Source organism: Solea senegalensis, linkage group LG7, assembly GCF_019176455.1.
Source record: "Solea senegalensis isolate Sse05_10M linkage group LG7, IFAPA_SoseM_1, whole genome shotgun sequence".
NCBI classification, from domain to species: domain Eukaryota; kingdom Metazoa; phylum Chordata; class Actinopteri; order Pleuronectiformes; family Soleidae; genus Solea; species Solea senegalensis.
Window position 1 is genome coordinate 20,134,482 of NC_058027.1, and position 60,948 is coordinate 20,195,429.

A 60,948-nucleotide genomic window follows, 5' to 3' on the forward strand; every position below is an offset into this window, starting at 1 on the left:
GCTCTGTTTCCTGCCTTGAGGAATGTCACATAGTGACAGGAAATGTTGACCAATCACAGAGCAGTTCAGAGAGAGAAAGAGGGCGTTCCTTTGTTAATATAAAAATGAAAAAAGTTTAAGCAATAAAATATCAGTTATTGTGGGTGGAGCCTGTCTCGGCTGCATCTGTCCACATTCAATGGGAGGAGCTAACGAAACAGCGTCCATTCCATAACGTAAGAATTTAGTCAACAATCAGGTGTTTATTTTTCTTACGAAATGAAAAGCTTTTCTCTAAAACCACACACATTTCACACTTATGACAAAGCTCTGGCTCAGCCTCCAGCAGTGTGTCTCTCTCTTTCAGGTCTGATCACGCTCCGGTGACTCTGTGTGCAGGAGGCCATTATTTCAATTAAACCGCTGATTAAGCAAATTGGGCGCTGATTAGTGATCGGGCGGGCGTTCTTCGGGAGAGCTGCTAATTAGCGGCGCAATTACCGTCTGAGGAGCAGTGAATGAAGCGTCAGAGCTTGTTAAGAGCCACTCTGACAGATGATCACTGCGTCAGGCTGTGAACGCACCACCTGATCACAGAGCTGCAGCCACATAGGCTGTCATAAAACATCCTGAAATCAGCCCGGATAAACACCTGAAACCAGAGAAAGAACTCCACCAAGGCCAGTTTCCTGTGTTTCCCGACCTTTCAGGTTGATATCAGACTGTTTTATAGGTTGATGTCAGATTCATTATGTCGTGGTTTTGACTGCATTTCTCTGTTAGAAACTTTAAATCACGATTATGTTGCAGGAGGGGGGAGTGAAAGAAAGTTCAGTTCACGTCGTCATAGAAACAGGTCAGATTAGGCTGCTGCTAGAGAGTTCAGCATCAACACAAGAAAATGATGCAGAGGTCAGGGGAGTGGATATATACACACAGAGGAACTAATGCGTTGCAGGTGAGGAGAAGGGGGTGTGGAACAACAGGTGAGGGGAATGAGCAGATTGCATGGAGGGCGGGATCTGAAATGACAGGAGAGTTAGTGATAGGTTAGTGGATTCTGTTACTGCAAGCTTTTTTGCAAGCTGTTGATGTTGGCTGATACTGTTGTTTCCCCACACAACTTTATTCATCGACGTTCAGACGTGGAGAGACCAAAACAACAAAAAACTGTCACTTATGAGTTACTTAAGGGATTCCTTTGGAATTAATGCCAACTCACAAGAATGTTGGCACGTCTGAGACTTGGTGGCTATTGGAAGCAGGGATGGCTCACTATCTGGTAAGAGTTGCTATATTGCTAAATTGCTCAGCAAGTTGAACATTTCGTAACTTTTGCTGCATGCAACATAACCAAAGGGAAGCAATTCTGGGGTCAACTTCATCTTGGTCCTTTAAATAAGTTTTTGTCACTATGAAATGGCTAAATAATCACCATCTCTTTTGAGTTAACGTGGTACTACCGAATTATTACGACATGGGAAGTTGTGTGCAACACTCCCTGAAGGCAGCGCTTGCATTAAACTTAGAATTAAGATTCTGAATATGACATCTGGGTTTTTAAACAGGCTAAACTGGCAAACACTTTAAACTGGAAGATATGGGGTCCAGTCGTTTCAATGGTAGTTGAGTACACTTAACAGTCTACATGCATGTTACAAGTCAGATTTTAGTCGGACTAAGACAGTAATTCCGTTTGCTTAATGTCATAGTCCGATTACTACATAGTCGGACTGGAGTCAGATTTTTCTACTCTGCATGTATACTCAGACTGGGTATGTGTGTGGGATCTGTTGCACCTTTAAAACTGCCATCAACTCACAATAACATCACATTTAACATGGAAGCTAATCACTTTCACCAGTGCTCTCTGACACAAACAAACACACATATCAACATTTTCCATTTGCAATTAATGCCTAACCTTAACCTTAACCTAACAATTCAAATCTTAGTCCTGTATTGAAGCACCTCAGAAATGAGATTCTGCCTCATCAGGACCAGGTCTCTATGAGGTCAGTGTCTATGCCAGAAAAGGTCCTAAAGAGGTGACAAATACAAGTCAAGAGCACATGAAACATGATGAAACACCATCGTTCCAGTGCAAACATTTCACATGACACCAAACTAAATCAAAAATCTCAACTTTGACCTTCACCAAACTCGTGTCCACACCTGTGGACATGTCGCGCAACGAGGTCAAAAGTCAGAATCTTGAATCGTCAGCGTTCGCCGTTCCATCATATTAAACTGAATCTGTATTGCAGGTTTGAAGCCGTTGGACCAATTCACGACTAAACCGCAACACTTAACTACCAATTACATCCTGTTTTTGTTTTAAGGGTCATCAGACTTAATGGCAGTGTGGAGCGCCGCCACAAGGCTCTCGCAGATAAAAGCAGTTTGGCATCTGGGCTCTGCCGGCGTCAGGGCGGCAGCTCCCTGTAAGCTGCTGCCACCTCTGCCTCTCTCTCTGCGGCGTGATGCTATGAATATTTAATTAATAATTAGTCATGTAATTCCTCCTCAGGAGTTAGTGTCCCTCAAACTGGTTTGTGAATTTAATTATTAGCAGCCTTTTTGTTTCCCCGTCCCCCTCATTACTGTCAGGATTGATGTAACATAAACTTCATTAAAAATTTAACTAGGATTCTTTAATTACGAGGCCGCCCTCGCCGACGCCAGAATTAGCCAACTCAGTGATGTGCAAATGAGAGCATTATTTAAGAAACATGCTGGAAGTAGTTATGCTAATTCGCCGGGGTTCACAGTGGCAGACCTTTCCACTCGCAGTTGCATATTCATTAAATGCACTATGCAAATTTAATGTAGCAGCCTTAGTAACGCCTTGCTAATTTATTCAGATTTATTGAGTAAGACTTGTAAAATGTACCAATTTAATTAGTTTGTCTCCTCGGATGGCGGCGGTGATGGCTGAGCTTTTTAAAAAGACGCGTCGGGGAAAAAAAACAGGGAACATCACACACTATCATGTTTTACAATTCACGGGGCTTTAAAGGGGGATGTTTGCTGCACTTATGGGACTGCTCGCAGAGAAATCACTTAAACTGCTCGTTGTGGTCTCAAGAGGAGGATGGATGAGGAAATGAGGCCGTCTCCTCCCAGCGAAGGCTGAGTCCACAGCTCTAATGGCTGAAATGAGGCCGGAGAGGACGTTTGCTCAGCGCTCAGGTCGACCCCAGAGGTGTTTGCTGATGTCCAGATCCCGGGGCGCTATGCCGAAGCGCCGCCCGAGGAGACATCACGCGGAAATCTCTTTCTTTATTCTTTCAGTTACACCTTCTCCTCAGATATTTACAGGAACGGGTCAGAAGGTCAGGAAACACACACTTCAAGAGTGAGTTTAGGTAAGGAAAGGAAAGGAAAGGAAAGGAAGGGAAGGGAAGGGAAGGAAAGATTTGTAACAGTATATCAACAATTAGAAACTGTGTATAAAGACTGTATTCTGTAACCAAGCAAACAACTGCAAAGTAGAAAATCAGCTTCTTTTACTACAATAATTAAACAGACAGACAGATACTTTATTGCCCTCATTGGAAAATGTGTCTTGAGCCCAACACCAGAGTAGACATACAAGGTACACACACAACAGATGTAAGGATGACGAGTTTCACCTGTGGCTCTTAAACCTATCATTTACTTTATAAATAACACCATGTGACCTCAGTGGACCACGTCTGTATTTTCCTCCCCGGTCAAGTCAATTGCATTCTCTCCTGTCAGCGGCTTTTAAAATGTGCCGTTTGACCCCGAGGAGTGTCGACACTGATGAGTGATTCTGCTCTCTGCTCCTCGCCTTTACCTGCTCTGATCGCCCGACTATTTACTCTGAAAAACAGAAGCTCTGCCGGATCATATCTCACCATGTCGGAGTTTTCCTTTCCTGCTGCTGTTGGGCTCATGTACTCGGTGTCGTTTGGAGAAAACAGATTGACGAATCAGTGAATTAAACCCACAGATAACCCGCAGGAAATCCCCCCCCGACTGCAAAGCTCACAGGGAGCTCCTGAGTTGTCTGGAAGGAAAATGGAATAACAGGCTTCTTTTAGGTCAAGATTTGCTGTGTTGCGCTCAGTTCAGACATAAATGCTCGGTAATACCAGGCCGGATGATTGCTTCGCTCTCCAGACGATGTCAATTTTTGTCCCTGAGGCCACAGGCTCGGTTGGTATTAAAGCTGCGGTCTGTCAAGGGCCCTTGTCTGAGGCGGCGTATTCGATGTCAGACGAGTTCTAAAGCCCAGCGTTATTATCAGCCGAGCCCAGAGGAAAGCAGCGTTACAGCACATGACATCCTTAATGTTTCTGATACACAACACTTTCCTTCCTCAATCCTCCCATGATCTCGCCACAACCTTTTTTGTTTTCTTCCTGCTGTTGTTGTTGTTATTGTTGTTCCGTCTCCACTCTCCCCCCCCCGGCACACTGGCTCGGGCTCACTGGGCCGTGCCACATTCATCAAAACCAGAGTGTGGTGTCAGGGGAGGGGTGGCCGACAAGGAAGTCTTTAGAGAGGATAAATCTGTTGTATTTACTCCTCTGTTATGCAATAATAAAGACAGAAGATGGCGCGGGACAAAAGGAAATGATGGTCTTTACACAGCGAGTCACAGCGAGTGTGGCTGCGCCGCCCGGAACTCTGTGAGCCGAGTCGAATCTGTTTTTAAGATTAGAACGAGGAAGGAACGATGACTCAGAGATTTTAGCCTGGTCACAAAAAAAAAAGTTATTTGTAAAGTGCCACATATTATATCTGAGTGACATCAACAATGAGTGACACCAGGAAGAGAAGCTGCTATGATAGAGACATATGAACAAACGTCCATTTCCATTCAAATCACTGTCAAATGAGTGACACCAGGAAGAGAAGCTGCTATGATAGAGACATAAATGTGAATACATGAAAAGGAGAATACAAAGTTGTATTAATGTATTAATCTCGTCAAACAATTGTTTGAAGAACCTACTGTATTATGAACTTATGACACTCAAAATTGTATTTCTTCTCTGACTAGTTTTTGTTATAAATTGATGACCAACGTCAGAGGATCTTTTTACAATATTTCCATCACCTTTCCCAGCTTTTGTTATTGTTATTCATTATTATTAGTCGTATTATTTTACCCAGGGTGGTTCTGGCATGCCCTTGTTGTAGCACTGCATTTAATAATTCTCTTTTATGCAGAATTTAGGGGGATCTATCAACAGAAATTAAATACGATGTTTAGAATTAGGTTTTTCATTCATTTATTACCACGGTAAAATGAAGACCTGTTTTCATTACTTTAAACCGAGCCCATTATAATGTCGCTCCTCTTCCTGGGAGTCCACCATGTTTGTTTGCAAAAGTCTTTATTTGGTTGCAAGAGAGGATTTAGGTCTGAAAAATATTGTTAATGTGTGAATATATCAAACAATAAAAGCACAAATGTTGTGGAAAGACCTTCAGTCATATTTGACACTTCTGAAACTTCGTCCTCGGTTTGTGAGTGATCAGTAAGTCCAGGTCCAAACATTGACTTGTTCACTGTTAAAGTAGACGAGGTTTCACTGTGTCTTGCTCCGTGCATATATTTAGAGCCGAACAAATAATTATTCAATCACCAAGAGATTAGCGCTCGCTTTTGTTTTGATATTAACTGTGATTTAAAAGCAGCACAGTGCCGACGTTGTTCCTGCTCGCTAATTCATTCAAAAATCCTTTTCAAACACGCGACAAAACCACAAACTCCAATTTGGGGAATCGTCCGGTGGAAACTCGAAGACGCGTGTTTGGAAGTGTTTTTCCACGGCTTAGCCAGGAGACGCTTTCAATTAATTGGGAGGGAACTTCAATGAAACTGCAGCGGGAAAACAATCAGAGCCTCTAATCCATCCATCAAGCAGACAGGGGCAAAGACAGATGTTTTTTTAATAGGGCCCTGAATGCAGCACGGCCCCCTGCACAAAGTGTTGCTCTCTGATTAAAACTTTTCTTGTTTCCTCTGTGGAGCTCCACATGCTTTTGCTTCCAACACGTGAACTCCGCTGTGGACATTCAAGGACAAGAAGTCTGTGAGCTCTTCTGTCAGAGACAAGGCCAGGGAGAGGACACTGGATACAGACTCCAGAGACCAGATTCACATCCTGAGTCTCATATGGGATTTAACCTTGATTAAATTGAGAGGAAACCTTCATGCTTCAAGTCTACAACTATAATCCTGTAACACCTAACCCTTAAAATGTCTATCTTATTTTAACCATCACTTAGTGATTTTGCAACCTTTTCCAGAGCAACTTTCAATATCTGGCAATCATTTACAATTTACTGCACGTCAAAATACTGTTTAGACAATTTAGAATGAATGTTCTACATGAACAACATATTTAATATGATTGTTAAATCTGAAATTTGAACGGTATAAAAACACATTTACATTAACCTTTTTTAAGTCTTTGTGTCTCAATGTGCAAAAACAGGAAACTAGGCACAGGTGTGCTTCCCACGTTCTCCTCTCTCAGGTAACAAAGATGCTAATTCTCCAGCTTCCAAATTCTCAGCTTTCAGAAACCGTTGCCAACGTTGTGCCAACGTGTCCTCAGCGATACACTCTGTGTTAAAGGGTTAATGTCTTGATGATGTTTGCACTCGCCATAATAACAGGATTAAGTGATAATGTATATATTACAAGACAGTCAAATAACAATAGTAGATGATATCTGTATAAGTTACAAAAGAGTAAGAAGATGCAGGACTTAAAGTAGAAAGAAAGGTCTTATACCAGCCGAACCTTTGCCAGGTTCTGAGTGTTTTTATGTGTTTTGTTCAAACTGTTTGGTCTACATTCATTTCTGTGTTGCTCACTCACTATAGTTCGGCAGTGAGTCGCCAGCACCCATCAATCCATCACAGTTTGACGAACAAACACAGAACCGGAAGTTGTGCAAAATTAAAGACCACAAGCGCCACTTTAATCATCATTACTCATTTGAAATGTGCAAATAGATTCCTCACAGACGCTCAGGAGTTTGACGTATTTCTGCAGGTGCAAAGCAAAATAAGTGCAAGTGGATGCAGAATCAAGATGAATGCTGAGCGCACACGCGGCAGCTGATGAAAGCTTGGCTGGTGGCCACTCCATCTTAACATGGCCGTCCTGTGTCTTATGATATCTTATCATTAGTTTTCCTGACAGTGATGGAGCAGCCGGTGGCGGCACCCATCCCCCCCCAGCGCCACGAGCCGTGTATAAAAGTAACCTTCTTTCCATAATAATGGCCATTCGTCACCGCTTTAACTGTCAGAGGACGCGGGACACAAACAAAGTGGGACTTAACAAGGTGTGTGCGGACCCAGGAGAGAAGGGGCGGGGCCAGGGCAGGGTGAGGGTCCTCAACTATTAGTGAGACAATGTGCTGGCATTACAGCTTCTGATGTGTTCAGGGACCATGGGACCACAGAGCAGCAATGGAACCAAATGGAGCCCATGCTTGTTAAATACGACCAGGGAGAAATGTGTCTGTTATGTGGCTGTGACAGATCCCTGAAGACGAGTCTATGAGGTCCATGAATGTTTTTGAAACCTCCGCAGCCACCAACACTTGACAGGAAAAGTCTAATTCCCTCGTTCTGCAGGTCATAACGAGCTCACGTTCAACACAGGACTGTGATCTTATTGTGAAACATTTTTACCCAACCGTCATCTTGTTCTTCAGCTTCCTCCTCCTCTTCCATCATTGCCTCCTTCTTATGCATCATCATAATCATCAGCATCTTCTTCTGCAAACTTGACAGTATACCTAACTTTTCCAATATCACCTCCTTCCAAACGGGCCACACGGTTGGTGCAGCGGTTACCACTCCGGGGAGAAGACCGGGGTTTGTGACCCGGTTGGGACCTTTCTGCATGAATCTTTCTCCCTGTGTGTGGATTTTCTCCGGGTTCTCCAGTTTCCACAGTCCAAAAACATGCAGATTTTGGGATTAGGCAAATTGGATGCTCCACCTCCCGCGAAGCTCATGTGGAGAATAAAGTGGTAGGAGATGAGAGAGTGAGTGAGTGAGTGAGTGAGTAAACGACCTCCTACTGTATCACATATTTAAAGTTACGTGCAGCGACCATACAAATAAAATACAGGATATCATAGGAATTTAACGATATACTCCAGATTCAGAAATTCAAATTAAATCAATACAAACACAAGTTCGCAAGTTGGCATCTTAATTTAAAAAAAAAAACAGAAAATAAACTAAATATGGGTTTATGATTTTAGTAAAAACATATAAAATTTTAAATAAATCGAAAATAAAAGAAACTTGAAGACAGACATTTGAAAATGAAAAGCCTTTACTGCAGGTAGATGGGATTCTCATCTTTGTGTGTGTGTGTGGGAGAGTGTGTGTGTGTGTGAGAGAGACAGATGGCAGGTTAATGAAGGTCTCTGCGTGGCTGATGTTTTGGTCGATACAGTATTGGCGTTCCAGTTAAGTCGACAAACGAGCAGATTATTGTGTCGGCTCCTGTTAGTGAACAGATCATTTAAAGTGACCATCCATTACACATACTCTCTCTCTCACACACACACACACACACACACCTACCTGCTGAGCATGTCATTTTTTATATATACAGTCTATGGTCAATATTTTGATGCAAAATATGAAGGCCTTTTCATCATCTCCGTAAAATACGGATTACAAAATAATATTTTGTATCTGAAGTACGTATTTTAAATACATGTATCAGAAATACTGCCCATCACTGGACCCTGACTGTGACCAATCAGATGTTTCCTCTTCCTCAGATGAGCCGAGTCCCAGCAGGTGGTGATTGTCTCTGTGAGCGAAGCTTCCCCTCTGTCGGACAGTGAAGGATGAGCAGTGGTTCAGATAGAGAAGAGATAAATGCATTTGACAGCATGCACACAGAAGCACACGTGACAGGTATTTACCTGAGAGTCATTTAAATCAAGAGCAAGGCTTTATTCCAACCGTTAAAGGGATTATATTTATGTAAAACATGTACAACAGCAACCATGAGCATTTAAAACAGCCCTCATTCAAAACACTGCAGGAGCATGGTTGCCAGATTTTCCAAAAATACATACAAAACTGGGGGCCACACTGCGGTGTAGTGGTTAGCACTGTCGCCTTGCAGCGAGAAGACCCGGGTTCCAGCCCCGGTTGGAACAAGGGCCTTTCTGCATGGAGTTTGCATGTTCCCCCCGTGTGTGTGTGGGTTCTCTCCGGGTTCTCCGGCTTCCTCCCACAGTCCAAAAACATGCATTGTGGGGATTAGGTGAATTGGGCGAATTGGACGAATTGGTCTACAACAGACGGAGACGCATATTTTTGTTTCTCTTCTCCTTTGGTTGAGACGTTTTTGAGAGAGGTATTGAGGCTTTTTAGGTTGTGAATACTGGCTCCACCAGTGTGATTAGTGAAGCCAGGATTAGAGAGTATTTATAGGTTAAAACTAACATGTTTCCTCAAAAATTGGTGTGAGTGTGAGAGTGGATGATTGTTTGTCTCTATATGTGGCCCTGTGGCAATCTGTCCTATGTCAGCTGAGATTGGCACAGCCCCCCACGTGATCCTTATGTGGAGAATAAAGTAGTGGAAGATGGATGGATGAATGTTTCCTCAATTCATAATGATAAAACATGTTCATTGTATGTCTTAATAGAATACATTTCTTACATATAGCATCTTTAATGTCTGCAGAGAGTTGTGCACATGTGGTTCATACATTCACAAAATGAGTGTCCAGGCCTCAGCTTCAGTTCCGAGTTAATCTGGTTACAGGAATCTAATCTTGATCCAAATTCTGTGCCATAACTTTTCTGAACTGTGATTTAATTTTGAGCTGAGTGAGCAGTGACAGACGAGATGAATCACTTGGACTGCCGGGCGAAAGCTCATGCTGCTCTTTCATTAGTCTTTAGGGCCATTTAACTCCAAACTGGGAGCATTAGCGCAGGCCTCACTGCCTCGCTGTGATTGATGCATCTGATTACCTTCATAAAACACAGTGGGACGAGGTCGGTGGTGTCGTGTGTGAAGAAGCGACTTAGACGGGAGATTTGACTGGAGCGCAGACACAAGATGTCTCATTTTCTGCTGTTTGTTTGATGACACAGTTCAGAGGAGATGCCGATGACAGGAAGGAGGCAGAGACACTGCAGGTTCATGACACTGACCCTTTTATAGGAAAATGTACTTACACTGAGTTCTTCCCCCAAGAATGACTTTCTTCATCTGATTTTTCTAATTATTGATCGGCCTCTCCTTAAAAAATCTGCCAAAAAGATATGAAAACTGATTCTATGCTTGTCACAAAATAAATAAAAATCGATAGATCCAGATAGATGTGTGTGTGTATGCATACTGTATGTGTGTGTGTGTGTGTGTGTGTGTGTGGTGTGTGTGTGTGCGGGCAGGCACCCACGCCTGCCTTCCATCCATCATGTTTTTTTTCTTTTATGTTTTAACTCCCAAGGTCACTCGGCCGCAAATTTAATTATGTCTCAGTTCTTATTAACTGGCACATTTAAAAAAGCTGAATTATAGTTATTAATTTTTTTTCTCACACACACACACACACACAATCAAGTGAGGGGTGTGAAATTAGTAATAATGTGTTATGTAGCAAAATTAAACTACCACCTTTTATTTTAGACACTTTTCAGTCAAGACTTGGCTACAGCAGCAGCAGTAAAGGCATTACGAACACTTTCTGTCAGTAAAGGTTACACCTTTTCATGATGAACGGACGGATAGATAGATAGATAGATAGATAGATATATAGATATATAGATAGATAGATAGATAGATAGATAGATAGATAGATAGAGTTCAGCGTGTTTAAAGTCGGATTAGCAGGAGCTAATTAACTCTAATGCCACTAATTAAAGCAGCCATGTTTGTCCTGTGAGATCATAGAGCCGCATAATGAGGGAATAATCCACCAAAATTACATAGTCTACAGTCTGTTTGTCTTCCTCTGAGGAAACACGGTGTCTCACACACACACACACACACACACACACTTTTTTCTATAATGTGCATTCGTAAATGTGAAAATTCATGATTATTTTTTATTATCTTTACTGTAACTTTCCTCATTGTGGGACTAATAATAGAACTATCTTATCTTATCTTAACCCAACAAATAATTCAAATCTCAGAAATTAGGTTCTGTGTCATTAGGACCGGGTTTCAGTTTTTATGCCAGAAAAGGTCCTAAAGAGGGAACCAATACAGTACAAGTATACACACAAACACCCTGTGAAACAGAGAGGTGAGGTGAATGGGACAAGTGTGTGGAGCTGTTTTACAAACAACAGGAAGTTTGTTTTTAATGAACAGCTGTAGCAGCAGCATCAGCAGCAGCGTTAAATGTCACTCATGGAGATAAACTGCTGTAAAACCCTGAACTGCTGATGTAAACGTTCATTAACACACACAGGCTGCAGGTACAGATCACATACTAGCTATATGAAGCTAACATAATGCAAGAAATGCTAAATATTTTTCAGTTGAGACAATGAAACAATGCAGAAAACACATCTTTATTTGAAGATCCCACTGAACAACCTTTTATTTGTTTTTATTGTTTTATTTGAAATCATCTTCCAGAGAAAAAGCCACACCAGAGAGTTTCGGACACACTGCCTTAAAAAATAATAAAAAAAAGTTGAAATACATTAGTTCAAACTGGACACAACCACTCCAAAATGATGTTGTTTTTCTGTTGAGTTTTGTCCCGCAGACATCACTTTTTATGATAAAGATAAAGCTTTTGTCAATATTACATAACAAACACACACACAAATCATGTGGCCTTGACACGGCTCGTGTAAATCCCCAAATTAAATCTGTAAACAAATAATTACTCGAGTCAATGAGAACAATCAATTGCGTGCGGCCTCTAAGGACTGAATCTGCATATTGAATGAGCTCATTATCATAACAGTGAGAGAAGCAGCGGAGCCTCCGATTTATCAGCTGTTTAACCCCAGCACACTGACACACTGATAAATACTCAACAATTAAACACAAGTGCTCACACACAGCATCCATCATGAAGCTGGTGGCTCCATTCTGGACAGACGGACCTGTGTATGTCACTGCATTCTGCTGTTGCATTCCAGAACTTTATAGGATGTGGCATACGATATAGGTCTGTCTCATTTGAAGGGTGCATTTTAAGTTTTAAGGGTATTTGTCTTTATTTTAACACAATGAATCCTGAGATAAGTTAGCTCGACAAGGATCCAACCTTTGGATCCTTTTTCATTGACTTTCATTGCTCAGGGTTGGAAGGACTCATTTGTCAGTTTTCAAAATGCAGGACCCTGAGTTGAGACACAGCAAATACTCTGCATCTTCTTACTGTGTTTGGCCATATGGTTATTTAATTATAATAGGGGAGCATCTCTAATTTTGAAGCTACTGAAGGAACCAGTCTTCAATGTCCACAGAGGGAAACTCACTGCAGCTTATGCTTCTGTAGACACAGACACAGTGCCTGGCACATTCCACAAAGACTGAGCCGATGGCCCTCTGGCTCATACATGTTTTTTGCATGCTTAAGATGTAATAACTTTTCAGCTCAGCAGGTGGTAGCAGCACAACACTCACACTGGATAACCTGTTGTTAATACACCTAACATCACAAGATGTTTTATTAAATATATATAGTCAAACTTTAACACTTGTGTCAATATGGGCAGAGTGTTTTAGAGATGGAGAGATTGCCTCAGGCCATCTGACATGTATGAAACATGAGCAACTAATTACAACTGTATACTTATAAAGAACCTGACAAACACACAGCATCTCACAGTGAATATTTTTCCATCCATAATACAGTCCATCACTTTACATCACTTGTGTTTGTGTGTTTTTAACTATCTTATGTAATTTGCTTGCTGACCGATTAGTCCCACCTTTTCTCTTTGACTTTACAGTAAGTGCAGTGGGACCATTCTGTGGTTGGTTGGGGAGTCCATAAAGAAGTTGACAGTAATCATTTGATTGAGGTCATTAAACAACATGAACACCACAGAAGATGAAACTTTTTCTAATTGATGTAATGCTGCCACCTAGTGACATGATTTTGTAAAATCCCCCACTTTTTATTTCTATATTATATATGAATTTGCATCTCTAAAACAAATGCTATATGTTAGGGTTGTATGTTATGGGGTGATGGTCAGCATCAAATTTCGTGAGCAGTGAGTAAATTAAATACACATTTAAAAACAATACAATGTCCTACAAGTTGTTCAATTGGGCCAATAATTAAAACATGTTTTTGACTTTAAAAACGTGAAACAATAATTAAATGTAGCAAACATTTTGATTGAGGACGTTTTGGTTCTTGAAACCTTCCATGGACTCAACAGGAGTCAAAACAAAAGACAAGAGAAACCCGTCCTTCAAAATAAAGGCTGAATGATACGACGCAACAAAAAAAGTCAGACAAATGCTGACTCATCACCACAACTGTCTTCAATCATTGGTATTCCCAGCTGCCTTTGATACTTTTTTGAAATGTTTAAAGCATTTTTCTCTCCCATAGAAAGTTAGAAATCAGCTCAAAGGCAGACAAAGTAAATGGAACACATATCAAAGGCATCCGCACATACTACTGAAAAAAGGACACTTCAGTTCTAACTTCTTATCCTGTCATTTATTAACTGTTACGTGTTTTATTTTGGAATCTTTTAGCCGGAACTCTTTTTGTAAACGGCGCCTCCAATCACAGTGGAGTGAAGCTCATAGCTTCGTTAGCTTCGTGAGTGTTTGTAGGATAGTTAACAGTAGTTGTTTGCACATTCGGCTGTTCCCGCCATGGCGTACCAGCTGTACAGGAACACCACTCTGGGAAACAGTCTGCAGGAGAGTCTGGACGAGCTCATACAGGTGACACTCGCCTCAAAAACACCGCGACTGTTGGTCCACAGCTAGTCCACAACAGCGCGCTGCTAACAGCTAGCCACAGCGGCACTCGGCTAACTCTTGTTAGCTCGCGGCGGGCTAACTGGAGCTCGGTGTCTATGTGGTTTACTTTAGTGCCGTGTCCTTCTACAGACGAATTAAAGTATTTGTATGAACAAGTGGGCAATGTTGGTGTCGTGACCAGTTTTTACGTTTTACGTGTCCTACAGGTCAACAGCAACACATTTATGCTGTTATGATTCGCGATCATCCGAATGTGTTCTTGCTGGTTTCTTTATTATCATCACACTCAAACACACTGGGTTTACTGTACCAGTGGGAAATTTATGTTTGACCCATAAAGCCAAGATTATAGTCGCACAAAGTACACATAAGATTCCTTACGTAAATACTATATATGTATATGTATATGTATATGTGTATATAGCCAGAAACATTATAGAACCAAAGTTGCTTATGTTTGGCTATTGTTTAGAATTGATGTGGCAATATATTAGGTTTCTTTAGTAAATTATTAGTGTGACCCATTTTATTTAGACGTTTATTGAGCAGAACGGATGTCATGCATCCTCCCCGGTTAGGTCTTTACTAATGAAACAAACGTTGAAGAGCAATTTCAAAAACAAAACGATAAAATACTAAACCGATGACGTCAGGTAACGGAAATTGTACAATAGTATGTAAAAGTCAGTGTTCACAGGCTTGTTTCAGCCATTGTTTTTGCTTGTGAGTTTAAAACCTTAATCTCCGCCAATGTTTTGATTTCCGGTGGTAATATCTTCCAGAGTTTGGTACCTATTACCGTTCGTTTCGCTGTTCTACAATAACTGTATTAATTCCACCATTTTGTTTGTTTACCAATTGGCAGAGCATTTCAGGAGCAAGTTTGTTCACACACTTGAAAATAAGTTTTAGACATGAGAAGCCTAATTAAACTGTAAAAATGTGGTATATTTTTCTTGATAATTTGTATTTCAGTAGTGCCACCTAACAGGTTTCTGATCCTTTACTTTAGTGCCTGTTTATATAATGACCAAGTGTGTGCAAGTGTTGTTTGGTGAGTTTGGCCCCAAATGATTATACAATATGATCCATGGGGCAAATACTATGGCATTTATGCGCATAGCGCTGCGTTGTAATAAGGGCCAACTGAACTGCACTTGCACGTCACCTGCAAGACAGTACTCTCTCTGTGTTTTTGAGTATAGCAGTGTTGTGTTTGTTTTTTATCTTCTGTTGCCCTGTGACATTCCCCTGCTGCACATGGGAGGTTATTGACTTTATGTCGAAACAGATGGAGGCAACATCAACATCACCCTAGTCATGTGAGATGGCTGCAAAAAAGCTATATTATGACTGAAAACACAAAGAATCCCCCTGGAAATGTTTCACATATACAATATATTAAGAATATAGTTGATAGCAAATGGAAGCTGTTGCTCTGTAAACTGCTCACTGTGTGTGTGTGTGTGTGTGTGTGTGTGTGTGTGTGTGTGTGAAACACAAATGGTCGTAGATAATAGTTGGATAAAGCCTCTTTGAGATAGTGTAGACATAAGCAGGTGTAGATTTTATCATGCAAACATTTTATGAAGTGGCCACAATCTTATTTATGGAGTCCTTGCTAGCAGCCATGTTTCCAGTGAGATGATACTTGTCTCATATGGGTTCTGGTCTAGTCAGCAGCTTAGACTATTTGTCAGTATCTCGCATAACCAGGCACATTTAAAAAATCCAGAACTATTCTTGTTATTATTATTATTATTATTATTAATAATAATAAATATAATCCATTATTGTTTGATAATTAACTCTGTATGAAAACATTTCTGAACTGAAAATGAGCATCTCATACCTGCTGAGTAAAATAATGAAGTCAGACATCTTTGGTGTTTTTAATTAACATGTCTAATAAACAAAAATGTCATGTGTTGATTAATGAACTTAGGTTTTTGCTGGGTAGATTCAAAAACACTGTTGTGAACCATTGTGTGCGTGAGGATGTTAAACTTGGTCATGCATGTGTGTGCGTGCAGACTCAGCAGATCACCCCTCAGCTGGCTCTTCAGGTTCTCCTCCAGTTCGACAAAGCCATCAACACAGCGCTCGCCAACAGAGTCCGCAACCGAGTCAATTTCAGGGTGAGTTTCTTTTTTCGCCTCTTCTCTCTTATTTGGCTACAGTCATGACTGCACAGCTGGCAGGAAAGGAGACATTTAACATTTTGTATGCATGAAGTTGCTTTTGAGTCCACAGGAAGAAAGGAATGGAAGTAAAACTGCTTTGAACCACTTTTTGTCACTACAGACCAGTTTGTTACTCACTGTTTCTGAGCTTGTGTGAAGTCATAGTCATGTACAGGACATTTTGAACTCTTTCAGAAAACTGTGTGTTCACATTTTAGCCTTTACACAGGCAAATGGTGTGCAGTAAGGACTCAAATCAGGATTCATTTGGAGAAGTTTATGTTTATATTCAACAGGAAGCTGTAACATGTTTATGTTGTGTCCCACCTCCCCAGGGTTCTCTGAACACCTACAGGTTCTGTGACAACGTGTGGACATTTGTCTTGAACGATGTGGAGTTCAGAGAGGTGACTGACCTTGTGAAGGTTGACAAAGTCAAGATTGTCGCCTGTGACGGAAAGAGTGAGTCAGTCCAGAACAAATCTGACAAATGGTAAGTGTAAAACTAAAATTCTTTCACAGTTCACACCCACACACCAGTGTGTTTTTTTTTCCATTGTTTAACTGAATAAATATTTATTTGCTTGTTCTCTCTTTTCTTTCTTTTGTTTTGTGCATTTAACACTTTGGTTTTTTCTCTCTCTTTCTCATTAGACTCTGGCTCCAACGTGGCAGAGTGACAACTGTCAGTGTTGATGACGGCTGGAGCCACAGATGGACCTGGATTGTACATATAATTTATTACAGCAGAGTGACAGCTGAGTGTATGCGTGTGTGTTTGTTTGTATGTGTGTGTATGTGTGTGTGTCTCAGAGTGGATCAGTCACTGTTTGGTTTTATTATCACTTGCAGGCATTTTTGTTCAGTTTGCTGTTATAATTGAGCTGGATCATCTTTAATAAAAACTTAATTTAAAACACACAGTGTCTCGTTCTGTATGTCGTATGTACAGGCTGACAAAAAAGAAGGACTTCAGAAAGCATGAAAGTGGTTGTTCATGTGAGTTTCTGTGCTTTGTGCTCTTCCTGTCCCAAGAACCAGCACGAGACAGAGAAAACATGAGGCTCACCAATTAAATCTATGCTATACTTATCTGTCTACTGGTTTATCTTTTCCAACTTGTGTCGCTTTGTATACTGCTCTCTCACTGCACCCCTACTGTCAAATAAGTTGACATGTGACTTTATCTAAAAGTCTTCTTTGCATTTACACAAGTAATAAACTTACACCAATGTCACTTTTGGTAACTGGGAGGAAATGTGCAGTTTTAGCATTTATATGTTGCTGGTTTACAGCTGAAATGGCTGTCAACTGTTGTTAAAAGTTGTTCAAACTTTATTCTTATGAAAATCGTACAGAATCAATCGTCTCGTAAGTGAAGACAAACCCAAACGTTTTCAGCTCATTCCAGTTTATTATAACATTGCGATTTCACATGTATAAAAGAGTGCATCTTAGAAATGATTTGATTACAATGATCAACGTTGAACTTTTGTTGCTCTTAAACGAACATATAATAAAAAAATAACGTACAGAATTCAATGCAAACAAACGTCTTTCTGCGGCAACAATGACTGATAAAAATCTTAAGGAATCATCACAATTTGATATATGGACCCAGTGTATGTATATATCTGTATGTATACCCCAGGAGCAAGTACATATTATGACGTGTATACTCATATTGGTGTGCATTGTGTTAGTTTTGATAAAACTTGACTGATCAATACTGCATGTGGTTTCATCAGGAGTGGAAATGGCTTTTGCTTCCTAACTATGCAAGTGAAGGGAAATTAATAGATGAAGAGTGATGGATACATGTATTTACAATGTGGGAGACGACTGTTATTGCGAAGTAGGGCTGTAATGAATTGATGAAGGAATCAATTACTAATCAACTGTTTTTTTTTGTGGTTTCAGCATGTTCGTTGCTCCTCTTTTACAGTAAACTTAATATTTTTGGTTTGTGGACAAAACAAGACGTGAGGGAAAAATGTTTTGGGAGTATTTGGAAACAATAATTGACATTTTTCTTCATTTTCATATTTTATGGAAGTACCAACACGGACATGATGTTGTTTGTGAGACTTAAGCCGTACTTGATGCTGACAGGCAAACTCCACTGATCTCAGCAAAACATACAAAATCAACAAAACGGTTCAACTTGCTGAGTCACTGGTTTGGTGTTCGTCAGGTGCAAAACATCAGAAAGGCTACACCATCATGTTACAGACAACCAAAGCGCTCAGTTACAGGTTTGGTGTGAGAGGAGCTGAGGCTGATCCTGAATCAGTTCTTTCCTGATCTAACTGCGCATTACACCACGGCCTGTGTAGCACCAGACGGACACATTAGCACCGAGTTTCTGACCACAACGTTTATTCTACAATCAATGTAGACTTGGGCCAGTCCACATTTATAAGTGGAAATGGACAACTTTCATTAGCTCTGAGCTCAAACGCTATGGCCTGATATATTCACACGTTGAGGCAGTAAGAATTATTATTTTTGTCTGCGCCATAATTACCAGGAATGATTCACCAATTGAATTGAATAGGTTATACTAACATCTTCGTGCTAATGGTTAGAATCCTCTTATAGAGCCAGAAGCTCCACTTTTTTCCACATTTCCTCAAAACAAAGTGTAACTAAACCCCCATCTGTCAAGTAGTGAACTGAGACCTGAGTTAGGGAGAAGAGGAGGGAGGAAGAGTGAGAAGTAGAACAGGAGACGTCGCCTGATAGTGAAATCTGACATCGAACAAAAAGGGGAGGAGTCTGGGACAGCGAGCCTCACGCTGATTAGACAAGAGGGTGATGGAAGAGTGAACTACGAAAGCCAATGGCAAAAATTTGAACGCAGTAGCTGGTGTTTGACCAGACAGGCAGTATAATTTCAATTTTTCCTACTAAACTGTGAAGATTTGCACCTGGATCTCAAAATAACATTACATTATATATCCAAAAAAAGTGGTTTAGGGGTTTGGTTACATTTATTACACTTATTGGTTATCAGTTGTATGAACTAAGTCAAGTGTCAAGTAAAGGTGAGAGCGGCCAAGCGGCTCTCCCTATTAATCCTTCTTTTTCGTATATCTCTTTTTGTACATAGACATACATTTGTCTAATCAAATGTATGTCTATGTACAAAAAGAGATATACGAAAAAGCGGCCACATTGTTGTTGAGTTCATTATCAACACGCACAGTCTCATAAAGTTATGCCACTGTTGAATTTCAAAGGGAGTTGTCACACAAACTGCCATCCCTCAATTTATGGTGGTATTGCTTTAGTTCCTTTGTGCAAGTCAACCGAAATCTCACGGATACAAATAATGTAGTAATAATAATAATACTACAGATATGGACATGGGGCTCCTTCTGTTTGCATATGTATCTAACATTCTAACACTGAGCATAAATGACACTTATGGCCTTGTGTTAACTAATACACAGAATAACACAAATGTTTATTTTATGGACCATGGTAGCAAAGCAATTCTTCTTCCTCTGATTGAGGTGATTAAACTCCGACCTTCACCCTAAAGGTAATGTAGCCTAGGCTGTATTGGCAAGTGTGGCCGTCAATTACCTGTATGTAATAAGAAATTAGCAAACTTGTGTGCTTAGATCTCTGTCAGGACGGTTCGATAAAACAGACTTTATTTTAATCCTGCAAGTAAATTATCAAGTCACATTGATTCCACTGAGAAATATTGACTTTGCTGCAAAATATTAGTATAACTGGGCCTTTAAGGTCTAAAGTTAAGCAGCTACTCTCCTTAACTTAATTGACGCAGAGGCTGTTTGTTCTTTAAGAACACACGTGGAGCACTGGCCACTCAGCTGCCTCAGGTCAACAGGTGACCAGGTCAAAGGTCACATCATAGCTGCCCCAGATCACTTCATCACAAAAAAGAGCACCGACGAGACAAAGGTTCTGTTAGACAGCAGCAGCTATAAACTACACATTCAAAAATGAAAGAGACTTAAAGCAAAAGTACAAGTATAAAAACTAATCTAAAGGCAAATTTAGGTATAAAACATCCACCAGGCGAAGCCAAGCTCCTCGCTGACAGTCCCTCTCTGTCCAACCCCACAGTACGACTCCACTTCGGTCCATAGTCTGCAGATACTCCCGCTCTGTCCGTCCTCTGTACATCCCCCCCTCAGTGACCAACTCCTCCGCTTGTCCATTTATGTTCAACCTTCCCGTTCAGTCGAGGAAGCGCTGGCAGGCTTTCTTCCAACGACAGGCCGTGCACCACTGATCTCTGTGCTCGATGCCGTAAACCTTCCGACACTTCTTAGCCTCTCCACGGATCCTCCTGACGAACACACAACACAGAGGACGTTTGTACCTATTTCATGTTGGGATTATTTATGTATAAATATACATACATATATATGTATATGTATATACTGTATATGCATATATATATATATATATATATATATATATATATATATATATATATATATATATATATGCATATATATGTATATATATGTACTTTTTTGGAAGTTCGCTACGTTTAAATTGTATTCCGTGACTGAGAATTTAAAAAATAACATACATATAAACTTTGGCACTGAACAACAAGGACAGGTGAATTGGCGCTAATTAAGGTCCCTGAGTGAGTGACATTTGTGACCTTTGACCCATTTTGGCTGATGCGTTATGTGTTTACATATTGTCTTTTGTCAGCACATTAATGTGTTAAGTTTTGCCTTTAATTAAAAACAATTAATTTGAGATTAGTGTCACATTGTCCTTTTTGCATGACACAAGAAAAAACCTTGTTAAAAAAAGTAACTTTTACTCTTATCAAAATAGTGGTACTTTTACTTGAGTACTTTCAGTATTCTTTCCACCTCTGCATATGTGTCGAAGAAATGTAATTTACCTAAGTTAGATAATGTTTTATTCATCATAAAACATCATAATACAATGTCATTTGTATGTGGGTGTTGGTGTGAGTACTAACCTGCAGGGGGTGCTGTGGTTCTGCAGCCACTGTTCCCCAACACTTACTGAACGCACTCTGAACGGCAAAGCCTGTGAGGCGAGAGAGCGAGAGAGAGAGCATGTGTTTAAACCACGGATTTTACGATGTGAAAAACATGCTGTAGTTCTCCCAGGAAGCCTGCAGGTGGCAGCAGAGCACTGTGGGGAAAACTGGTGGAAAATATGACCACAAACCAACTGAGAGGATTTTCCCTTTGAATGAAAACCATCAGGGAGGAGCGCGCACGCGCACACATGTCTAAAACCAGTTTGAACAGGCTCCTCTGGCCTCGAGGAGAAGATAAACAATAGGGAGCTGAACAAGCCTCAGACTGGAGAAAACAAGTGAGTGGGAGATTATTTCCCATGAGTCTTTGCTGCAGAAGTTTTTAGTTAGTTAAATGTAGTGCAGGTCCTCATTACTGACTGAGTGGATGAATCATGAACTAGTCAATCGATGTTTTTTTTTAAAGTAGAATTGGTAAAAAAACATTTTTTGTTTTGTCTCTAAAAGCCTGACTGTTTACCTGTTTGTTGAAGCAGGTGGAAGGTGGGGCTGTCCAACGACTGGACACCGTGATAGAAGCTGCCTCTGTGATGACTTGGCTGGGAGGCGGAGCCTAATGACACAACGCAAACGTTTTGTTAGGGAGCCGCGACATTGTCTTCATTTTACACTAAATGTCAACCGCTGTTGATAAGCTCCTCCCCTACCTGGTAGGAGTGCTCTGACTTGACCTGCCAGAAGCTGCCGGAAGGCGCAGAGGAACTCAGAGCGCTGCAGGTTGGGAACGGGGGAGATGGAGAGGAGGGCGATGAAGGGCTCGCTGGTGAGGCGGGGCAGTTGGACGGCGAGGAGGGGGCAGGGCTACAGGGGGGAGGGTGTGGAGGAGACTGATGCTGGGTGACCTCGGTGTAGTAAAAATCCTCTTCGCTGCGAGAACAGCGCTCATGTTCTCCACCACGGCTGCGAGAGAGTTCAAAAATAAAGGATAAGGAATAAGGACGAGCTCGTATTAGGACAGTTACAGTACGTGTTGGCATCAGAGGACACTTACCACAGGTGTGTTGTTCTGATGTGACGTTTGATTCCCACCACCGTGGTCAGCACCTTTCCACAGGCGGGCCACAGACACCTGTACGCCACCTTCACCGAGTTCTGCAGGGCGAAAAACTCACCGTGTCAGCTCTCACCCTCTTATGCGTGCTACTGAGCTGTGAAACTGTAAAACACCAACTCACTCTGCGCTTCCTCGGTGCTGGCTCGTCAGAGATCTCCTGTTCCATCTCCATGTCCAGCCCCTCGTCGGGGACTGCAGTCAGGTTGACGTCATTCTCTAGGATTGGTGGAGACGGGGCCGGGCTTCCGTTGGCCTGGCCGACACTCCAGTAGCCGCTGCCGCTGCTGCTGCTGTCAGAGAGCTCGCCGCCTACACAGTCCATCACCGGAGCTGAAAGAAGAGGACACCATTTATTGCCACCTACTGTCTGTTTACTGTTAGATTTTTACCCTTTAAACACCGTTTGTCATGGGTGGGACAAAATCTCTTGAGATCTAAAATATGGATTTGCGCCCAATCTGACTCATTCCTTTGACTAATGTCTTATTGCTTGGCACAATGACGGTCACATGACAAGTTATCTGGCTGAGGGAGAAGCTGACAGGTTTGGTCCTCCATTAAACCACAGAAACATGTGACGGACAGAGTTACTGATCTTCTGTTGTCTGTGTTCTTGACTGTTGTTTTTATTTAAACCTTGAGTGTCAGTGACTTTTGACCTTGTTGGTCAGGTTTCACTGTCCATCTGGGTGAGACATGATCACTTAGACTTAGTCTAAGACGCTTAGACCGGACGCTGTTACAGTTTAGTTACTGTTGTTGTGGTTGTTTGCTGTTGTCGTACCTGGTGGTTCAGGATTGGTGGGACTGTGCATCAGAGGGCTACAGGACAAACTGCTTAGGACCATCGCCGCCATCAATTCGTCCATGTCCACGTCCCCTGGACTCCTCTGTCTGCAGAAGGAGGGGAAACTCAGAGTTAGTCTGTTTGCTGGTAAAAACGCTGCGCCAAAACAGACATCAGAGATGACATCTGACCTGCTGGGGACGTCGATGCAAGAGGAAATGCATCTGCTGTTGGATGGAAGCACTGACGAGGAGGAGGAAGAATGAGATGAAGGCCAAACAGCAGAGATGTCACTCTCCGTGAGATCCAGCTGATCCGCCATTCCTGGAGAGTCACCTTTTCCTGCACACTGAAAATACACCTGCAAAAGAGAAACACCACTTTGGAGAACTATGACCTGGATGAATGAGAATCTAAACACACATCTGTGGTTCATTGTGACTGACTGAGTCAATCAAGGGAGACTTATCATAGAAAATCCAATCATTTTAGGAAGACTGATTAATGCTTCCTCCTCACCTTCAGTCCAGGGTGACCCCTGACTCTGGTGATGGCCTGAGGTCCCGCTGCCGTCGCCATGGTGACACCAGTCTTGGCTGTCTCTGGGTTAGCTCCTGCCGTACACGCGGAGCTCACCAGCGCACCGAGTGGCGAACGCTTCCCGAGGCGCGTCTTTGGTAGCATGTCTGTGTTTTGTGTGAGAGATTCAGAGAAGCAAGAAAATAGAGCGTCACCTTCTGCCGATCCTTGTAACTTATGTTAAGCAGAACTTGGAGTTGAATGTGAACATGCTCATGTTTCAGTGGTTGTGTATGTTCTTCAGGACCTTTATGTTGATGTTGGGGATGTTTAGAAGATTTAAGGCCATGCACATACATAAGCCAGATTTTGCAAAGGCAGTAAACTGAGACTAGGTCATTTGATTTACATTATGCTGAATATAGTTATTGATCAAGAGCACAATAATTCTACCGATTGTACTTTTAAAGCCAAAGTTATGCTATGTCATTTTCAGCTTTATGTTCTACATTTCCCATTAACGACAGCCCTAAATTGGTGGACAACAAGCAACAGCTGTGCATGAACTCTTCAGAATCACAAATCAACAGGTTAGCGGACATGCCGCAGACTCTGTCCAGAGTTGCCAACTCCTGCCGATCAGGATGACATTAACGTTCTCTGAGTAAATGTCTAATGAAAAAAAGTATTCAGTCATGTGGCCATGCCTTTAATACCAGTCAGTTCAGAGACACCAATCAAATGCCTCTTCAGAGTTTGTTGCAGAAACGTGATTCATCGGACTGAACGCTGCCTCTCCAGACTTTTGCTGCAAACTAAGTCCCAAGAGCCCTCCAATAACATGTAATCTGAGCAGTGGCTGCTGGGAAGTCTTAAGATCTAGATTATGTTTAACTGTCAGATGTGTCCTGTGTTTCACAGATCTGAGAGAAATCAGACTGACTCACAGGCTACAGTGTCATTTACAGTCAGGATGCTGTGTGTGTGTGTGTGAGTGTGTGTGTGTACTTGGATTTGCAAGCCTCTTGGGAATCTCATTTCTGAGGAATTGCCTACGTTGTTGGTTAAGGTTAGGGTTAGTCATGAATTGGTTATGGTTACGGTTAAGGACAATGCTTTCTTAAGGCCCTTCAAGTGAATGGAAGCAATGCAGTGTCTGAAGTAGCACAGCCGTGCAAAGTTGTGAGTGTGTGCTCAAGTGTTTGGCCAAAATGGCAGCAGTGATGGACAAGACCTCTGTTGGCTGTGGTATTATTGGTGAGGTGTCATGTTCGAGAAATTAAATGTATAAAATATTACAACTCTCTATGTATGTGTGTGTGTGTGTGCTAATGGGCAGAGAATTACAAGAAAAGGCCAACGGTCTGAACTTTCTCCTGACAATGACTGTAACGTCTAAATTGATGAACTCTGTGGCTGTGGCAACGTGATGACACACACATGCACAGTTTCACACAGTTTCCAGTTAATCAGTGAGTCAGAATCATGCTCTGCAACACGTACAGTATAACACACGACTGACCTCACTGTGCTAATGTAGCGGAGTCCTTCACTGGTGCTTTTTTTGTGTGTATGAACCGTGTTGTGTGTCCTTGTTGTGTTTTTCCAGGTGTTTGTGCTCCATTATCAGCCGAGCGTCTCCAGAATAAAACACCAGTGAATCACTTTTCCTCTGATTCTGAAGACGACTTGGGATCAATGATCTGATCAGAGAGCAGTTACAGCTGAAGTCACTTCACTGCACAGGGAAGTACCGGTACTTTTACTGTGGTACAGTCACTGCATGAAGTCTGTTACTGTAAGTGAAAGAAGTACTTTTACAGTAACTACATTAAGTGCTTTTAGCATCGTACTGTAACCACATTATTACTCAGGTTCTGTAGCTGCATGAAGTAATTTCAGAAGGGGGTGCCACCAGGGGGAGGGAGGGAGGGGTATGTTAAAATGTTGGTAATATTTCACCTCGATGTGTGAAATTATACCAATAATACAGTTGTTCACAAAAAAAGTGCAGCTTCATTCAGTACATGCAGTATGTGCAGCACAATGAACACATACTGTACTGCACATACTCAAACACACCCCCTCTGTCTGTGTGCAGCTCTGAGCTTTGGGCCAATCAGATTCCTCCTTTGCAGGGCTCACACCCTCCACAATAAGAGTCGCTCGATGAACACGAAAACAGGCCACGAACAGGACTTTAATTTTCTCCACTATAGTCTAGAAACCATTTTACTCGATCTGCACAGTCTGTGGACAAAAAATAGATAAAAAGACAAAACTCCAGAGTGACTTTCACAGTGTCCACACTGGGTGTCCATACTGTCTTATCAGCCCAACAACATTGGACTCAAAGACAAGCAGCAGGCCCACAGCAGTGATTTGAAATTACCAAATGTGGTGCCATGAAGGCCCTGACAACAGTAGTGAAAAAACAACAAACACCAGACACCAAAGACAAAGTTACTGTCTTATCTGTGAACTTCAGCATGAGACACAATTATCACTCCACAGTCCACACTTGTCCTTACTTTCCCTGTATCACATTTCACAGTTTGAACCAAGCAGCAGCAGACACATGCAAAAAGTACATCTGTGGACTCTGAAATGTCCCATAAAAAGAACTCAAGTCAGAAAAAACAGCCAACAAATAGTGAATAAAAAGAATGAGTGAAATGAAAGCAAAGTGTGCGTATGTGTGTGTGTCGTTACATACCTACACAGTCTGCAGCAGAAGAAAAACCACACTTCAAAAATAGGTTAGGATGTATCCACCACACTACTGTTCCATTTGAGCTCAATATGTAAGTGTGAGAGTGTTTGAGTGAGCTGCTGCTGCAAGCTGCAGCCAGTGTCGCATAAAACCCGGAGTGGATCCGGATGGGCGAATGTGAAAGGACACAAAACGAGTGTGTCACATTGTGTCACATTGTTGCGTGTTGCTGGGGAACTTTTACAGCTCATATGTTTTTATGACGTGTAGCTTCTTGTTTCTTGCAAGTGACAGACCTGTGCATTGTGGGTAAATCTGTCACCACCAACGTTAAAGCTGCGGTAGGCAACATATTGCACTTACCGATCCATAATTCCATATACAAAAAAACATTCTTACAGTACTAGTCATAGGCGTCCTTCTGAATGTCTTTGTATGTCACCGTCTTTGTATCATATGGAGCAGACGAAGCAGCTGCTTGGGGGGTTGTCCAATAGTGTGTAAAGAAAAAAGGCCTGGGCTGGCTCTGATAAATAGAACCGCTCAAAAACGTCTTCTTTTCTGGCCCGTGTCTGGAGATTTTGATCAATCACAGGTCAGTCTAGAAAGAGACTGAGTAGATTTTAGTTTTAACGTCTAGAGCTTTGCATGGCCAAGCCCCACCTCATATTTCCAATCTCCTTATGCCATACTCCCGCAGCACGTTCCCTGAGGTCACCAGATCAAAGACTCATGACCCCCCAGTACCAGTTTTAAGACTCGCAGAGACTGTTCTTTCCAGACAGCAGCCCCCTGGTTATGGAACGCACGCCCTTTGCACCTGCGCTGTATCGACTCTGTTGAAAACTTCACTTTTTAGACAGGCTGGTTGATTTTACTTTGGGTGTGATGGTTGTGTGCGTGTAGTATGTGCCCTCGTTTGTCCTTGCTGTAGTAGTTTATTTATGATTGCACAGCACTTAGTATCTGTAAAAAATGCTATATAAATAACCTTTACTTACTTGCTTAATCTACTGAGCAGCTGTACATATACATCCCTATAGTGTCAAGGTCACTATTCCAGCATTTGCAAAGACAACACTGCAGAGAAACCTAAAACAAAGGAGATTCTAAAAAGAGAATCTGACCATAAATGCAATAAAGCATGTATGTCAACATGGGCGGAGCCTTTCAGAGATGGAGAGGTGGTCTTGGCTCATCTATCACGTATGAAACAGGTGCTGCAGTCTACCTAAATTCAATACTCCAAATAAAAGTACAAGCATTTCACCAGAAAATGACTTAATTAAAAGTTGAAGTCACTTTTTATAATATTACTGAAGGAAAAGTCTTGTATATGATGGTTACTGTAATTAACCATCAAAAGTCATTTTCTGATATAAAATATACTTAAGTTTTAAAGTAAAAGTATTAAAAAAAAGTGAGGAGTTAGGATTGAGCCATGGTAGCTCAGTGGTAGGGCAAGTTGTCTTTCAACTAGAAGGTTGTGGGTTCAATTCCTGGCTCTGCTAGTCTATATATATGTCCTTGAGCAACACACTTGAAAAGCTCTAGTTAAGGGAAATGTAATGGAGTAAAAGTTCCTAGAAATATAAATAATACAGTACAGATAGGTGAATTTTGTACTGTGACAAAGTATTTGTACTTTGTTACATTGCAACACTGATATGTACATGGTGGGAACAGTTTAGTAATGAGAGCCTCCAAAATGTCCAAATTTATCCCACACCAGTAACTATCTAGACGTGACCTTTGACCTTCAGAAGCCTGACGAAATCCAGCAAATGGAGCGACCTGCTGTGAGGTCAGAGGTCAACTCACTAGCATAGCTGTTCCATCTAAGAAGCGTCTTCACTTTGCAGAGTCAACAAACGCTGCCTGCTCCGGGTTTTCCCAGCAGCCTCCACTGTAGCTCCTCAAATCTGTAGTAAACAAGGGAACCACGTGAGCTGGAGGTGGATAGCGATTGGTGGAAATCAACCGAGCAGGAACACACCCCACAGAGGTCTGTTGTTTACTGACTTGCTGCTGGAACCTCACTCATGTATATATATCATGTCACACATGCACGCACGCACGCGCTGCTTCCATCTGTAATAATCCGCTCCCAAAATGAGTGTGAGCTGTGCAGGGAAGTTAAAGTACGCGCACACACACACACATACAGAACATACACGAACACATAATTAACAAAGGGAAGCAGCTGTTGACACTTCACGACTTTTTCTTTTAGATTATTGGCAGATTAAAGTTAATCTGAAGTGTGGTTACATTATGGTTAGAAATTAACTGGTTATAATTAAGGCTGTACAGGCTTGTGTGTGTGTGTGTGTAGTTGCAGATTAAACATTAACTTAACAAGTAGCAATGAAAAGGAGAGTACCGAGTCAGTACACGGTGTTGCCGTGTGTACTGTGTGTAGTAGTACTGCACTGGCGCGTGCAGGTCTTCTCCGTGCAGTGATAACAAAGGGCAGCCTGTTGTGGGTGGAGAAGAGCCATAAATGATTATGTAACACTTAACTCCTAAAGAGGTAACGCGCGCGCGGGCGCACACACACACACAAATAAATATCTGGTTGGGCGCGTGTGCGTGCTCTCGCCGTTCTCTCTCTGTGCTTGTGTGTGTGTGTTGGCACGTACCGCACGTATCGTGTGCTACGTGCTAACACTGCCGCGCTGCTGCTGACGAGGGGAACATTTAAAGGAGCAGTCCACATTTTCACTCAGAGAACAACACTCTGATGTGTAATCTGTTGCGAAATATTCTCACAGTGACAACGTAACAAAGAGGATTATAATAACGTTGTTATTCATTCATTCATTCATTCATTCATTCATTCATTCATTCATTCATTTATGTGTATCAGTTGAGTTTCACAGAGGACACAGGGACTAAATATGACCCAGAACAAATTAGGCCTATAGAAACTATAACTCGATTAATCAATTTAAAAAACCACTGAGGAATATATTTTCAACATTTTAAGGACCAAGCGACTAATTCATCAACAGATTATTTGATTATTATAAGAATCATTAGTTGCAGCCCTGGAATGAATCACCATTAAGATGTTTTTTTTCTGTTGAACAAGTAATTGACTCATATTTAGTAGCCTGTTGAAAAAAAACACGTTGAAATAGATTCTTTGTAGGTGGATGTTGTCTTAAAACAAAATCATAATGATACACTCTTTAGATGCGGAACTTCAGCTGTCCATTTTCAGCTGCTGTCCTGTCATCCGAGTTTCACCAGCCATCCAAAAAACTTGTGACTCAGTTCATTGCAACAGGATGTTACCAGCACACACACACGTACACACACACTCTCTCTTGTATTTATATCCATTTTAAGACTTTCATTCCCCTCCAGTCATTTGGACAGCCTTTCCAAGGCCTTATACCTAATTTTAACCATAACTAGTTAATGCTCAAATCTAACCTTAACCTAACCACAATTCAAATGTTAGCTCCAAATTCAACCCCGTCCTCAGAAATAAACTTTTGGTCAGGACAACTGGTCCTGACAAGGTCAGTGATTATGCCAGAAAAAGTCCTAAAAAGGTAACAAACACAAGAACACACACACACACACAGTGTCTAATGTCACACCAGCAGAATCTCACTGACTCACACTCTGAGAATCATCTGCAGTTCAGTTCATCTTCACTGTGAGACAAGTCACCTCAGATTAAAACTGTATTCCAGTATTCACAATAAACAACAAGCAAAAGTTCCATCTTGTTAGGAAACAAGGTTTGACCACATGTGCAAATAAAGCAGCTATCTTGTATAAAGTACCTTCAGGTCACTTTTTTTTATAATATTACTTCAGTAAAAGTCTTAAAGTATATGGCATTTACTGTACTTCAAAAGTAATTTTCTGATATAAAATTTACTAAAGTGAGGAGTTAGGAGGGAGCAATGGTAGCTCAGTGGTAGGCCGAGTTGTCTTTCAACTGGAAGTTTGTGGGTTCATTTCCTGGCTCTGCTTGTCTACATGTGTCCTTGAGCAAGACACTTAACCCCATGTTGCAGTGTGTGAATGGGTGAATGACAAAAGTCTTAGCAGCGCATCAAGGCTAGAAAATCCTATACAAATACGGACCAACTCTTCTTCTTCTGATTTTATTTGGTAGTAAAGAGTAACAAACATAGTTAGGGGAAATGTAGTGGTGTAAAAGTAAAAGTTACGTGAATGTTGTACTTACAGTAACAAAGTATTTGTACTAGAGCTGAAACAAATAATTGATTAATCGGTTTTAAGTGTTTTTCATGATTAGAGCAAGATTTCTGATTGTTGAAGCTTCTTAAATGTGAGAATTTTCTTCATTTATTTATTAACATTTTTTTTAGGTTTTCTGATATTTTATGGACCAAGCGATCAATCGATTTATCAGAGAAAATAATCAACAGATGAATCGATTGTGAAAATAATCGTTATTTGCAGCTTTAATTTGTACTTTGTTACATAACAACACTGTAAAGCAGCATATTCCACCATTTTTACACATTCAGATCACCCTGAGCCCGTGAAACCACTGTGCAGAAGCATTATGAAAAATACCTTTTTTATTTATTAATTTACAGAGGCTTTGGATGTTTGTTGTTGTTTTTGATGTCATTTAAAGTATTTATGTTCTTTCTCTTTCTCTTTTATCTCCATGTGGGCATGTGTAGCAATATGTTTTCACTCCACATATTTTAGATGTTATTCCTTCACAATGAGCACCTGAAAATTTGGCATTGGGTAAGTACGAACTGACTGCACAAGGTAAAAACTGCTGACTGATAAAATGGATAAACAATTAATCAGGATAACAAATAATGGTAATAATAATAATAATCATAATAATGCTTGCTCATGGCCTCCTTTCAGTGCTGGGCCCCTTGAAACTGTCCACACAACCCATCCCCTCACAGCCACCCTGGATTCTGTATGTGCCTATAATGTATGCTTTGCAGTGAATATTTTTCCTCATTTCAAAAGGAGGTGTAAACCAGCTGCACGTTTGATTGCATTATGGGAAACTTGTGGAGGAAACGTCAGCAGTCATCTCAGCTGCTTTCTTATTCTGAATTTAAGATGGCAGATCAGCGATGGATCTTCATCCGTCTTCCTTTTTTCCAGTTTCATCCCTTTTCCGCTCATTGTTTGTCTTTAATCTCTTTCATCATCCTTTCTCAGTTTGTTGTCCATCTTTTGCCCATTTGTCTCGCATATTTTGTCTTCCGCGTTGAATCCTTTCACCTCTCATCTTCTCGTCCTTGTGTTTTTCCCTTCGTTCTCCACCTTCCTTGAGTCTTTCACAGTTCATCCTTTGTCTTTCGTCCATCATCCGTCTATCTCCATCTCCCTGTGGGGCAGTGGTGGTGAAAGCTCCTCCCCTGCCACTTCCTTCACCTGTAGCACCTCAGGCGCATGGGCGGGGGGCGTGGACTTTCTCTCCTTCCTGCTGATTTGAGCATAAACAGGTTTACTGTCACTGATATCATCCTCCGCTGTTGCTGCCTCAAACTGAGTGATGCTCTCGCTGCCATTCCGCTCCGGCTCGTGATTGTTGGTTGTTGGTGTCAGTGCGTTGGTCTGACTCGGCTCATCAATGGTTTGGTAGATGTGATCTGTGCACAGGGAGACACAGGCACGTTTAAAGTGGGTAAGCACCCCATCACGCACTGACACAGGAGAGCTTTTTTCCATAATAAAAAAAAAAGAAGACTGAAATTATTAATGTTTATTTCCACAAACAGATAATTAGTGACCTTGTTGCCATCGTGGCCCCAGGTGGCTCCTCCACGCCATGTATGGAACCGGTGTTTCCTCCTCAGTACTTGACTCTAAACACATAAACACACACACACAGAATGAGGTTTCATCTCCAGTGGCTAAAAGCAATTGAAAGAAATTAAATCTCAAACATGACGCACCACCGGTGGTATTAGAGTGAGCAGGAGTCCTCTCCATCACTGCTGCACTGCCATTGGGCCAAACACCTGAACACACACACACACAAGCAAAAGAGTGAGGTATTTTCTGGCTTTCATTATTTCCTTATTCTGTTCTTGTCATCATCTTTAAAGGAAGTGTTTCATAAACCCTTTTATGGACAAACCATTGTCACCCAAATTTCTGATGCAACTTGTGGCAAGAGCTAATTTTGGACTATTTTTTAACTCCCATTTCCTAACATTTTTTAAAAGGTAAAAACCAGCCACCCTTTGCGAGGTGTAATACAGCAGATATGAGTCTTTTAAAAGTGTGATGGTCCGGTAATGTTTGGGTTTTGGCAGCCTTAGAAGAAGCCTGCTTTATGGAGGCCTCGTCCGTCTTGCGCTGCCACGTTTCTACAGTTAGCCTACATTGACATTAGTTTGATACAATCTTAAGCCCACATGAATCTGAAGTATGAACTAAATAAGAAGAAATGAGGAAACAGAGAAAGTTGTGAAAGTGTGTTTACATTAGTTTGTTCTGGTGAAAGTCACTGTAGTTTGCTTGGGAAAGGGAGGGGCGAGTGAGAGGAGGAGTCCTCCATTTGTTGCATTCTTCAGTTTCACCACTAGATGTCATTACTATATACATATATTTAAAGTTTTCAACCTTTTAAAAGGTTTGGGGCAAAAGAAATCTGACATTTGCACTCTCCAGCGACCCATCTGTGAGTCCCAATCCAGGGAAGGACTGCTCTAAAGTAGGATTCTGATTAGTCTAATGTAATAACTGTGGAACCATGTGAGTTCAACATGCACAGGCAGACCTTGGGTGTGCTGTGGTGCCCTCAGGTGGCTCCTCCAGGGAGTGAGCTCAACTGGGTTCTCCTCCGTTGGAACAAAATCTGCAGACAGAGACCCAACACAAGTCCATTCATTATTTTTCTTTCTGCTTAACAACACTTTAAACTCAAATTAGACATTTTCTTTGATTTATTCTTATACTTTTCAGTCTGAAAACCCAATAATGAGGGCAGGAGGTGAACGGAAGACACCCACTTACCCTTTTCATCATTTTGGATCTCACCAATCATTGGATTCTCTCTCGCCACTACAGTTTCCTCCAGTTTCACCTTTGAATAAACACAACACGTATCATTCATTCATTTATTCATTCATAAGTCAAAGGCAGAGGTGGAAAGTAATGAATTACATGCTTGAACTTGCATTAGCTTTTTGTGTACTTGTACTTTTTAAAATAATTGTTTTTTAATATGTAATTTCACTTCATTATTATTTACTTAGTATGTTTTAGTTTGTGTTTACATCTTTTATTTTGTCAGCAATTTTTAAAGGTTTGCCTTTTATTAAAAACAATGTTACATTTGTGTCCTCTTTGACACAAGAAACCTTGTAATTAAAGTAACTTTTACTTTAACTTCTAGTAAATACTTTTACTTGTACTTAAGTAAAATCTTATCAAAAATAGTGGTCCTTTTACTTGAGTAGAATATTTCAGTACTCTTTCCACCTCTGGTCAAAGGCCTAAATTTAAGTGAGTTCCTCCATCCGAGAGGTTAAGGGTCACTTACCACACTGATGAGTGTGGAAGGGTTTTTTCCCACATTAGCATCTTGCAGATCAAATGATGAGCGTCTATAAAAAAAAACCAGAGAGGAAAACAAATAGATTATGGTTCAGAAATCACTATAGATTTTGTTTGGTTTGTTTTGTTGTTGACGCAAACAAAAGCCCACAAATGAGAATCTGGTGACCTGTTGCAGTCGCTGCAGAGAGCAGTGAGGAGGACAGAGAGCAGGAGGAGGAGGATGATTGACATGATGACTCCTGATGACAGCAACCACGACCCAGCAACCCCGCTGACTCCAGCGAGTCCGCTGACCCCTGCTCCAACTGCAGCCATGATCACTGAGCGAGAACCCTGAGAGAAAGAAATCACACATCAAGCGTGTTTTTGTGAGAGCAGGTACAGTGAGTCAGTGACTGGTCAACTTCTGGAATGTACTGTATATTGAGGAACGTATAATGACTGTTGGTGTGGCCAAATCTCCTAAGACACATGTGCACAGAGACACCACATTGACTTTGTTTGCTTGACGCAGCGATGTGTCAGTTCCTCCGGGAAATCCACCCCATAAACAAATACAAGTTAGACAGAGAGTGTGCTTTTTTTTCTCCGTATCATTTAACTGATTTTTTTAATGAATAGTTTTTATGTTTAAAGATTTATATTCATGACATACTCCAGGACAAACTTGTAATCATGCCGGTTGCAACTAGTAAGTTATCCTTTTCACTCTCATGTTTATGCACCCTAGTGCCACTTACACGTGCATTTCCATCTATTTGAGCGTAAATGAGACCATAATTTAACTACTATTATGTATTGAAAATGCCTTGAAACTAGTGATTGAGACCAAAAAAAAACCACAAAACTTTTTACTGATGTTATAATTCAAGTGATATTCTTCAAGTCAGTTCATTTTCTCATAAATAGATCATTACCTCGGCCAAAAAGTCAAATAAAAACAAAGACAGTTGCTTAAAAACAGTGGGAAAACACTTCAAATGCTTCCACATAAGCTCGTTTCACTTTACACTTAACGTTCTCTGTGTTATTTAGTGCCATACAGTTATAGTGCATGTCTTTAATGCTTTCATGACATTGTGAGATGTGTGGAACTGCAGCTTGTGCAGCTGCTGTTTTCAGATGTGGATCCTGCTGAGGATGTTCAACCTGTTTCAATTATAATCATTTTTAAAAAAAAGCCCTCAAACACAAACATCAGACAGTGAATGGAAATGAGCTAGAGCAGGGGTAGGGAACCTATGGCTCGGGAGCCAGGTGTGGCTCTTTTGATGATTGCATCTGGCTCGCAGATTTCGGCTTTTCAGATAAAACATAAAATATTATCACTTGTTTTAATCCATCCATCGATTTTGGAAGTGGAGGAAACGCAAGTGAATGACATAAATGCAGCACCGTTCTATTCCCTGGCTTTGGATGAGTCAACAGACGTAAGTCATTTGTCGCAGTTCAGTGTGATCGCAAGATATGCTGCTGGTGACACACTGCGCGAAGAGTATTATAACGACATTATTTAAAAGAATAAATTCAGAGGTTTATTATACTCACATTTAGTTAAATTCAGTCTTAAAATATATTATATGGCTCTCACTGAAATAAATTTGCAAATATTTTGCTTTCATGGCTCTCTGAGTCAAAAAGGTTCCCGACCCCTGAGCTAGAGGCTAATTTCAGTTAAGAAATTCAAACTGACGATGAGAAGAAGAAGAAGAATCACTTGATCACTTGATTTTCAGTTAATTGTACTTTCTGTTTTGATTCATTTTATTTTTAACTTCAGGTGATCAATGTTCGTTCTAGTTTAATTTTCTAGTTTATTTCCTCGTGCATCCTGTTTACCTTTGGTTTGTAGTGTTTCTTCCTTGTATGTTACCTGTAGATTACCTGTCTTTTCACTGTTTATCTTCACTCCCTTACCAATATAATATTTTTTTTGACTTTGTATAGGATCTTCCACTTTTGTCATTATTTGTGCCTCTTGCCTGACATGCACCTGTGTTTTGACTCCTGTGTACTGTCCACTGTACAGTTATGGTATAACGACCTTCCACGTGAAGCAGCTTAGCTGAACATCAAAGAGGAGCGCCATCGCTCTCTTAATTGCCCTGTGATCACACAAAGTCTCATCATGGGCCGTGTTTGTCTAAGTCTTGAAACGGAAGTCTACAGGAGGTGCAGGAGTCGAGATCACTGTCAGATCACTGGATTTACGTTATGCTGAAAGGCTGTCGTTGATAATGGAACCCTTGATCATGCCTAATGATTCCAGGAGGCTAAAGTTCAACGTGCACCTCCTCCTGCAGTTGAACTTAACATACTGCATACTTAGTTTATGTTTGAAGTCATGTTAAGTTCATGTCACTTTTGGTGTTGGGTTTGATTTTCACTTCCCCTTTTATTTTGGTAAACGTCCGTGTCTTCCTGTCGCGTTGTTTCTCTTGACACATCTCCCCTAATTCCCTCATGCACTTCACCTGGTGATCCTTAAGTAATCACTCGCACCTGCCCTTGATTCCCTCTCCCCCATATAGTGTCCCCAGTTCCTCTGTCACGTGCCAGTGCGTTGTTTATGCTGCCAAGAGAACACGTTCGAGTCCAAGCCTGTGTCGCCTTTTGTTTAGTAGCTCTATTGCTAAGTATAGTCACGTTTATTTTCTCCTTTTCTCCTTTCTCCTTCTATCTCCTTCTTGTTTTGTCCTTCAAGAGAAAACAATAAATACACTTGAGCCTTTCATCGTGCCTCCTGTCTCGTGCACTTGGATCCAAGCAGTGTATTCACCCTCCTTAACACACTGGGTAAACACAGCAACATTTCACAATTCAGAGGCAAAACGTTCATGGTAAATGTGTGCTATTGCACAGTGTATATCATCATATGTTTTATTAAATTGGGTTGGTGATTTTTGGTTTGGTTGGTGGATGTTACATCATTTTGACTATTACAATAATGATTCACTTTATGTCAGTAAAGATTTAGATGTGTGATTTAAGTGTTCCATTGATTCCTTAAATTCTAGTTGAGCAGTGTATACTGAACCTATTTGACACAGACGAAAGATATATTGTTGATTTATTGCCCGGCCCCATATACTAAACTAAATTGAAGGGACAAAGTTCAGTGAAATAAGAAATATCTGAATCAAACTTGGTGACACGTGACCTTTAATGTCACTTCCCGTTTGTTAGAGAGTGATTTGCATTCTTACCTCGTTGTTTCAGTTCCCACTTAATGAGTCTTGAAGCAGCACTGCAACCATCGTGACCGAGACCTGTCAGTCAAACAGCAATGTTATAACAAACTGCTCCATTTGTATACACATCTCTCCCTGTAAAGGAACACTTTTCCTCATATGTGTCTTTTTATAGCTTACAGATACAGACCAAACAGACAAAGTAGAGTGTTGCCCCTGGAAATGGTGAACTCAATGAAAAACAACGTCCCTAAGTGTCTCCGCCTTTGATGTCTTCAGTAAGTCGCACCTCTGCCCTCAGGTGAATGTATTACTTAATAACAATGTAAGGACATGTGGAAGGATCTGTTTTTGTTTGTAATGGAAAAAAAACATGCTGACATCGACAGCTAATGGGTGAAAATCCAAACATTAAAATTAGATATTGCTAAGTGAAAGTAAGTAGTTATATTTGTCCTGCACACAGGAAGTCACTTCATCACAACATAGTTTCAGTTCACACATTTTCCCTGACCGTTGAAACATTTTTAAAAAGGAAAATAAAAATGTTATAAATAATATTTTGTATTATTATTATAATTTACTATTATAATAATGTCATTTAAATCACATGATAAACATTTGAAACTGCTTAAATACTTATTTTACACATATACTGTATGGACTTATACTGAACTGCTACATTTGATTAAAAACATTAATAACAATGATAATGACTATTCACCACTGCTATTGTTAGTATATTGTGTTCCCTTTCATGAGATATGAGTCATACCACAAATGTTATGATATCTCAACTATAAATCTATATCTAATAAAAATCTATTTAAGCAATTAACTGTTCAAACATATTTCCAGTAGAATTGTATATATTGTAATGTTCCAGTAATCTCCAGATACACGCGTGTATGAACAGTACAGTACAGTACACTGTGTTTGTAGTACAGTTACCGCTTCTATTAACTTGAACTCAGTGATTATTATGCGATATTCAAAACTGAAAATTAGAATTAAATGAAAGATCTCAAAGTTTACATTTTTACATGAATGGAAGATAAACTGATATTAGATATTGATTAATGTCGTACATAGTTAAAATAGAAAATAATGAGTTTGTTGCTGTTACGTACCTGTGTGGAGACAGCTGTGAGTTCAGTTTCACATCTAGGGAGTTGGTCCTGCTGTGTACTCATTGACAGACTGAACAAATACTGAGTTGCTCTGCTGTTTGAGCTGTTTAAAGACACCCACAGACACACAGACACACACACACACACACACACACACACGTTTGCACAGCTATTCTCTTTAGGACACTGCAATGTCTGAATTGGGGCAGCCGAAAAAAAGTATTATTTCTAACTTTCTAATCTATTATAATCCTATAACCTTCAGTTAACCATGATTAAAATTTAACTGTAAAATTCAGTTTCTTAAAAATTAAATCCTGCCCTATTAGGATCAGGTTTTGGTCCACTTGACGACCATTTTCCTAAAAAGGGCTTTGTTTACGCCAGTAAATATCCTACAGGGGTAACATATCCAAGTACACTCATATACTGTTAAAAAACACAATACACACTCTTTGTTTAAACCTGTAGAGTCAATAAAAAAGTCTTATTTTTCTCCACTTAATTTTGTTGTATTTGCACTTCCTGTAGAAAAGGTGTGCGAGTAAACACAACCCCTTTATATTTGCCTGATTTCGCAACATTGTGTCAATATTTCAAAACGTATGTGTGAAGTGAATAAAGCACATTTTTGATTTATGTTGCATCAATCACAATTGTTTACAAGCTTATGAACATTGTTCAAAGATAATGTGTAGAAAACAGATCAATAAACAACACAACACAACTTATTTTGTGATGGTGTATTTTGCACAGGCTCATATATCATATATAGTGAGCAAGTGAGCTATACATATGTGTGTATATATGTGTTTATATGTATTTATGTGTATATATATATATACACATAGCTCACTTGCTACCTTATGAAACCTAGCATACTCACTTGCTAACTGGCTAGGTTGCTTGCTAACAGCAGTGTAAGAGGTTTTGTTTTAGAAGTGGTTTAATTTCTGAGTTTGAAAAGATTTGAAAAATTAATGCTCTGTTATAAATTTGGTTTTACTTTTAGAGTTAGTTTGTTTCTGTCTTCTAAACATGGCAAAGGGCAGGAGAAGTGTATAGAATGTTCACTTCAAACTGGTGAGTCTGTTTGTTTGTGAAATGTGTTGCGCTAACAGTGTATTTAAATTGATATTGTTGTATGACTACTGTCGCTTGCTATCGTGAGCTTAAATTACAAAGACAAACTGTACGACTTAAATTAAAAACAGGCCTAAATATGTGAGGCATATAACACATTTTGTGCTCATTAGCCTCACTGCTAGCTTTGCACTGTGACCCTGTGTGTGTTATCTAAAATTGCTTTACTGCTTGATTTTATATTTTGTGGTGCCATTTATAAAGGACTTTGAACTTTATGAAACATTTCTATGGTATAAAACAGCATGATCAACTAAAACATTCCTGCCAATCCTAGCTCTGTAGAGAATCAACCCTGGGACTTTTCCTTGTGTGTTAGATTATAGAAAACTGACCCCATCCTCCATTTTTCTATAAAATAACATTTAGTGTCCCACACTGGCAACAGTAATAATGACTGTAAAACTTTATCTGTGGCTCCACCCAAACCCTGCAACTGACGATTACTGCTTGACTGGTAGAGCGAGGTGTGTAGAGAACTGGGAAAGAGAGATAACAACAACTATGTTTGGGTTTTTTTTTTTTTCCTTGACTGTACAGTACTGTTAGATACATTTCAAGAACTCTTTTCTGATATTTTATATACAAAATTAATCAATAAGTAAAGAAAAATAGCTGTCAAATGTATTAATAACTAGAGAAAGCACAGGTATACATCACCACTGAATGTCATCAAATTCCATCCATTACCTTTTGAGTTATGGCGCTCACAGACAGACAAATACGGCAAAAAACGGAACCCCGTCTGTAGACGTCATGAATATCTTGTAATCTGCTGCTATTCTGAGGTTTCCTATATGCAACATTTAGTTTTACAAGATGAAGATGAATATATACAGTATATACTGTATGTACATGTGGCACTTGGTTCTGCATTTTGAGTTTATAAATACTTAAAGCACAAAACTCCCCATAAATATACACCAAATGAGAAGCTAAAATGACAAAGGTTTTAAACAAGATTCTATCTATAAAATGTGAGGTACAATGAGGACCACACTGGTGGATGAGGGACATACGCGGTCTTTTAAGTATTTAATCAAATTCCAAGTGATGTGGAGAGTTTTTGGCAGTCTTGGTGTAGTTGATGGTGCTCGTTTGGTTTATGTGTTGAATCAGTGACGTTACACCTGAGTGCTCTTCTCTAGCTGGACATTCAAGTTTAACTACAGTTGTTTTTTTTATGTTGTTGACTGAGGATTCACAGAACTTTTTAGGAAAAGTTTAACTTTTTCGGATTAATAGGATCTGGTTAATGGAGATTAGCAGTAGGAGGCACAAACTCTCCAATCAGGTGATGTTTTACCATCGCCAAAGGAGAGACAATGTCATTAAAAAGGTGACGTTTGGTGATGTTCCTCAGTGGTCCACACACAATAATGTTTTCTCCCTTCTGTAGTGGAAAGCTTGGGTGTCTTGGAAGTCATGTGATTTCTTTATGACTTTCTTTATTGCTCACTCTATTCCACTGAACATATTTTATGCAAACATATTTGTAATTAAAATAAAATCAATATGTTTGCCTTACCGTTGTCCTGTTAAATATCCACTTCTATTACAGTACAGATCCTGTCATTTTAGACTTAACAGAACCATCACTTTTTACATACATTGGAAAAAAGTTAATGTTTCATTAGGACATTATGATGACCTTTGGACAAGATGAGACATTCACAAGTGTCTTTTTGTAACTATATTCTGTTTGTGTACATGGAGTCTCATGTTCCTCTACTTCCATCTTTGCTCTTTCTGCAGCTGCGCCTTAGCTCGCCACCTCATGGCGAGTGCCGTCATCACACAGCAAAGCATCAGGCAGAGGAAGGAGGCACAGACCAGCAGGAGGTGCTCCTCTCCAAACTCCCTGATCAGTGCCGGCCGCCGCCACAGGAAGTTCTTGAACAGCGCCTCCTGTTGGATGAACATGCTGAAAGACAACATGACGTGGAAGATCTGGTGGCTGTGAGCGACAATGTCGCAGTGGCCGGGGTAAAAGAGCTCAGGTACGGGGAAGGAGAAGAAGATGGCTGACGGAAGAAACAGCACCATCTAGCGGAGAGAGGAAAGTTAGTAAAATTATTCGGAACTTGGCTTTTGAACCAGCTGTTTTAAATTTAAACAAGTAGAATGAAAAGTTGAATGTTTTGTGAAACTGTTTGATTTTCATTTTATGTCGAGCGTTTACTCATGCAAAACATGTGGCTCTTTACGGTACTAAGAGAACAATGAGTGTGAAGGTTGTGGTTGTGGACTATTGTTATACGACATTATTGCCCTGTGTCCACTGCTTACACAAGGTTCACAATGGATGTGTGTGCTTAACAAAGGAGAGGATAAGAGTTCTTTTGAGCGGCTCTCAAACATTAACGGAACCAAAGGGTCCAACTGGGAATCCCATCTCTAACCTGCAGGAAGTGCAGAGGCAATGCAGAGTTGCTCTTCCAGCTGTAGGAGATGAGGCGGTGGGCAACAGGGTTGAAGACCACCATGAAGGCCACACCCAATGGGACCACCTGGCAGAGCTTCCTGTGCAGTGGACGGCAGAAATGCGTAGCAAGCGTTGCGTAGCAGCAGGTGGCGCAGGAGAGCCAGGAGAGGAGGGCAGAGGCTGGGGGGAAGATCTGCAAATACCCACATCATCAGTACGTCGGAATGCAGTGTGTTTGAGACTGAGGATGGATGTAAGGTGGCGCGTTCACAGACCTGTGCTAGCATGCTTTGCTTCCAAACATCGTCTGAGGTGTACAGATACAGAGCCATGGCACAGCTGTACTGGTAGACAGCCATGCACGCATAGTCCAGGAAGTAGAGTGAGTAATGTTCCATCTCTGAATGGGCCTGCAGGAGGTGAGCTGCAGCGCTGCAACAAGCAACCAATGGCACTTTTCCACTACACAGTTGCAGCATGACTCGACTCTGCACAGCTCGATTCTACTCGGGTTTTTTTTTTTGCTTTACCATTAGTGATAGTACCTGGTACCTAGTTCTTCTTTAGTACCTGCTCTGGTAAGTTTCCAAGCAAGAGTGTCGGCACTGGAAGAGTCATGACCGTGATGTGACGTTCACGTGCTGAAAGCTGGCGACCTTATTTCAGTTCAGTGACTGTGTAAGGCGGAGCCTGTGCTCAGGAAGTACTGAATTCATCTTTTGAATTAACTGATTCTAATGATTCAGTACACGCTCGTCACTAGTTTGTTTGTTTGTGTCGTATAAAAAACAACGCCATGGCAGTTTCGTGCAGCCATGCTATATGACAACCCTGCCCACATTCAGGAGGTATTATAGTAATGGGAAGTAGTGAATGAGCTGTAGTTTGTGTAGCAGCAGAGTCTGCTAATATCAACACAGACTCAGAAATCCCACAAAACCATAAAAAGCAAAAGAAGGTGTTATCAAGCAAAGCCCATGGGGCCAAACAGGAAAGTGACTGACTGCACGATGTTCACGTGCAGTGCATCACTATGAGCCTGCAGTTCTACAAACTACACTTAGGTTAACTCCTTTAAACACTGAAACATGGAGATTCTTTGCTGACTCACCTACAGCTCAGGTATGTGATGGCAGAGATTACGTAGAGGACCAGAGGCAGCGAGGATACGTCCACAGAGAAGCCCTGACCTTCAGGACCCTGCAGCCGAAAACCCAGGATCCCCTGAGAGGTCAGAGGTCAAAGAGGTCAGACACGTGGCAGTCAAACTGCAGGAGGTTAAGCAACCTGTACAGGACTGCACCAGTACCCCTCCCTGTAGAACGACGAACACCAGGAACCTCATGGACATGCAGACAGCGGCCAGCAGGTGGCTCCACACATTCAGTGTCTCGTTGTGGATCTGGAAGAGACTGAGGATGTAACAGCGCCTCGAGAGGCCGACAGGGCGATACCCGGACAGGACGAACCGCTTCCGGTAGAGAGGGGGGACGTCCGCATCCCGGACCGTCGGGGGGAGTGAGGGAAGGAGGTGCTTCAGCAGACGGAGGAGGCTAAGGCATAGTGAGGGAGGGGCGCACGTCACCCGCGGCATGATGGGAGAAGTTTCAGGTGTGTGGGTTACTAGACAGGTGTGTGGTGGGTTACACAGGGGACACAAGAAAGACAGCAATAAAGATAGAAATTAAGATTAAAAAGCTCCAAACTATTGCAGCAATGGAAGTTCTGATGACAATAATATAATAACCTGAGTATTATATAAAAATGGATTGGGTGCGGCATGTGCCCCACGTGTCTAAGACCTCTGCACTAGGCTATGGGCTGCCAAAGCTTATGAATCACTAAATATTTCCATCCAGCATCAGCTGGTGCCAATTCGAACTGGATTGTGGGGGTTCCATTGAAAAAAAAAAATGGAAAGATTCAGAAATGCAGCAGGTCACTGCAACCAACAAACTTACCTGAATGTTCTCTCAGCTCGAGGATGTGAGCACAGACTCTCAACACTGCAGGAGACGGATGATATTATAATCCAGTCTATTTTCTGTGCTGTGGTGGACGCTGTTGTGTCCGTCGTAGTTTTGTCCCGTCAGTGACTTGTATGTGGCGCAGTCCTGCAGCAGACCTCGGTCACTGTCACATGCAACCTGACACACACACACACACACATACTTTTGTTTCCAGCTAATCAAGGCTGTTTTTTAGTCTGAATGAGTGTTTTTTACTGCTGAGGATTGCAGATGTCATGGGACTCCACACACACATACAGTGCAGCTATTCTTCTTAGGACACTGTATTGACTTCCATTCATTTGGACAGCCTACATAAAGCGTTATCCCAAATTTTAACAATAACCAGTTAATACCTGAACCCAAACTTGACCACAGTTCAAATATCATAACTAAATTTAATCTGTTCCACAGAAATGAAGTTCTGCCTCATTGGAATTAGTGATTTCCACACACACGCCATTTACTGATAGTGAATTTGTCCTCAGCTTTTGACTGATCCTTATTACCCACAGTGAACACAAGCCGGGCTCAGGACTTTTCTGCACCTGGGTATCAATTGGATGTCTTGCTCAAAATCAGCTTCCCTGACCGGGAATCGAACCCGGGCCGCGGCGGTGAGAGCGCCGAATCCTAACCACTAGACCACCAGGGACTGTTGTAGACTGTCATGAGGACTGGACTTCATCATAGGGTCAGTGTTCATGCCAGAAAAGAGGAAACAAATACACACATTTTCTGAGCTATGCTAGTATTTATCATTTAAAACTTTATTAAAATAACAGTCAAACTTGTATAAAATCACTTCTTTTTTTTTTAATTTAACACAACCATGTTCCATCAGCAGATATTAATTACTGTTTTGGTTCAGTTCTGGCTGGTTTGGGCCCAGACACAGGTACAGCCCACAGACACAGACTGGAACGATGCGGTGTAGCAGCTGCCGCCCTGCTGTCGATGCAGGACCAGGACGCTCTGGTAGATGGGAAGTGAGTTCAAGCTGGGCTTGTTTGGACCGGAGCACAAGCTGCTGCTGCACTCGGCCTCCCACAGTGTGGATGGGATCCGGTTCTTCACCGTGGACGACCTGAACGGACAACAAAAAACACTACTGTCAATTCACAGTGAAAACGTGAGTGTTGTTCAGGTGTTTGCGCCCTCCACAGGTACGGAGGACCAGAGCAGTCAAAACATCAGAGCTGCTGGCTTTTTGTGTGTGTGTTTATTATCTGACCTCCATTTCCACGTACACAGAGACCTGCGGCGAATGTCCCCCCCTCCTTCAGATACGGGGGAGATGTTTGAGGAGAACGCCAACATGGAGTCACATTCAGGGGGAGAACAGCAGGCTGTTTCATTAGAGGAGGTGGAGGACACAACTACCCACAATACACTGCAACACACCTGGAGACAGGAAAGGATGGATGATAAACTCACCTTGATGACGCCAAAGTGGAGGTGAGTTTAAAAAATATGTGACATCAGAACCAGAGTACAGTCACTGTGTATAATCAAAGTTTGCTTAAAATGTATCCTTTAAATCCAAACATGAAAAATCACTTTTTTTAAGCAGCCTCTGATTTGTTTCTGATTTCACAATTTCATTAATTAAATGATAAATGGCTTGTATTTCTATAGCACGTTTCTAGTCTTTATGAGCACACCCATTCAGGATCAACATAGGGTTTAGTGTCTTGCCCAATGACGCATGGGCATGTGGACGAGCTGAGCCAGAATCGAACCCACAAACTTCAAGTTGAAAGACGATTAGCTCTACCACTGCCACTGAGCTACTGAGTCATTAAAGAAGAACTTGGGATATAATAAAGGCATAGTTTATATAAAGGGGACTCAGCAGTCAGGGTCAGGTGGATGTGAGCGCAGTGAAAACATAGCAACAGGAAAAAAACGATTTAAGCCGCTAAACATAAACGCTCACCAAATAAAATGTATGTCAGGTTAAGTCCATTGACAAAAAACTCACAGAACACAGGAGTTGTCGGTCCACTGCTTGTCTCAGTAAAGTCTTGTTTCCACAAAGCGGAGCATTGCAGTTCAGTACTCCACGGGGCAGCTTGGAACGACACACCCTGCAAACTGCAGTCTGACTGCCATGCTTGATCTAACAATGGAAGGTTTCCAAAAACGTGGACGGTACAAAATGGTTACTTTGGTAACCTTCTCAAATTGGACACAAATTGAGTGTGAGAGTGGATGGTTGTTTGTCTCTGTGTGGCCCAGGGTGTAACCCGCCTTTCGTTCCCCTACGTCAGCTGGGATTGGCACCAGCGCCCCCCTTGACCCTCATGTGTCTGATATAAATGGATAAAACCCAAAATGAACCAAACTGTACCGCTTGGTGGAAATTAGGGCTTTAGTTTGTGTCACTTAGGTAAATCTGAAAGAAGGTTTTCGTCTAAGTAACACATTTTGAACGTCATCGTGGAAGCAGCAGTGGACCAACAATTCCTTTCGCTCTGGACTTTGGTGCAGACGGTGAAGAGTGACACAAATTCAGTTTCTTTCAAATAACGAGACAAAGCAGCACAGATATTCTCAACATGTCGACGTCTTAAACTGACAGATTATATCAGGTGAGGCTTTTTCTTAGACGGCCAAATTGAGCTTTGATGGAGAAGACGATACTCACCAGCAGTTTGCCGACATGGTGTCTCAGCTTCATGTTGTCAGCGTGGACCTGTCTGGCTCCTGTGTGTGTGCGTGACTCTCAAATCAGTCAATTTATGTTCATTTGTGAGATCTAATCATGTACTTCAGAGGTGATAACTTAAGGGAGGGACTACAGGGGGAGATTCCTGTTATCTTTCATGTCCATCTATTGTATTTCACTACAGATTCAGGGGAGTCAAATCTGTATATTGTCTGATAACATCTGCTGAAAAAAGAAAAGACTCAGGGCACAAGACTGTTTCCCACACATAGCTTTTTATTTCTAGAGATGCTAAGTCTGCGTTCTAAATGTTAACCTCTCTAAATTCCCTGTCTCTCTAAATGTATTGGAGTAGATTTGATGTTTTAATCAGTCAGCACTTTCCCAAGCCTCAGAAGATTACAGCCCATTTTAAATTCTAAGAATCTTCGGCCACCCACCAAATCACGCGTTATATATTATCTATTTTATAAACAGGCAGAACATGTTTTTTTGTTAATTAAGTAAATTTTACTTCAGAATATACAACTGATATGTAATTTAAATCAATCTAACAATTGGTGTTCAGCTTTATTGTTCACTTGCTGCATTTGCTCAGGATTTACTTTACATTTTACTTTGCTATTGAAACTGTACTGTGACTATAATTATGATCAAAATTATTCAGTATTTACAGAATAACTTCATGCATGAATGAGTGCCAAATATCCTTTTTTTAAAAAAGCTGAAGTATGTAACATTTGAATATAAACAAACGTCTGTTACATCCAAACTATCCAAATGAGTTCACACAATGCCAGTTCAGCTCCACAAGAGAATCACTTTTGTTCTGTTTTCACGCTACACATAGTGAGCAGCACTTTGGTTGAAAGCAAAAAGCTAATACTAAAAATATACCAAGCAGATCACGATCACATGGTAATTATTCCTCCCACAGTCCAAACTCACTCAAACTAGATTAAGTGATTGACCGTAGATTTAAATGTGAGAGAGTGGTTGTTTGTGTGTTAGCCCTATAATGGACTGGTTACCTGTCCAGGTGTGCAGTCGCTGTCAATCACAGCTGCTGCTGTTTCCTTCACTGTGCAGCTCCAATTAAGTTTCCTGGACACAGACTGGACAAGTAACGCTGCATTCAAAGACACATTTACGACACATTACCACAGAAACACACATCACAAGACACCACTTTTTTCTCTTCTCTTTTTCATTGTGTGTGTATGTGAGTGTTTACATGCAATGTACATGTAAACACATACATGTGTTTACATTTAATTAAGATGTGAATGTTTTTCATTCATAATATGTTCTATATTGTTTTTTTGTAGAAAAAAGATGATACTAGTGTGGAGCAGTAATAATAACATTTCAAAATAAAATAAGAGGTTTATTATGAAACTAAAGCAGAAGCAATGACATAATATGTGATTATATCATTACATCATAAAATAAACATATTTTATTTTATATGTTTTTTCCCCTTTTTCCCCAATTTAACTAAATGTATTGTTTTATGTATTCAGTTTTATCATTTTGAGGTTATTTGAATATCCTTGATCATCACAAATGTCCAGCTTCCGAATTTATTTTTATTAATTACTAAACTCTATTTTCTAATTTAAATTGTAGTTAAATTAATTATATCATTTCAAAGTTTTTTTTTACAGAATTCAAGTTCAAGTTTCAGTTTGGCAAACTTATATTTACACTTTGGTTTTTACTGCAACAGTACGTTCATTTGTAAACCTTTGGAAAAATGCTTTCTATCATTGCAAACAAATTCTCAGCTTTGCTGCTCCCTTGTGGTCGTTACAGAATCTGTGATTAACAGGTTTTTTTTTTACAGAGACTAATTCAGTTACATTTAACAAAAGTGTAAAAACTAAATAAAAATAATAAATGTAATAGTTTCAGGCTGAAACATATTTATTCACAACACAAGTGATTTGCTCTATGAAACATCATTTTTGAACTAAATCAAAGTATCATACAAACAGTAGCTTGTGTCTGTGTTGAGTTTCCTGTTGCCATACATGGTTCTCAAAGAGGTTCATGTGCTGTGACATCACAGTGACCTGCGGTTTGTCTGTGATGTGGTCGACTGAAGTCTGAACAAAGCCGTCAGCATCTTTCTCTGACCTGCTTTAACTGACAGAGGAAACAAGAGGGAATAGGGACAATGCTGATTAATCACCAGATTTTAATCTGGTTACCGTCAGTCGCCAACAGAGCGGGAAATGCTGTTGAGTCTCTCGTAAGCATTAGAGACACCCATGCTCTTCATACTGTTACTGCAACAAGTCATATGTGTTTTGCCCTGCAGATGGCACCAGAGAACACACAACATTTAGACCTGGGTGTAACTTTTTTTTCACTAGCAAATTTTTGAAATATATCAAGATGGACTGGATATGAAAATTGATTTTGTTGACATTCTGAAAATCCGAAATTTGTGGACATCACCTGCAGCAAAGCTCCCATTTGAAATCATGTTTTATCATGTTTTAAAATTTTAAATGTCAGTGTTTTAATTTCAGTGTTTCTCAAACTGCCTGTGACATACAGTATATGTGTTGTCTCGAATATCAAATCAACTAGTTCATTTTAGTTGAAGTTTTGAGTTAGGTGGTCCTTGGTCTGAAAAAGTTTTAGAAACACTGGATTAGACGATACCAACTGTCACTGACACTAGTCCGATCAAATTAAGTAAAGCCAGATTTGACAACAATCCCTTTCAACAATCTAGGGTGCCTTCAGATTTAAACAGATTATGTGGCCAAATTATACTGTAGTGTGAGGGCTCAACAGACATGATTTTAAACACCACTCTCACAATTCAGATCAACTCTGTGATAAAGTGTTATTATCTGATGCGGCTGTGACAAAAGTGACACCGCAGCAGCAACTCATGTACAATAATCTGTACATTTTTTTCCCATTATCAACAATCTTGACAATGTTATAACCTTGTGTGGGTCTTAAAACATCTAAGATATGATAATCAGAATTTGAAACTTAAAATAAAAAAATCCTTAACTATTAAAATGTTATGTATTAGGCAACATAAGACGCACAATTTAATTTTGATCGTGAAACACGTTTCTTTTATCTCATCAATTTACAGTTGGATGAGAGACAACTTCCAATGTCATTTCTCTCTTTTACACACACACACCTACTACTTTCAGTTGTGTGCTGATTCCAGTCACCGGGTTTCAGTCTTAGAAAGTTGAAAACCTCCCTCATCAAACAGACCTCACTGTGGAGGGACTGATTTTCAAAGGTGATGGTGAAAACAGAAAACCTCAGTGAGTGGCCTCCACTGAGCTGCAGGTGGGTGGGGACGTACTGTAAGTCACCGGCATCACTGTGGTTCAGGGATTACCAAAGATTACCACCAGTATGTAAATTTCTCTGTGTAATAGAAGATTAGAACAAAGCTTAAATGTAACATTAGACAACAAAAACACGTTTACTTTGAAATCCAAGCGTTATCTTCAAAACATTAACAAATTAAGTCATAGTTTTTTAACATGTACACACACACAGATAATTACGAAGCCCCGGACATGACATGGTAAAAACAATAAATAAATTGTGCCCTCGAAGTAGGTATAATGTGCGCTATTTCGTGGGCACAATTTATTTTATTTTTTTACCATGTCATGTCCGGGGCTCCGTAGATAATGCACAGACCTGCTTCAACTGCATATCATCACTGTTGTGCCTCCTTTTATTGAAACTAAATGTATTCTATTCATATTTTAAGGTGTCTGTGAGGACAACGAGCAGCGATCCATCCATCCATCCGTTGTCGACTGCTTCATCCTCCACATGCGAATCCCAGCTGACTGCAAAAGGCGAGTCAAACTTTAAATTATAGACTTCATATACAGTCACAGTAACAATGGTGACCGCACACCACATATACACTGAAGTTACATTATGGATTTACTCAAATAACATCAACTTTATTTGTATAGCAACTGATTTGGACTATGAATGGTTAGGCTCATTGCAACTTAAACAAGCACATGACATTATTTACATATGAGTGAAACACACACATATACACATCCAGTTTTATGGTGTGTGTGATGAACAATGTTTATTTACGATAAAGAAACTGAGTATGAGTGAAAGCAATTTAAATGATGTTGGACTTACATTTATCTCACACACATTTCTTTTACTAAAGTAAGGTAAAGGCTTCATGGTGGTTTAGTGGCTAGCATCGGTGCCTCACAGCAAGAAAATAAATGAATGAAATCACATCCATTCTTTTGCACGGCCTAAACAAAACATTATCCCTGATCTTAACCATAACGAGTTTATGCCTAACCCTCATCTTAAACTAACCATGATATAAATCTTAGCCCAAAAACTCAACTGGTTCTGCAGAAATGTGATTCTGCCTCATTAGGATAAGGCTGGTCTCCATGTGGTCTACTGGTCCTGAGTAGGTCAGGGTTTATGCAAGAAAAGTACTCACGCACTAGAAACACAGATGTAAATATGATAAATGTAATCTGTGGATCTGAGTAGATTAACTGACAGTGCTTTTCCTTTTCATACGCTTTCTGTAAGCGGCTTGGAAACAAGGGGACGACAAAAGAAGTAGCGTCTGTGAACTGATACAGAAAGTCATATCAGTTGAGCGATAAACATCAACTCGTATACCAAACCAGGTCAGAGGCGAGCTGACAGCGTGGGCTAAAGCAACAAAATACACATATACACACACAATAGTGATGATGCTGCAATCTAAACCAGCCTGACTCACACCGCAACTGAAAACCAGGTCAGACTTTGCAGCATACTAACATCCTGCTCTACACGACTGATACAACAGAGACAAGTCGGCAGGTAAGAAACAGGGGACGACCCGCCCCCCGGGTGAGTCAGGGGGCGCCTCGTCATCAGGGGGTCTGGGGTCAAGAGAGGGAACCATGCTGTCACACCGTTATGTCAGACTGTCAAGAAGTTTCTCCTGTTGCAACATCAGAGCTGCCCGTGATGCAGATTCTGACATGTCAAAGAGGCGTTTTCACTGATTCACCTGCAGAACTGACAAGCGCAACAAAATCACTAAATACCAAAGAGAAAAAGTGTAATATTTCTTCAAAACCACGCTCTCAGATGAAAAAGTAGTCATTTAAATATAAACACAATTCAAACCTGTGTCAAATGAGTTCACACAGTGCTGATTAAGACTGTGGCGCCACACAACTCTCTCTTTGTTTCAAACTAAAGAAATATTTTTTAATCTTTCGAGAATAAAGTCGTAATATTAGGAGAATAAAGTCGTCATCTTTCAGGAATAATGTTCTGATTTTAGGGAGTAATGTCGTAATCTTTCAGTAATAAAGTCCTGATATTAGGAGAATAAAGTCGTAATCTTTCAGGAATAACGTCGTAATCTTTCAGGAATAACGTCGTAATCTTTCAGGAATAAAGTCGTAATCTATTGAAAATAAAGTCGTAATATTAGGAAAATAAAGTCGTAATATTAGGAAAATAAAGTTGTAATCTTTTGAAAATAAAATCATAATCTTTGTAGAATAAAGTCGTAATGTTTTGAGAATAAAGTTGTAACCTTCCTAAAATAAAGTCATAATATTAGGATAATAAAGTCAGAATATTATAAGAATAAAATCCTGATATTAGGAGAATAAAATCATAATTATTATTCAAGCAAAATCTCAGATGATCAGCTGCAACCTGTGTCAAGATGAGGAACGTGGAGCATTTTGTAAAGTTGTATTTTGTTTGGGGTTCACAAATAAAAAAAACAAACTTAATCTGTTGGCACATCAGCACCACATTATCTTTAGCATCAGGACTTGAAACAATGTGAAACTGAGTCTGTTTCGAAGAGAGAATCACAAACGCACACTTGACGAAAATCAATCTCTTCTGTGGTGAAGGAAAGGACTGATAGTTGTCGACTGCAAGGCAACTGCTGATTATATCTGTATTCTGTTGCTATTTAATAATAGTAATATTACGACTTTTTTTAATATTATGACTTTATTCTCATTTGGCCATAATACTCCGTCGTACATTCCCGTGCTGCACACAGGAAGTGATTTGTTACGTGTCAGAACAGACGGAGGCAACCACAACATTGTGCTAGTAAAGCAAGACGACCGCACAAAGGCACAAAGACCAAAGAAGAGGCAGAATAATAAGAAGTCATAAGTAATAATTAGGACTTATTATTAAGTCGTGTTTTGCAATCCAAAGTGTCTCCAATTCTTGAACATGTCCAGATCACAATCTGTGCTTTTACACTACAACTGTCATGGGATTAAACTCTCTGTGGCTGTAACTCAATTACCAATGACACATTTTAATATCAGGTGTACAGGTACAGCTGGTTTAGAACCAGCAACTTCTGATATATAGATAGATAGATAGATTGTATATTCTTTTAAACTAATTCATTTTTTTACTCTGCTTTAATTCATCTGTTTGACTGTTCCATAATTTAACCTACGAGACTGAAACACCCATACTTGCCATCTAAAAGGTTTACTAAAACAGATTAGAGTGCCAAAATGGAGAAGCATCACTGGAAATCACAGAGAAATAATTTCAACAACGGCGGAACATTTTGAGTTGCTTTAAGCGGCCGTTGATGACTTAGCTGAAACTTGCTAAATGCGTGACACACTAGAGTTGAGTGTGAGAGTCGCCTCGTGGCGTTTGAAACTGAGTTTTACACCTACAAAGCACGAAGGTGTCGAAAGGTGAAGATTCTGCGACGACAAGGTGACCCATTTAAAACTTGCTGCAAGTTTTTGCTGCAGAATAATTCAATGTGAAAGTGGGTCAACCATTGGGCATGATCAAGAAAGAAGGAAAGAAAGAAGTGACATCACCGGAGGAAGTGTGACATCAGTGCTCATCAGATAAAACGCTTAAATCTACATGAACTTGTGAGAGAGACAACAGCTTTATAAGCAGCAGCAGATAACAAGACAGAGTAAACCTGAACCTCCATCTGAACCCGAGGAACCTCCGAAGGAAACAAAGAACTGCAAAAAAACAGACCAACAACGAATCTGAGAAGTCGAGCGACGTGTGAAGTTCAAAGAGAGAAGAATTCATGATGTTTTCAACAACAAACTCCACAGTGAAGGTAAGAGGAGCTTCATTACCTTTAACTTCTATTGTTCTACACAAATCTGTGCAACTGAGGTTTGATGCTTTAAAAGTTGCAAATATGGATGTTACTCAAGATTTGCGTGAACATTTTTTTAGATTAGCTATAAATCTCATCTTTTGTTGAGATGTTAAAAATGAACAGATATGATTTTCACTGAATTATGGATTTGTTGAGGCAAACTTGACCCAGGTTCGGGTCAAGTTTTGGAGAATAAAGTGGATTCAACTCAGATTAATTTAATGACACTGAGTTATATTAAACTTTAACATTAAAACACAGATTTCCATCAAAAGGTGTGTCCTTCATAAAACCTGAATGTATAAACACCTACATATGCAGAGAATTTCAGTTTTCTACCTTTTAAGAAACTATAAATAATACATTTGATGTATTTATTAAATAAAATGTAAAGTGTATCTATCTGTCAATTTTATATTCATAGCATGCAGATTAAATGTCGTGTGTGTCACATGTGATACACTAACAAGTTTATCCATAGTGATTTATAATTTCGGCATTTTTTTTTTAATCATTATCTTCTGATGAAAAATATCCCGATTTTATTTTCCCACGTTTTCCTCAGGCGACTTGTGTTGTGACAATGATGGTGATGATGATGATGGTGATGGAGGCAGCAGCCATGCCAAAAGCGGGCAGCCATTCCAAACACTCGGGGAGGACACACAAGAACACTGACGGTGCTCACATAGAAACAGTCCCCTTGCAACTTGACCCCAGCTTTTTGGCTCCTAAAAACATCCGATCACTTCAGAACTCCTCCATCTCCCCATGGACGTACAGGTATGAACACGTGCTTTTGTTTTCATCTAAACTAAAACAACCTTTTAATTAACGATACAATTCAATAAACTTTGCTGTTCCTTCGTCCTCAGCGTCTCCCAAGACGACTCTCTGATCCCTCGGCTGTCGGAGGCGCGCTGTTTGCTGCAGGGCTGTCTGGATTCTGAGGGCCTCGAGGACCTGAGCCTGGAGTCCAAACCCATCATGCACCAGGTCCTGTTGCTGCGGCGGGTCAGAACGCAGGAGGCGGGGCACGGCTACATCTACCAGCTGGAGTCCCGCCTCATTGCAGTGGGCTGCACCTGCATCCGGCCCGTAGTCAAACTCCAACAGTGAAGACGAATCCTGAGCAGATCCTGGGTCAGCTGGACCCAAAAGAAGAATAAAAATTTGATTTACAGATAAGTTTAAAGAGAGTAATCAGCAAAGTAGAGAAAGCACTGACAAACCCAGCATCAAAACTAGTGATATCACAAACTCGAGTATCTACCGATATTAGTCTTTTTATACCATTCATGAATGTATGAAGCTATTAACACATTTGTGCTGAGTCATTTCAAAGACATCATTCTCCAAATGTGTAACAAAAAAGAAGAAACAGCCCAAACATGACTCAGCTAAAAATGCTTTTGCTGATTTATTTATCTGACCAATATCCGATCCAATGATATTGTCCGGTATCAGTCTGATACCGATACTGATTGCCATCTCCAACAAAACTATCAGTATCGCTGTGTTTTATTTATGTCTTAACTTAATATAAATTGCATCTTATTTAAGTGATTTTGATCTTTGATCAGTACATATTTATTGGTGATGTTATATTAATGTTGTTTAATTTATGGCTCGACGGCGGAAAATACTTTGACTCAATAAAGAAACTACACAAAGTAAAGTGACATTGTTTTATTCTTGAATTTAAAATATAATGTCATTTCTGTACATCGTCAATATCATCATCATCGTCATCATTATCATCATCACGCACTGACTCCTTTACACCGATGTTGCCAGGGACACACACACACACACACACACACACACTGTAAACAATGCACACAAGCGATTATCAGTTATTGGTCAATGAAAATCATCCATACATCGGCTACGGGTTGATATTGTGATTATTAGACAGGTAAACTAGCGTGAGCAACAGGTTTCTGTATGTTGTTGTTTTTCGTCTTAAAGGTCAAGTGTGTAAAGATTTGAAAGGGTTCATTAGCAGAAATTGAATACAATAGCAATAATTATGTTTGTTTAAGTGTATAAGCGCTTTAAAATAAAAAGATTATTTTTCGCTGTTTGAAGCGAAAGCTTACTACATAAACAAATATAACGTCCTTTCTGGTATGTGAAGGACATAATCCTGGGTCGAGCTTGGCTAAGAGACAATCTGCAGTGTTAGACATCACTAAATTTACACACTGGACCTTTAATATATGAGACAAATCCAAATAAGAAATCAGAAAAATAGAAACATGGGGGCCATGGCTGGTATAGTCTGATCTCCAAGTTGAACTTGTCTCAACTTTCGTTCATTTAGGCGATTTGTGGATTTTAAGGCTCAAATTTCTGTTCTTTGAAACTGTCTCAGCATCCTCTTTTCTTTAAAAAGAAATATTTACCACTTGTGTTTTGAATATGACTCATCTTAATCTTGTCATTGCATTGACTCAGGCTTGTCTCTGGGTTTTTGTGATGCTCTGGCTCGGCTTCTTCTCCGACTGGCAGATCTTTTCCAGCCTTGTGTGGATTTTGACTCATCTTAGTCTTGACCTACGTGTCTCAGGGGTGTTTAATGTATTTCTGTCTCAAGTCCTGATTCCTTTTGTTTTACTTTTCCTACAGACTCGTTTCACACAGCTTTCATGATTTAAAGTGTCCAGCAGATGGGGTTGTTTCACTCCAATGATCTGGTCATCCAGGGAGCAGAGACTCCACACATGAGTCAACTCTGCACTGTTAAATTAAACGTTCCTGTGAGTCATTTGGGTTTGAGTCCAGGTTTCTGTCAGGTGGGTGTGTCGGTTGGTCGGTTTGGTTGGTTGGTTGGATGTAACTTTACAGGAACTCATGAAGACAATGGAATCTTTGACGCTCAATCATTCATGTGAACACATTGGCACTGTTGGCGTGGCAACAAAGCACAGAAAACCCCCCTGTAAACCATCAAGTAATGACTGAATCTGCAGCGTCAGTTCATAAAGTTTCACAAGTTTATCTTGTTGGAAGGAGACGTGGACGATCCGGCGAATGTCGAGAGTTTGGATGTTTCGTCCCAAATCCACCTCTCAGTTTCTACTACTTCTTCTTCTTGTCTCACATTTTTCGGAGCAGCGTCGAGCTGCCGGCATATTAATCTTCAGGTTCCTCCACCTTCCAAAAATGGCTTCCAAAGAAAGTTCAGCTTGTGTTGTGATCAGGCCATCAAGACACCTGGAAGTAGAAAAACAAACGGCTGATGTTAGTGCAAAGACTCTTAAACTCACATTTTATAAGATTTTATAATTCAGGTAAAAGTGTAATATGCTATGTTCTGGGAAAAAACAGGTCTGGATAATAAACTATGAATTCCATTATGTTTCGCCTTTGGTCCAATAGCATCAGTTTAGGTCCATCTGTAAACTGCAAGCGAGGGGGGTCAAGATGTCCAAATCACACAGAACCAGTGTTTGGGTCACATATGAGACCATGTCTAAAATGTCAGGGTCAAGGTTAAGCGTAATTTGGCGTCTGTTTTTCCACGGTGTGTGTTTTATTCAGTGGCTGCAGACAGAACCTTCTTTGTGATATGGACAACTTGTAGTTCTGCCCCTTGTGCTCTGTAGACAGAGCCCTCTCTTTCAGTAAGCAATGTTTGTTCATGATTTTGGGGGGTGTGGCTAAAATCCTGTTAAGATTAGTAGCTAGTAGAGACCCATTAGTGAGTTCCTCATTGCAGTTTCTACACAGCCCAGTTCTTATTGTCTAGTTATCATGTGTGTTTTACTGAGGTGTTAATTGCATTACTGAACGGAGCCAGTCTTTCCAGTCTCAATGCTAAGCTAACAATTAAGCCTGATTTCATTATTGTATTAATGTCTTCATTTCTTTGTCCTCCTCCAGCTCGTCCTTACCTCCACACTGTGCTTGTCCTGAAAGACAAAAGCAAAACAACAACCATCAGTCGTCCATTTCGCTCAAACACAACTTGAATCGTCTCAGCTGTGAAAAGTGAAACGTGGCGCTACGTGCTGCTGCGTGCTCACCTCCTCCTGTAGCAATCCCTGCGAGGCGTTCAGGTGCATCTCCCACTGTTGCTTGTCGGCGTCAGCGCGGTGCTCCTGGCGCTCTTTGGTCAGAGCTTTCTGAGCGACTTCCCGCTCATGCTCCCTCCTCTCGGCCAGGTGTTTCAGCAGCTCTGCTTCCTGACACTAGAGGACGACAGAGAGTGTTCGGTGAGTTTCTATCAATGTGTGCTTTAAAAAAAAAAAGTCCCAAGAGAACTTTTTTTTATATTATCTTAATCTCAAATCAATGAAAATATTTGATTAAAAGTCATGGTGTCAGTCAAAACTTGGTAACATAACATGTGGGATACCTCAGGGATTGATTTTTAGGCCACTGCTGTTTATCAGTTGGCTCGATCCAGCAAGTGCAACCTCACAGTACCCATCTGCAGTATTTTAAATTCACCCCAGTTCACCCTCACACACACACCTTCCTTCTCTCCTGTGCAGCGTCCAGTTTCTTCTGGATCTCTTCCAGCGAAGGCTTCTGTCGCGGCGGCGTGGTGGCTCTGACCTCCGGGCCACCGTCAAACGTGGGCGGCTTCAGGATAACTTCGAATGCCTGACCGCTCGTCCGTTTGCTCAGCTCGATCACCTCCATGTCGCGGATGTTGCACAGGTTTAGGTCCACCACGCCTGCTGCACAAGGAACACAGAACAATGAAGGTAAAGAAAACAAAAAAGCTTTCATGGCTTCATAAAAACAAGAAAAAAACTAAGCAATAACATTCGATCTACACCTTTTAAACTCTAACAACCTAACAATTTAATTGCACTTGCACTTACTTTAAAAGATTATTGGGAGTAGTTCAGTTTATATACTTTTTCATATTCATTTTTGAAACTGAATGTAAATTAAATGCTTATTATGTCATGTGGGCCTATGAAGACAACTTAACTGCCATGGCAGCAGCTAACCCATGAGATACGCAAATAAATAAACATTTATTTATATTACATATTACAGTACACTTCCAAAACAAGAAGACTTTCACTGTGATGTGTCAGAACATCTCATATCTATAGATTTGAAAACATGGAACATGTTAACCAGTAAACAGTTCAGGGGACAATTTATCAGCCTGTGAAAAACTGCATCATAAAAAAATGAGGATTGTTGGAAAAACCTGATAGAATAGAATAGAATAGAATAGAATAGGATAGAATAGAATAGAATAGAATAGAATAGGATAGGATAGGATAGAATAGAATAGAATAGGATAGTTGCTGACCTTCCTTGTCGACTGTGGCTTCTTTGGGCTGAGGAAGGATGCAGGAGCAGAAGAGAGACACCAGGGGGAGCTCTCGCATCTTCTCTCTGTATGCTGAAGAAAATTCATGCACCACAGAGTCAGTCATAAAAAAACACACAAACAGTAGTCAACAGTAACTCATAACCAGTGAGTGAGTGAGTGAATAAGCTCTTACCTGTAAGAGTCATCGTGCTGCTGCCGCTGAGGTTTCCTAGTAAAGACACTGTGGTGAGGTAGACAGGTCTGTTCCTGAGGACGGGGACAGAGGTGTGAGACATGAGGAGGCAGAAACACAAGCAAACATGTGGAAGAAAAACCCTGAGCTCACTCTGCATGTCAACAAATGAGTGTAGACATGTTCATTTAGTTTAAATATGTGTGACAATAATAAATCAGATTGAGAAATATTATAGATGCACATGTATCAAATAAATGACATTAAGGAATGAATATATGACTAAAAGGACAAATAAATACATGAGACGTGAATACAAAGTCAGGCTCTGTCTCACTCAGGTTTTTAAAAGCTACAGAACAACAAGGGAAAACTAAACAGAGAGGAGAGAAAATACAGGTTTTGCAATATCTAATATTTTATCTGCAGTGTCTTGTACTTCTGCCATCATTATTTAAAATTGTATTTCAAAATACCCCCATCATATTTATATATTTTACTGTATTGTGGGAAAAGACGTGAACGTTCATGCAGAACTTGAGAAACTAAGACTGAGAATATGAATGAGTGTTTATTTAAAGGTCAGATTTTGCTCATGTGCTTTTCGAGAATGATGATGACTCATTTGCATAAATGTGAGCGCCAGGCGTTATGGATTCAGCAGCAGCAGCAGCAGCAGCAGGGAGGTTAAAATAGTTCCTCTCGAAGCTGTGAAGTCTCTGAATCAGCAACACAGTCAGGAACCCAACGCCATGCAGGAGACTGCCTAACAGGGCCAAACTGCACCCACACAAAACACATGATAAACCCACTGCAACAAAACCTCCAGGTCATAAAATAATCAGTTCATGTCATGTAAGTCATGTAAATCCCCACAAATGTGTGTGTGTGAACAGACGTTTATGTTCAAATATCAAAAATAAGACTTTAAACGCAAACTGAGAAATACAACACTAAATATTTGAAACCTGGATCTCTCTCTCTCCCCTCTCTATCTCTCTCTTGCTCGCTCTCTCTCTCTCTGTGTGAGTGAGTGAGAGAGAGAGCCTAAGCAATGATGTCATCGTTGCCAGTAAGCATCACCTTCTGCAGAACCAAGCAAGCACCAACAACAACCACCCCATCATGAAGATGAAGGGAAGAAGAGAAAGAGAAGAAAAGAAGAGTGATACGATGCAGTAAAGAAGAAATTAAAAATAATGAACAGAAGAGAAGAAGAAGAAGAAGAAGAAAGACTTTTATCTGTTTCTCAACCGTGCAGCATCGAAATGGCTGCAACCACAAACATGCAAACTAAAAAAACACATAATAATATGTAGTAATAATAGTGTGTGTGTGTGTTCACTCACCCTGCAGTGATGCTCGTCTCTGTTCACTCTGTTCCCACCGAAGATCTGCAGCTCAGCAACATCAGCACCAAACGGCAGCCTGCTGCATGACATCACCCACGGGCGCTCTGATTGGCCGGCAGGGATACTGGGCTGTGATTGGTTGAGCAGGGCAGAGGAGGAGGAGAGGAGGAGGAGGAGGTGGGGGGAGGTGTAGTGTAGGTTCTGAGGAATCCTGGAGTTTACTGTTCTCTCACACACACACTCTGTATTGATTTCCATTCATGTGGACAGCCTATAAAGCTGTATCGCTAACTTAGCCATAACCAGTTAATCCCTAACCATAACTTAATCTTCCCACAACTGAAATCTTACCTCTAAACTGCAAGCAGTTCTTCAGAAATGAGGTTCTTCCTCATTAGGACCAGGTGTTGGTCTCCATGTGGGATAAAGTTAGTGTTAATGCAAGAAAAGGCCCTATTTGAAAGGTTCAATTTGAATCTCTCTCACTCACTCACTCATCTCCTACTGCTTTATCCACCGCATGAGGGCTGCAGGGGGCGCTG

The 60,948-nt window shown here is 40.6% G+C and overlaps 7 protein-coding genes, 1 long non-coding RNA gene and 1 other non-coding gene across 12 annotated transcripts; 3 read left to right on the forward strand and 6 right to left on the reverse strand.

Annotated features, from left to right (window-relative positions):
* Window positions 1-13,720: 13,720 nt before the first annotated feature.
* On the forward strand, window positions 13,721-17,051 carry gtf2a2 (general transcription factor IIA, 2). The gene is made up of 4 exons (XM_044029571.1): window positions 13,721-13,908; window positions 15,981-16,085; window positions 16,466-16,623; window positions 16,785-17,051. Coding segments are annotated over exons 1-4 (336 nt in total). The 5' UTR covers window positions 13,721-13,836; the 3' UTR covers window positions 16,786-17,051.
* Window positions 17,052-17,524: 473 nt separating this feature from the next.
* On the reverse strand, window positions 17,525-28,732 carry LOC122771962 (zinc finger protein 395-like). 2 transcript variants are annotated; one of them, XM_044029560.1, is made up of 10 exons: window positions 28,661-28,732; window positions 23,565-23,731; window positions 23,237-23,406; window positions 23,043-23,152; window positions 22,380-22,588; window positions 22,196-22,296; window positions 21,852-22,104; window positions 21,665-21,757; window positions 21,118-21,188; window positions 17,525-20,457 (listed from the first exon to the last, which is right to left on the reverse strand). In XM_044029560.1, the coding sequence occupies exons 2-10, from the start codon at window positions 23,727-23,729 to the stop codon at window positions 20,346-20,348; spliced, it is 1,284 nt and encodes a 427-aa protein (XP_043885495.1). In that variant the 5' UTR covers window positions 23,730-23,731; window positions 28,661-28,732; the 3' UTR covers window positions 17,525-20,345. The 2 variants fall into 2 exon arrangements, with proteins under 2 accessions (XP_043885495.1, XP_043885496.1); XM_044029561.1 differs by lacking the exon at window positions 28,661-28,732 and adding an exon at window positions 26,281-26,438.
* Window positions 28,733-30,701: 1,969 nt separating this feature from the next.
* On the reverse strand, window positions 30,702-38,226 carry LOC122771966. Its single transcript, XM_044029566.1, has 9 exons — window positions 38,138-38,226; window positions 37,023-37,085; window positions 33,983-34,149; window positions 33,800-33,863; window positions 33,271-33,340; window positions 33,035-33,112; window positions 32,205-32,270; window positions 32,040-32,114; window positions 30,702-31,898 (listed from the first exon to the last, which is right to left on the reverse strand). The coding sequence occupies exons 3-9, from the start codon at window positions 34,129-34,131 to the stop codon at window positions 31,612-31,614; spliced, it is 789 nt and encodes a 262-aa protein (XP_043885501.1). The 5' UTR covers window positions 34,132-34,149; window positions 37,023-37,085; window positions 38,138-38,226; the 3' UTR covers window positions 30,702-31,611.
* Window positions 36,306-44,345, forward strand: LOC122771972. Of its 2 annotated transcripts, none has more exons than XR_006360721.1 (3): window positions 36,306-37,308; window positions 41,036-41,343; window positions 44,230-44,345. It is a non-coding gene; the product is annotated as an uncharacterized LOC122771972 (long non-coding RNA). The 2 variants fall into 2 exon arrangements; XR_006360720.1 differs by having other exon boundaries at window positions 36,306-37,285.
* On the reverse strand, window positions 40,712-43,299 carry LOC122771964 (membrane progestin receptor beta-like). Its single transcript, XM_044029564.1, has 5 exons — window positions 43,015-43,299; window positions 42,817-42,929; window positions 41,981-42,137; window positions 41,683-41,898; window positions 40,712-41,326 (listed from the first exon to the last, which is right to left on the reverse strand). The coding sequence occupies exons 1-5, from the start codon at window positions 43,297-43,299 to the stop codon at window positions 41,009-41,011; spliced, it is 1,089 nt and encodes a 362-aa protein (XP_043885499.1). The 3' UTR covers window positions 40,712-41,008.
* trnae-cuc lies at window positions 44,298-44,369 on the reverse strand. Its single transcript has one exon. It is a non-coding gene; the product is annotated as a tRNA-Glu (tRNA).
* A 212-nt stretch (window positions 44,370-44,581) lies between these two features.
* Window positions 44,582-46,409, reverse strand: il17a/f2 (interleukin 17a/f2). The gene is made up of 3 exons (XM_044030824.1): window positions 46,365-46,409; window positions 44,949-45,118; window positions 44,582-44,801 (listed from the first exon to the last, which is right to left on the reverse strand). Exons 1-3 carry the CDS (start codon window positions 46,395-46,397, stop codon window positions 44,582-44,584), a joined length of 423 nt encoding a protein of 140 aa, XP_043886759.1. The 5' UTR covers window positions 46,398-46,409.
* A 5,667-nt stretch (window positions 46,410-52,076) lies between these two features.
* On the forward strand, window positions 52,077-54,927 carry il17a/f1 (interleukin 17a/f1). Its single transcript, XM_044029569.1, has 3 exons — window positions 52,077-53,529; window positions 54,140-54,357; window positions 54,450-54,927. Exons 1-3 carry the CDS (start codon window positions 53,497-53,499, stop codon window positions 54,691-54,693), a joined length of 495 nt encoding a protein of 164 aa, XP_043885504.1. The 5' UTR covers window positions 52,077-53,496; the 3' UTR covers window positions 54,694-54,927.
* Window positions 54,928-56,028: 1,101 nt separating this feature from the next.
* On the reverse strand, window positions 56,029-60,478 carry LOC122771967 (stathmin-4-like). Of its 2 annotated transcripts, none has more exons than XM_044029568.1 (7): window positions 60,404-60,478; window positions 59,055-59,128; window positions 58,859-58,951; window positions 58,057-58,262; window positions 57,606-57,770; window positions 57,474-57,491; window positions 56,029-56,793 (listed from the first exon to the last, which is right to left on the reverse strand). In XM_044029568.1, the coding sequence occupies exons 2-7, from the start codon at window positions 59,065-59,067 to the stop codon at window positions 56,785-56,787; spliced, it is 504 nt and encodes a 167-aa protein (XP_043885503.1). In that variant the 5' UTR covers window positions 59,068-59,128; window positions 60,404-60,478; the 3' UTR covers window positions 56,029-56,784. The 2 variants fall into 2 exon arrangements, with proteins under 2 accessions (XP_043885503.1, XP_043885502.1); XM_044029567.1 differs by having other exon boundaries at window positions 58,057-58,265; window positions 60,404-60,477.
* Window positions 60,479-60,948: the final 470 nt, after the last annotated feature.

Excerpts from the sequence above, each read along its gene's own strand:
- LOC122771964 (XM_044029564.1), bottom strand. The coding sequence starts at position 43,299 with ATGCCGCGGGTGACGTGCGCCCCTCCCTCACTATGCCTTAGCCTCCTC. Across the intron at positions 42,930-43,014 it reads TCGTCGTTCTACAGGGAGGG|GGGATCCTGGGTTTTCGGCT; the intron begins GTACTGGTGCAG and ends CTGACCTCTCAG. Across the intron at positions 41,899-41,980 it reads AGCAAAGCATGCTAGCACAG|ATCTTCCCCCCAGCCTCTGC; the intron begins GTCTGTGAACGC and ends GGGTATTTGCAG.
- LOC122771962 (XM_044029560.1), bottom strand. The coding sequence starts at position 23,729 with ATGCTACCAAAGACGCGCCTCGGGAAGCGTTCGCCACTCGGTGCGCTG. Across the intron at positions 22,297-22,379 it reads CAGCACCGAGGAAGCGCAGA|AACTCGGTGAAGGTGGCGTA; the intron begins GTGAGTTGGTGT and ends TTCGCCCTGCAG. Across the intron at positions 21,189-21,664 it reads CCACCTGCTTCAACAAACAG|GCTTTGCCGTTCAGAGTGCG; the intron begins GTAAACAGTCAG and ends CTCGCCTCACAG.
- gtf2a2 (XM_044029571.1), top strand. The coding sequence starts at position 13,837 with ATGGCGTACCAGCTGTACAGGAACACCACTCTGGGAAACAGTCTGCAG. Across the intron at positions 13,909-15,980 it reads GTCTGGACGAGCTCATACAG|ACTCAGCAGATCACCCCTCA; the intron begins GTGACACTCGCC and ends GTGTGCGTGCAG. Across the intron at positions 16,086-16,465 it reads GCAACCGAGTCAATTTCAGG|GGTTCTCTGAACACCTACAG; the intron begins GTGAGTTTCTTT and ends CCACCTCCCCAG.
- LOC122771967 (XM_044029567.1), bottom strand. Across the intron at positions 58,266-58,858 it reads AGCCACAGTCGACAAGGAAG|CAGGCGTGGTGGACCTAAAC; the intron begins GTCAGCAACTAT and ends TTCCTTGTGCAG. Across the intron at positions 57,771-58,056 it reads CTGCACAGGAGAGAAGGAAG|TGTCAGGAAGCAGAGCTGCT; the intron begins GTGTGTGTGTGA and ends GTCGTCCTCTAG.
- LOC122771966 (XM_044029566.1), bottom strand. The coding sequence starts at position 34,131 with ATGGCTGCAGTTGGAGCAGGGGTCAGCGGACTCGCTGGAGTCAGCGGG. Across the intron at positions 33,864-33,982 it reads CTCTGCAGCGACTGCAACAG|ACGCTCATCATTTGATCTGC; the intron begins GTCACCAGATTC and ends TTTTTTTTATAG. Across the intron at positions 32,271-33,034 it reads GGCACCACAGCACACCCAAG|GTGTTTGGCCCAATGGCAGT; the intron begins GTCTGCCTGTGC and ends GTGTGTGTTCAG.
- il17a/f2 (XM_044030824.1), bottom strand. The coding sequence starts at position 46,397 with ATGAAGCTGAGACACCATGTCGGCAAACTGCTG. Across the intron at positions 45,119-46,364 it reads ACCATGTCGGCAAACTGCTG|GTGTGTTGCAGTGTATTGTG; the intron begins GTGAGTATCGTC and ends TCCTGTCTCCAG. Across the intron at positions 44,802-44,948 it reads CTGTGTACGTGGAAATGGAG|GTCGTCCACGGTGAAGAACC; the intron begins GTCAGATAATAA and ends TTGTCCGTTCAG.
- il17a/f1 (XM_044029569.1), top strand. The coding sequence starts at position 53,497 with ATGATGTTTTCAACAACAAACTCCACAGTGAAG. Across the intron at positions 53,530-54,139 it reads CAACAAACTCCACAGTGAAG|GCGACTTGTGTTGTGACAAT; the intron begins GTAAGAGGAGCT and ends CGTTTTCCTCAG. Across the intron at positions 54,358-54,449 it reads ATCTCCCCATGGACGTACAG|CGTCTCCCAAGACGACTCTC; the intron begins GTATGAACACGT and ends CTTCGTCCTCAG.